The sequence below is a fragment of the Apodemus sylvaticus genome, chromosome 23, assembly GCF_947179515.1.
Source record: "Apodemus sylvaticus chromosome 23, mApoSyl1.1, whole genome shotgun sequence".
NCBI lineage: Eukaryota > Metazoa > Chordata > Mammalia > Rodentia > Muridae > Apodemus > Apodemus sylvaticus.
Window position 1 is genome coordinate 23,670,935 of NC_067494.1, and position 72,089 is coordinate 23,743,023.

Genomic DNA, 72,089 nt, shown 5'->3' on the forward strand with positions numbered 1-72,089 from the left:
CAAATTTTTGAGTGTGGTGGATTCAGCTCAATTTTATTTTGGAAAGTAGAGACGAGACAATCTAGCACGATTATCTGTGATTCACTATATATTGTGGCTTTATCAGACTACATATTCCATTTGCTGAAGGAATTTCTCTGTAGAAGTAACTTATTTTTACATGACATGAGTGAAACATCAGTACTCAGGAAGTTGAGGCAGAGGGATTGATATCATTATTGGCTAGGTTCCAGGAGATATATCTGAAACAAAGAAGCAAATAGACAAGCATTTTAAAAGGTGTCATCTAAATTTAGTATTTTGTCTCAGGAATATTGAATGACAATAAGCTTCCCATACAGAAAGAAAAAATGCAGTAGTACCATATTGCTGACTCAGAATAGATAAGAAACTACTACATGCAAATTAGCAAATATTTGTGTGGCATAGAAAGGAATGAATCGTGTGTGTGTGTGTGTGTGTGTGTGTGTGTGAGAGAGAGAGAGAGAGAGAGAGAGAGAGAGGGAGAGAGAGAGAGAGACAAAGAGAGAAAGACAAAGAGATACATGCATACATGCAATGAGACAAAAAAAATAGGAGAAAGAGTGTGAGTGAGATAGAGAAAGAGAGAGACAAAAGGAGAAAGAGAGAGAGAGAAAGAGAGAGAGAGAGAGAGAGAGAGAGAGAGAGAGAGAGAGAGAGAGAGAGAGAGATTTTCTCTATCTTTACAGAGAAGTGATAAGGGCTTACTGACATTTATTGCAGGCAGAAGAACACTAAGCCCAAACAAATCAAGCCATAGATCTGTCCTCCACAAATCAGATATACTTCATCCAAATCTAGATCTTTGGACTCAACCTGTTTCAGATAAGTCTGTAACCTCAAGTCCATTGTCATGGGAAATGTCTGATATGTTTCTGCCTATTGCTCTTCAAGATGGTAATAATATTCAGCTATTAAAAACAATGAGTTTATGAAATTCTTAAGCAAATGGATGGAACTAGAAAATACCATCCTGAGTGAAGTAACCTAATCACAAAAGAACACACATGATATGCACTCACTGAAAAGTGGATATTAGCCCAGAAGCCTGGAATATGGAAGATACAATTCACAGACTAAATGAAGCTCAAGAAGAAGGAAGAATAAAGTATGAATAATCTTGTCCTTCTTAGAAGGGGGAACAAAATACCCACAGGAGGAGATACAGAGACAAAATGTAGAGCAGAGACTGAAGGAAAGACCATCCAGAGACTACCCCACCTAGGCATCCATCCCATATACAGTTACAAAACCCAGACACTATTGTGGATGTCAACAAGGGCTTACTGACAGGAGCCTGATATTATTGTCACCTGGGAAGCTCTGCTAGTGCATGACACAGAGGGACACTCTCAGCCAACCATTGAACTAAACACAGGGTCCCCAGGGGAGAATCTAGAGAAAGGACCCAAGGAGCTAAAGAGGTTTGCAGCACCATAGGAGGAAAAACAATGTGAACCTCCCAGTTCCCCCAGAGCTCCCAGGTACTAATCCACCAACCAAAGAATATACATGGAGGGACCCATGGCTCCTGATGCATATGCAGCCGAAGATGGCCTTGGGGACATCAAAGGGAGGAGAGACCCTTGGTCCTGAGAAGGCTAAATGGCCCAGTGTAGGGGAATGCCAGGACAGGGAACTGGGAGTGGGTGGATTGGTAGGCAGGGGGAAGAGGGAAGGGTTAGGGGATTTTCAGGTGGGGGGGAGGAGAAAAAGGGTCATTTGAAATATAAATAAAGAATATATGTAATAAAAATGCCTTATTAAAAACAAAAGACTAAGTGTTCTGTCAAACTTATATACGCTTCTTTGCCTTTTAGGGAATACAGATAAATACAGATGGCCTGAATGTTTCACTGTCTGGAGAAGTGCCTCAGTTTTTTTTTTCAGGAAAAGAGGCACATATCTCCCATGAGCCTGAATAAACTATTAGGTATGCCTCTTAAGGTAGGTACCCCAGGAAAATATCATGATTCCCCACATTAAGTAAAAAGAAACTATATGGTTGACAACTGCAATTCATATTTGTTTACATATTTATTTTATCAATACTTTTTCTCCAATAAAATAAAATGTTTAACCACTAAAACTCAGTGTCAAGACTGTAATATAAGAAAAAGCCTGGGTTTGTAATATGCCCTATTTCCAAATAATAAAGATTTGAAATATACAGATGGTAAAAATCCGCTATTTAAAAATATTTATTTATAATAAATGATCAGAATATTTCCCCATAAAAGAAGGCCAATTCTCATGTTGTAAACTTTTATAGACTTATAGACTCTCAACTCTTATTTATTTTACTTGTTATACTTCGAAGTGGTTAACACATTTCTCAAATGAGAAGATTCATTAGATGTCAGTTGGTGAAGGCATTTTAAATGCATTCTAAATTGTGGATCTCATTTCAGTGATGAAAGATGGTCATTCAAGCCAAGCTTACACATGAGATGCACTTGCCTAGAAATAAAAAACTGATGAAAGAAACACGATATGCTTCACAATGATGAATACAAGAGAATAATCCATTGATATGTTAAAAGTGTTTTCCTAACTTGATATAATTGTTCCATTTGCTCAATAAATATAGATTGTATAACTCATTTTTGTAAAAAAATATGTGTTACCATTTTTCCAATATGGAGTATGTGGGTTACATTATAAATTGAGAGTTCCTTAATCCTGAAATTTCTATATGTGATAGCTTTATTTCCAAAGAGATAATTTTGTTACATGTGGTTTTTCTTCATTATTATAACCGTTGTGAACAGTTAAAGGATGAAATGAGACACTCAAAGATAATTTTTAAAAATATAATCATGATATTCGAATCAGAATGAATGCTGTTGTTTCAGGAATCAATGCTTGCTTTGTGAGTAGAATAGTTAATAGACACATTTTTAGAGGGAATTCAGGTCTCTTTTTCTTAGGTATACAGTTAAAGGTCTTAGGAAGTGGTTGCTTTCAGTTTTGAGTTTTGAAAATCATGCCTTCATTTTACAAAGATGACATGTAACTTCTCCATAACATTTGACACTATACATATTACATACTCGTCTTGGTAGCTATGAGTGGAACAATTTGAAAATACACTAGATTGTTGGACCTTAAGCCTAATACAACAAAATAATTTCTAGACTATCTACCAGAATATTTTCCTGTGATCCTTTTTTTAATATAATCTCTATTGTCTATGTACTATATCTCTATCACTGCTACAACTGTGAAGACCAAGTCTTTTACAAGGAGACCTTAAATTAAGAGTGATATGTACTAACCAGCATAAGTTTTTATACATTTGCTTTCACAGAAACATCAACTTAACTAAACCTCCACATATATACAATAATTTTGTAGCAACTAAAGAATTTAGGAGAAATTATGTCAGGTAAGGTCTAGTTGGAGCAAAAGAAAAAAAAATGTCCATAAGAAGGCAGTACTAAGGTCAGTCTTATCCCCTTTACTAAGTCTTCATCCTTTCTGCAGCAGAGCACAGCAAGACCCTTACACAAGAATGTGAGCACTAGGCTTCACCTTGAATACCATTACATGTCCATCTTAGTTAATACTGGCTAAGGATGATGTGGTTGTTTGAAAGCTTAAGCAGAGGGACTGGCACTATTAGGAAGTGTAGCCTTGTGGGAGTAAGTGTGGCCTTGTTTGAGGATTTGTAGATGTCTAGAGCATATATATATATATACATATATATGTATATATATATATACTAGATATATTTATAGTTATATAGTTATACATTTATATAGTTATATATTTAACTTGTAGATTTAATAAAATATTAAAAAGCAATGGTCTTATATATTCAAATCAAATTTAAGTATTTTAAATAATAATTTGTATTTATCTAGATGGGCTTCCTCAAGAGTCTTTTATTGGTTGGTAATGTATTCAAAGTGTGCAAATATGAGACTGTGAATACCTGTTCTTGTTCTAAAAAAGCTTTTTTGTGAATCATTCTTTTCTTGAGTCACAAGTCTCACAATAACCTCTTCAATGTTCTTCAACAATTCTTCATATTCAGTTAGAAATGGCAGTTTTAGAGTTAGGCTGTTTTCATTCTCTTCTGGTAATTACCTGCCAACTCTTGAAAGTATGACATTGGAATACTCAATTATGTTTTGAGTAAATACTGGTCCTTTTTATTAATTTTGCTTTCACTATGGAAATTGATAAAAAAAACTAAGTAGAAGAATTTCTTACAAAGCTTAAACTATTTTATTTCATCTTCTACTGCCTCCCAGGTCCACAAACATTTTATTATTCTTCCTGGCAAGAGCTTAATGTTCGCATGAACTATTTGTTCTTCTTCTTGATGTCTATTGTATGTAATCTTTTTTGCAGTGTCTTTACACTGATACCTATTTGTTCAGTATTTTGACAGGCATCAGAGTTAATTTTCTAGTACTCTGACACACCAATCTGTCAGTTCTATCTTTCTCTGAGGCTGATTTTAATTCTATATTTTACTTGCCTGATTACTTTTCTCATCTGTCTCATCATACACGCTAATAATGTTCTAGCCCTTGATTGTCTTGATTCTGAGAATATACTAACTTTCAAATGTGTTATTATGCCATTGTGTTAGCTTTTGTTTCCATGAACAGCTTCTGGAGCCACTGTGAAAAACAGATGTGAATTTGAAGCTTTCCAAAAAAATACTGACTAACCACTGCTCATGGTGGCTAATGCATTTGTTACTTGCTCATCATCAACAACAACCACTGAAACTCCAAAGGGTTAAAATGCTGAACCCTGGCTTCCTGTGCAGTTAACATCTGCATTATATCCTATTCAAGCATGTATGGTGTCCTAGATGCTTTTCACACTCCCAGTTACTTATCTTTCTAACTAAATTACAGGGCTGAATTCAGGTATCTCAGAATTTCCCCAATTTGTGTGTTTCCATACAGTTACTTTTGAAAGTTTCTTCACTATGTTGGATAGGGGAAGAGATGAATGTATTTACTACATGCCTGGGTTCTATAAACCAAAGACAAAGAAATGGAAAACAAATTAACTGGGTTTTGTTTCCTCCTCAAATATTGTAGAATTTTTCATCTTTTTTTTTTTTTTTAGGATTTTTCATCTTAAACTCGAGAAAAATAAAAGTTTTTCTGAGAATATGAAGCATGATAAGTCTACAAGTTCATACAAAACCGGTATCCAGCCCCTCACAAATCATCAGATTGTGTTATAGCATCTCGACTGAATTACTTGGTAAGATATCCATTTTACTTAAATCAGCTTCTCATGGTAATGAATAAGCATACCATTATTGTCTCATCTTCCCCATAATCTTTTATAGGAATGAATAAAGCCTTGACCGAAGTATGCCACGGTTGAAGGAATAAATTGACTCTTGATTGTAATATTGTTACTAGTTAATTCTGCATGGAATCGTGTTTTGCCTTTCTCTTTTAGAAGCACAGAATAATAGTATATAGTACCTTTGACTTCTTGTTTGAAATTTTCTTATAAATTATCTTGTAATTAGTTAACAGGATTTGGAATGATTCTTTTTAGAAATGTCAAAAGCAAGTTAATCTGGCTGAAAGCTTACTCAATGTCCCTACTTTCAAAACCCGATTCCACTTAAAATTTTTGTTCTGAGATCTATAACAGCATTTTTGGGTTTTTGTTTGTTCATTTATTTTTTCATTTTTTATTGGTATTTTCTTCATTTACATTTCAAATTTTATCTCCTTTCCTGGTTCCTCCCTCTGAAACCGATATACCCTCCCCTCCCCCTGCTTCTGTGAGGGTCTTGCCCCAACCACTCATGCACTCCTCCTTCATCTCCCTGCCATTCCCCTACACTGGGGTATCAAGCCTTCACAGGACCAGGGCTTCTCCTCTCATTGATGCCCAACAAAGCCATCCTCTGCTACAGATGCAGTTAGAGCCATGGGTTCCTCCATGTGTACTCTTTGGTTGGTGGTTTAGTCCCTGGGAGCTTTGAGGGATCAGGTTGGTAGGTATTGTTGTTCTTCCTATGGGCTTCCTATGGGCTTCCTATGGGCTTGCAAACCTCAGTCCTTTCTCCATCTCCTCCACTGGGGACTCTATGCTCTGTCCAATAGTTGGCTGTGAGCATCTGCCTCTGTATGTAACAGGCTCTGGCAGAGCCACTCAGGAAAAAAACAAAAAACAAAAAACAATATCAGGCTCCTATCAGCAAGCACTTCTTGGCATCTGCATTAGTGTCTGGGTTTGGCAACTGTTTATGGGATGGATCCCTCAGATGGGGCAGTCTCCAGATGGCCTTTCCTTCAGTCTCTGTTCCACAATTTGTCTCCTCACTTCCTCCTATGAGTAATGTAAATGTGTAAATACATATATAGTATTGAACACTTGCTCAGAATTTTGAAAACTAAAATCCAAAGCACAGGAACAAATCAAAATCCAATTTTTTCCAAAATAAAGAGATGGAGGAATTAATTTACCTATAATGACTAGTTTTACTGATTTCATACTATTCAAAAATTCATACACTTTATATAGAATATGTTTTATTTGGCCATATTAAAAAAAGACAAGTGTATTAAAGAACACCTGATCTTGGGAATCAAGTATAATATTTAATAAAACTGTGAACACAGATGATAACATTACTAAAATATTTTAATCTGCAAAGAAGAGATATCTTAGAACGTTATACTTGCAGAAAATGCAATACAGTTATTTTATTCAAACACCTGTTTAATAGAAATGAAAGTTTTAAGAGAATAGGATTGAACTGAGTATCGTCTTAAGATTTTGTTCTTCATTTTTATATTATTTGGTGCTGGTCACAGAGTTTCTACTGTTCTGAAAGAAACAAAAAAACAAAAACATCTTAACTAAAACTAAACCGGAGAATATTATATTAAATACTTAGTCTTAATCAAGGTATTATACCCCACATTTGATCACTGTACCCAGAAAATGGACACAAAGTATTTATATTTGTAGTAATCCTTTAAAGCACTAGAGCTGGACAGCATCTACTATCTGTTATTAAGTCTACATCCCTGCCAATAACCCTGATATATGACTTTCCATGTTCTTTCTGTCTTGCCTACTCTTACCTCATGGCCAGTTCTCAAGATACTTTACACCATCACATGTTCTCCTCTTTCCTGTCTCCTCTCTTCCCCATCATGGTCCTGTCTCAAATCCCCAAGCCCAGGAAATAAAACCCTGAGTACTTCTCTCTTGCCCTGTTATAGGTTGTAGGCACCTTAATTCAATAGTTTAAAATTAAGGAGCAAGATTACATATCATCACTTGGTATATGTGAAAATTTCTTGTCCCTGGGGGTGGGGAAAACTAGACCTTGGGGACCAGTATTTAGCATAACCATACATAACAACAGACGAAACCTTAAAAGGAGAGGAAAGAGTTTATTTATATACACATGTCCTGATCATAGCAAACCATGAAGTCTGGGAAGAAACTCAAGACAGGAACGTGGGGAGTGGCACTGAAGAAACACCAGAGAAAACTGGTTCTTGCTCATTTGCTCTAATGGCTTTCTCAGCCTGCTTTGGAATACCACCCAGCATCGTGGGCTCAGGGGTAGCACTCCACACAGAGGGTGAAGCCCACATGTGTCAATCATTAATCAGTGTGTCCACACTTCACAGAATCAACTTCTGGTCCAAGACATCATGTTAATTTGAACACCACAATATAAAACACCTCAACTTTTAGAAATTCACAAAGTTTAAATGTTTAGTCTCTTTAAGTTTTCAAATTTCTATTCAATTACCAAATTTGTCTAAAAATATATAAATATTCTTCAGTATCACCAAATTTCTCTAAATTATTCTAAGTATCTCTAAAATTTCAAGATGTTGATAAAATTCTAATCGTTCTAACATACCAAACTCTCTCAGTTGTGGATTCATGTAAAACCAAAACTAAGTTTCATATGCTCTTATCAAGAGAGAAGAACAGGTCATAGTCACAATCAAATCAAATCAAAGGAAACTCAAAATTCAGCAGTATAAAAAGTTCAGTGTTTTTGTTGACACTCATAGTTTTGGGACAGTCATAGTTCTCCATGTGCTAACGGACATGGGCCACTTCTCAAGCTCTGACCATTGCAGCACAGTGCTGTTGTCGGGAAGAGTTTTTTGCCAGAGAAGTTAACTGAAGAAAGACAGAGGCACCTTAGTTCTAATATTATCTCATTTACATTTTCCCTAGATAGCGCATCTTACTTCACTTTCCTCCACAACTCTCTTAGACTATGTCAGCTAACAATATCAACAACTAACTCACTGCCAGACTGTTTGACTAGGAGGCCTTAGGAGACAGAATCTTAATCAAATTTTGTTTTATAATTTTTTACATGTTTGACAAAAAGATTCTCTTTTAAATGTAAGTGATATAATTGCTTAGGCCCATGTACTAATAATTTAAATATTTAAACATTTGCGACCTACAAGGGACACGCCAAGTAAAAGCTATGCTCATAATTGGTGTCATGAACATACTCATTAAAACATTTTGTAGGTCTTTTTTGCTTTCTTACTCTCACATTCTGGATATCTTTAGAACTAATTAAAATATTGAAGATTCTCTTAGGATTTACATGCAAATCAGTAGTCTTAAGCCATTCACAAAATACATACTTGGGTTTTTCTTGTGGTTTAAGTATGTCTTTGCATAAAATAAAAGTACTAATTCTTACCAGTATACTTTTTGACAGTTGTTATTAACCAATTATTTTAGCTTTAGTCATTTCAAGTTATCTCATAGGTTTGTGCTATATTTAAAAATGACTCACTAAATGTTATCAAAGTCTTAAACATGAACATATAAAGGATAATTTAAGCAATGTAACATAAATAGGATTAAAAGAAAGATCTGTGGTTGTAGAAACTATTCTGGATGACCAAATGAAATCAGAGTATCATTATTTTTCTTTACAAGGCAGAATCACAAGAGATTCTCAATATATACATTATTCTCTGGAAAAATTTATCTGCCTGTCTATAAAGTTTAAATGATTTTCTTACACAATTAGAGGAAATCTGAATCAATATATTTAAAGAATGCTCCACTAACCAGTGGTTACTTTTACTTCTGTATATAATAACAAGGAACTATCAACATGAAAAAAGAAGAATTAAGAAAATTTTCAATTAAGGGCACAGTGTCCAGTATAGATTCCCCATAGATTCTTAAAGTTATGCATAAAGAGTAACTATATACCTTAGTTCTGAGATGTTGTACACATCCCAGTGTGTGTTGAATTTAGAGCCTGTCTGATAGGACAGCTGACTATTAAGTCAATGATATCATAAATATTCAGCCATCCTGTTTTGGGCAGATGATTAAGCCTTCACTACTTTGCATTATTCCAGACCAATAGTCTGTAGTTTAAAATTGTGTACTAGATAGCTCATTAATAAATATGGCATAGGAGAAAATGTAGGAGTAAGAGATTCTAGGTAGAGTAAGTGTGGACAACTCTTTTCATGCTAGCTACATAAGATTGAGAGAAAAGAAAGTCTTTCTTCCCAACAGTGTTGGAGCTACTGGTTTATCCTATGTGAAAACATAAGCCTTATATCTGACATAAATAAATAGGTGAAAACATAAATATAATACAAAAACATAAAATACAAATGAAAGATGTACTATACAATTTTTTTTATTTGTCTGTGAAGAGAATTTATTAATTATGTAAAGAGAAGACATCAGAACAGAGGTTTGGCTTGATTTGGAGTCTCAATTGAATCCTTAATATCTTGGAGTCATTCAAACAATTTGTCCACCAATTCTTTTTTTTTTAATTTTTTTATTCGATATAATTTATTTACATTTCAAATGATTTCCTCTTTTTTAGCCCCCCCACTCCCCGAAAGTCCCGTAAACCCCTTCTCTTCCCCTGTCCTCCCACCCACCCCTTCCCACTTCCCCGTTCTGGTTTTGCCGAATACTGCTTCACTGAGTCTTTCCAGAACCAGGGGCCACTCCTCCTTTCTTCTTGTAACTCATTTGATGTGTGGATTATGTTTTGGGCATTCCAGTTTTCTAGGTTAATATCCACTTATTAGTGAGTGCATACCATGATTCACCTTTTGAGTCTGGGTTACCTCACTTAGTATGATGTTCTCTAGCTCCATCCATTTGCCTAAGAATTTCATGAATTCATTGTTTCTAATGGCTGAAGAGTACTCCATTGTGTAGATATACCACATTTTTTGCATCCACTCTTCTGTTGAGGGATACCTGGGTTCTTTCCAGCAACTGGCAATTATAAATAGGGCTGCTATGAACATAGTAGAGCATGTATCCTTATTACATGGTGGGGAATCCTCTGGGTATATGCCCAGGAGTGGTATAGCAGGATCTTCTGGAAGTGAGGTGCCCAGTTTTCAGAGGAACCGCCAGACTTGATTTCCAGAGTGGTTGTACCAATTTGCAACCCCACCAGCAGTGGAGGAGTGTTGCTCTTTCTCCACACCCTCTCCAACACCTGCTGTCTCCTGAATTTTTAATCTTAGCCATTCTGACTGGTGTAAGATGAAATCTCAGGGTTGTTTTGATTTGCATTTCCCTAATGACTAATGAAGTTGAGCATTTTTTAAGATGCTTCTCTGCCATCTGAAGTTCTTCAGGTGAGAATTCTTTGTTTAACTCTGTACCCCATTTTTTAATAGGGTTGTTCGGTTTTCTGGAGTCTAACTTCTTGAGTTCTTTATATATATTGGATATTAGCCCTCTATCTGATGTAGAATTGGTGAAGATCTTTTCCCAATTTGTTGGTTGCCGATTTGTCCTCTTGATGGTGTCCTTTGCCTTACAGAAACTTTGTAATTTTATGAGGTCCCATTTGTCAATTCTTGCTCGTAGAGCATACGCTACTGGTGTTCTGTTCAGAAACTTTCTCCTTGTACCGATGTCCTCAAGGGTCTTCCCCAGTTTCTTTTCTATTAGCTTCAGAGTGTCTGGTTTTATGTGGAGGTCCTTGATCCATTTGGATTTGAGCTTAGTACAAGGAGACAAGGATGGATCAATTCGCATTTTTCTGAATGCTGACCTCCAGTTGAACCAGCACCATTTGTTGAAAAGGCTTTCTTTTTTCCATTGGATGTATTCAGCCTCTTTGTTGAGGATCAAGTGGCGATAGGTGTGTGGGTTCATTTCTGGATCTTCAATCCTGTTCCATTGATCCTCCTGCCTGTCACTGTACCAATACCATGCAGTTTTTAACACTATTGCTCTGTAGTATAGCTTGAAGTCAGGGATACTGATTCCCCCAGATTTTCTTTTGTTGCTGAGAATAGTTTTAGCTATCCTGGGTTTTTTGTTGTTCCAGATGAATTTGATAATTGCTCTTTCTAACTCTGTGAAGAATTGAGTTGGGATTTTGATGGGTATTGCATTGAATCTGTATATTGCTTTTGGCAAAATGGCCATTTTAACTATATTGATTCTACTGATCCATGAGCATGGGAGGTTTTCCCATTTTTTGAGGTCTTCTTCCATTTCCTTCTTCAGAGTCTTGAAGTTCTTGTCATACAGATCTTTCACATATTTGGTAAGAGTCACCCCAAGATACTTTATACTGTTTGTGGCTATTGTGAAGGGGGTCATTTCCCTAATTTCTTTCTCAGCCTGCTTATCCTTTGAGTATAGGGAGGCCACTGATTTGCTTGAGTTGATTTTATAACCTGCCACTTTGCTGAAGTTGTTTATCAGCTGTAGGAGCTCTCTAGTGGAGTTTTTTGGGTCACTTAGGTAGACTATTATGTCGTCTGCAAATAATGATAGTTTGACTTCTTCCTTTCCAATTTGTATCCCTTTGACCTCCTTATGTTTTGGAATTGCCCGAGCTAGTACCTCAAGTACAATATTGAAAAGATAAGGAGAAAGGGGGCAGCCTTGTCTGGTCCCTGATTTCAGTGGGATTGCTTCAAGTTTCTCTCCATTTAGTTTGATGCTGGCTACCGGTTTGCTGTATATTGCTTTTACTATGTTTAGGTATGGGCCTTGAATTCCTGTTCTCTCCAAGACTTTAAGCATGAAAGGATGCTGAATTTTGTCAAATGCTTTTTCAGCATCCAATGAAATGACCGTGTGGTTTTGTTCTTTGAGTTTGTTTATGTAGTGGATTTTATTGATTGATTTCCGTATATTGAACCAATCCTGCATTCCCGGGATAAAGCCTACTTGATCATCGAGGATGATCGTTTTGATGTGTTCTTGGATTCGGTTGGCAAGAATTTTATTGAGTATTTTTGCATCGATGTTCATAAGGGAAATTGGTCTGAAGTTCTCTTTCTTTGTTGGATCTTTGTGTGGCTTTGGTATCAGCGTAATTGTGGCTTCATAGAAGGAATTGGGTAGTGTTCCTTCTGTTTCTATTTTGTGGAATAGTTTGAAGAGTATTGGAGTTAACTCTTCTTTGAAGGTCTGATAGAATTCTGCACTGAAACCATCTGGTCCTGTGCTTTTTTTGGTTGGAAGACTTTCTATGACTCCTATTTCTTTAGGCATTATGGACCTGTTTAGATGGTCTAGTTGGTCCTGATTTAATTTTGGTATTTGGTATCTGTTAAGGAAATTGTCCATTTCCTCCAGATTCTCCAGTTGTGTTGAGTACAGGCTCTTGTAGTAGGATCTGATGATTTTTTGGATTTCCTCAGTTTCCGTTATTATATCTCCCTTTTCATTTCTAAGTTTGTTAATTTGGATACTTTCTCTTTGCCCTTTGGTCAGTCTGGCTAAGGGTTTATCTATCTTGTTGATTTTCTCAAAGAACCAGCTCCTGGTTTTGTTGATTTTTTTGTATGGTTCTCTTTGTTTCTACTCGATTGATTTCGGCCCTGAGTTTGATGATTTCCTGCCTTCTACTCCTCCTGGGTGAAATAGCTTCTTTTTGTTCCAGGGCTTTCAGGTGTGTCATTAAGCTGGTAATGTATGCTCTCTCCATTTTCTTTTTGGAGGCACTCAGGGCTATGAGTTTTCCTCTTAGCACTGCTTTCATTGTGTCCCATAGATTTGGGTATGTTGTGTTTTCATTTTCATTGTGTTCTAAAAAGTCCTTAATTTCTTTCTTTATTTCTTCCTTGACCAAGTTATCATTGAGTAGAATATTGTTCAGTTTCCACCTGTATGTGGGTTTTCTGTTGTTTTTGTTGCTATTGAAGACCACTTTTACTCCATAGTGATCAGATAGGAGGCATGGGATTAGTTCGATCTTCTTATATTTGTTGAGTTCTGTCTTGTGACCAATTATATGGCCGATTTTGGAGAAGGTACCATGAGGTGCTGAGAAAAAGGTATATTCTTTTTAGGATAGAATGTTCTATATATATCTGTTAAATCTAATTGGTCCAAAGCTTCAATTAGTTTCATTGTGTCCCTGTTTAATTTCTGTTTTCTTGATCGGACCATTGAGGAAAGTACACTGTTGAAATCACCCACAATTATTATGTTAGGTGCAATGTGTGCTTTGCGTTTTAATAAAGTTTCTTTTACGAAAGAGGGTGCCCTTGCATTTGGAGAATAGATGTTCAGGATTGACAGTTCTTCTTGTTTTATTTTTCCTTTGACCAGCAAGAAGTGTCCCTCAGAGTCTCTTTTGATGACTTTGTGTTGAAAGTCAATTTTATCTGATATTAAAATGGCTACTCTAGCTTGTTTCCTGAGACCATTTGCTTGTAAAATTGTCTTCCAGCCTTTTACTCTAAGGTAGTGTTTGTCTTTGACCCTGAGGTGTGTTTCCTGTAAGCAGCAAAATGTAGGGTCCTGTTTACGTATCCAGTCAGTTAGTCTGTGTCTTTTTATTGGGGCATTAAGTCCATTGATGTTAAGAGATATTAAGGAATAGTGATTGTTACTTCCTATCATTTTTGACATTATTTTTTAAATTTGATTGCTTAACTTCTTTTGGGTTTGATGAAAGATTACTATCTTGCTTTTTCCAGGGTGAAGTTTCCCTCCTTGTATTGGTGTTTTCCTCCTATTATCCTTTTTAGGGCTGGGTTTGTGGATAGATAATGGGTAAACTTGGTTTTGTCATGAAATATCTTAGTTTCTCCATCTATGGTGATTGAGAGTTTTGCTGGATATAGTAGTTTTGGTTGGCATTTGTGTTCTCTTAGAATCTGCATGAGATATGCCCAGGACCTTCTAGCCTTCATAGTCTCAGGTGAAAAGTCTGCTGTGATTCTGATAGGTCTTCCTTTATATGTTACTTGGCCTTTTTCTCTTACTGCCTTTAATATTCTTTCTTTGTTTAGAACATTTGGTGTTTTGATTATTATGTGACGGGAAGTATTTCTGTTCTGGTCCAGTCTGTTTGGAGTTCTGTAGGCTTCTTGTATATTCATGGGCATCTCTCTCTTTAGGTTAGGGAAGTTTTCTTCCATAATTTTATTGGAGATATTTGCTGGCCCTTTAAGTTGTAAATCTTCACTCTCATCTATGCCTATAATCCTTAGGTTTGGTCTTCTCATTGTGTCCTGGATTTCCTGGATATTTTGGGTTACAAGCTTTTTGCATTTTGCATTTTCTTTAACTGTTGAGTCCATGGTTTCTATGGAATCTTCAGCAACTGAGATTCTTTCTTCTATCTCTTGTATTCTGTTGTTGATATTTGCATCTCTGTCCCCTGATTTCTTCCCAAGGCTTTCTATCTCCAAAGTTGTCTTCCTTTGAGTTTTCTTAGTTGTTTCTAATTCTGATTTTAGATCCTGGATGGTTTTGCTTAGCTCCTTCACTTGCTTGTTTGTGCTTTCCTGTAATTCTTTAAGAGATTTTTGTGTTTCCTCTTTCAATACCTCAGCCTGTTGACCAAAGTTCTCCTGTATTTCTTTAAGTGTTTTTTGCGTTTCCTCATTGTTGGCTTTTGTATTCTCCTGGATTTCTTTCAATGATTTTTGTGTTTCCCTTTCAAGGGCTTCTAACTTTTGATCCATTTTCTCCTGAATTTCTTTAAGTATGTCCTTCATGTGTTCCTGTACCAGCATTATGACCAGTGATTTTAGATCCAAATCTTGTTTTACTGGTGTGATGGGGTATCCAGGACATGTTGGTAGAGGAGAATTGGGTTCAGATGTTGCCATATTGCCTTGATTTCTGTTAGTGACGTTCCTGCGTTTGCCTTTTGTCATCTAGTTCTCACTGGTGTTAGTTTGTCTTGTTAGTGCTGGACTCACCAGTGCAAGCTGACCCTTCCCAGTTGGCCTCTGGTGCACAGCTTATCTCCTTCACTGCCTGTAGACAGGGTGCTGCTGCCCAGGCTGTTCAGATCCCGAAGCAGGCACCCGAAGGCTCCCGCTGGGGCCTGCTGTATTCACTGGTGCACACCGACTTCTCCCAGCTGGCCACCCGGAAGCCCCTCTAGACTCTTGCAGGACCTGGAGATGTGGTGCCGCTGCCCAGGCTGATCTGGATCCAGAAGCAGAGAGAGTTGAGCTGAGGGCTCCTGCCTGAGGCCTTGCCCCAGATTGTGTCTGTGGACCAGGTGGAGCCCGTGTGCACCCCCAGGGAGCGCAGACGGTGTACGCTGCCGGGACCTCCCCTATGTTCTGATCACTCAGCTGGGCAGCTGATCCCCCAGCCGGGCTGGCACACACAAGGTTAGCCTGGCCGCCCAGGTCCTGAGTCCAGGCCAAAGCCTGGGAGGCCAAGGTCCGAGCAAAGTTCCCCTAGGGCTATGACTGTTAATTGGGTCTGCCAGGTGACCAGGATGGTGGGCGTGTGTGCTTGCGCTCCCAGAAAGCTCCGGGAGAGTCTGCTGTGCTAACAACCTCCTGGGTGGGTTGACACACAGATGGCCCATCAAGCCGCCCAGTTCTTGGGGTCAGTCCTGGGCCTTTTCGGCCTCGATCCCCGCTTTGTTAGCCTCAGGCTATGCTTGTTAGCCTTCTCTGCCCTCCCAAGCACTCTGGGTCCTGTAGGCAAAATGGCGGTGTGCGAGCCGGCCAGGGCAAAAAACCTCCTGGCTGGGTTGGCTTCCCGATGGCCCCCCGAACAGCCCAGGGCCTGGGTGCAGGCCAACGCCCGTCGGGCTCAGACCCCCGCGGTGTTGGCCTCGGATTATGTTTGTGTACCTCAGTCTGTCTGATCTCTCTGGAGCCTGAAACCAAGATGGAGGTGACCCTCTCCTGACTGGCGGGAGGCCGAGTTCTGAAGTGGCTTCCGTGCAGCGAAAGGCGCCGCAAAACTGCAGCTGCTTGTAGCCCGTCTGGTCAGCGAAGGTCAGTGGTCGTGGGCTCAGGGCCTAACTGGACCCTGTGTCGCCTTGTTTCCACTGCTGATGGCCCTTCAGCTGGACCAGCCACTGCTGTACTGCTGCTGCCGCCGCCGCTGCTGCCACTGCTGCCGCCCTCTATACAATTTTTTTTTTTAAGATTTATTTATTTATTATATGTAAGGACACTGTAGCTGTCTTCAGAACCCAGAAGAGGGAGCCAGATCTCATTACAGATGGTTGTGAGCCACCATGTGGTTGCTGGGATTTGAACTCAGGACCTCTGGAAGAGCAGTCAGTGCTCTTAACTGCTGAGCCATCTCTCCAGCCCCCTGTACAAAATTTTTATTGTGAACATTTTAAAAATAATTTTAGTACTTCCTATCAAAATAACAAAATATGTACAAAGTAATTTAAAAGAATATAAATAAATCATTAAATGATCTGATATGTTCACATACAATGAAAAATAATCAGAAAAAATGGTGAATTTCATATTACTGCTTTAAGATGAAAGTATCATTTCTTTGTATTTTTCAAAATTCAGAAGTTGAAAAAGATAACTTCATACAAATAAAACTGTTAAAATGTAATCTTGATACAATGATTCAAATGTTTAAAATATCTGTACTACCATAATCAACAAGTGATTAAAATTTACCCTTAGCACAAATAGTGATAACATAGAAAACAAACTCTTCCTCAAGTATAATTGGAACTTGATTATGTGCTGATAACAAAACAGAGGAATGAGCATGAATAGAAATATAAATTTAACAATATATAGCACTTATAAATAATATTATAAAATGTCTTAGTGAAGCTTAAACAAATAATTTCAATTATGTGTTTAGATAGATTTAGAAGAAAAAGTCGGGTTTATAAAAATTGTTTCTCATGTTATTAAAAACCAAGAACAGAGTATAGTAATGTTTAAGGAAGAAAAACACGGTCATCAAATTTACTCAGTGTGTTTGAAATTCATTAGAAGATGTTTTCTGCTCAACTGTGTTCATTCAATCTTTTCAGACCACCTGTGAATTAAAATGTTCTGAAACTGACGTTTAATAGTAGAAAATTCTAGGTGAACCATAAAGATGATTGAAAACTTTTAGAATAATTCCTTCTTTTTCATTCCTAAGATTATTGTGTCATATATTTCTTTTAAAAGTTGTGAGCAAATTGTTTATTAGAGGAAAGTACGTTAGTTAAATTTTAGTAAGAGTGGAAAGAAGACTATGCAGAACTGTGTCAAATATATAAATACAACACATTCTATAGATAGCACACTGTAAACAACAAAACAAAAAAATAAGAATAGTCATGTAAGCCTTCTATCATGAAGGATAATGTGTACAAAAATTCTAAAATTGAATGAATATATCAACAAGAGATTTAGAAAGTATTGTCAACCCAAAGAAAAATAAGCAGTACCTGAAAGTCTACAACATCATATCTTCAAATTGATGAAATAATGCATCTGTCAGTTTACTGTCTATAAAGAGTAGAAATAGGCTCCAACAATAAGGTGAAATGAAGACATCCTATTCAAGTAATCTTTGTCTATAGTAAGCAAACAAATAAAATGTAAGATGGCATTCTTCAGCCAGACTGGAATATTGATTAATGTATGCAAAATGAAAACAACACCTGGCCCTTTCTTTAAAAAATGCACTTACATCCTAAATTTTATATGTATATATTACATGTAATTACATATAAATTACATATGTATGCTAGACATATTAGATAGTTCTATATGAATTAGTACATTATAAAAGTCTGGGCAGGGATTACACCAGGTTTAATATTGAATTTATATTAAAATTCAATTGGGTTATTGATTTTTGAGTTAAATTTCACTTCAAATTAAAAAAAAAAACATAGCAGATCCATGCTTAACTTGCTGGCAGGAAACCACATACTGTGTCATGGAAATAATCAATGAAATGGGAAATAGTTTTGTACAGCATGAAAATCATACACTAACAATGTACATTCTAAAATCAGAATGCTGGTAATGTTTGGGTTTGCTTATGCTTTCCAAAGCACAGAGGAAACCTCCACACTGATAGAAACACCTGACTATGTTAGCACATATGGATTTTTAAAATATTTTTATTAACTAGCACTGTGCTGGCTAATTTTATGTCAGCTTCACAGATGCTATAGTTATCAGAGAAGAGAACCTCAATTATGAAGATGCTTCCCTACATCTGGGATGTAGGATAGTCTAGCATTTTCACAATTCATGTTTGATATGGGCAGACCAAGCTCATTGTGCGTTGAGCAGCTTTTAGTCAGGTATTCCTGCGTACTGTAAGAAAACAGGCTGAATAAGCCATAAGGAGAAAATCAGGAAGAACCACGCCTACATGGCCTCTGCATCAGTTTCTGCCTTCATGTTTCTGACTTGCTTGAGTTCCCATCCTGTCTTCCTTCAGGTATGGACTAAAGTACGAAATTCTAAACCAAATAAACCCCTTTTAACCCATGTTGCTTTTGACCATGGTGTTTCATCACAGCAATCGTAACTCTAACACAGCATTTTAATATTTTCTTATTTTTTCAATTAAGTTATTAAGTTTTCAAATTTTGCAAGTCACTTTTAGAAGAAAAGGAGGAACCTGGAAAGAAGGTTCAATGGCGAACCCGCCCCTCACAAGTAGGAACTAGGTTTCAGATTTCTATAAGTCACATACCCGCTAGGTAGCTAGGGGGCCCTGCTTTAATTCCAGTGCTCAGAATATAGAAGAGACTCATCAGAACAAGCTGGCTATCTAGTCCAACTGTATCAGTGAGCTCTGAGTTCTATTGATAGACCAAACTTTAATGAATAAGATGGCAAGCGATCTAGGAAGACTCCTGATTTTAACTCCTGGCCTCCATACAAAGCACACACATATATGTGTGGCCCCTCACATGCCAATATTCCTATATGCATACATAGACGAAAGTTAAGAAAAGAGTTTAAAGCAAGAAATTAGTGTCTTGCCATTTTCCGCATTTAAGGATGGTTTTAAAATCTACCTTTTCTGTTTCTTATCTTGTAGGATTGACACTTGGAGGCTACATTTGAACTACTTAGATTGCATTTCTCCTATGCATTTAGCAAGTTGAATGTATTGGATGCTTGCAATGACCCACTCAGCTGCAAATAATAAAAGAATGATACCAGATTTGATATTGTGATTTGGTGAACACTTTGGGTGATTTTAAAGGGCAGCACATATTTTTTCTTTTTTAAAAAAATGAAAACAATATGTATTAGATTAATTATAAGGGAAAGGAATAAGGATTAACCATTTCTGAAAACAATTTTACACACCATTAAGAAACAAAAACCAATACAATGGCATCATTTGGAAGTCCCACTGGTTCCGAAGGGGACAAGCGATGGCGGTCACACAGCCTCTCATTCAGAGATGTTAAGTTGCTGTTGATGACTTAGGCTTTCATTGCTCAGGATTGTCAATGACTGGTCTGCTATGTGACCATTGCATCTTTTCAAGAGTGTTACTTTAATGGGTTACGGAACAGATGTTTGAGCTATCAAAACCTTTCCAAAGTTATCATTTTTTAAATCTGTAAATCTTCATAACTTATTTCAGATCTTAAGTTTATACATCATGTTCAGGAAATGACTGTGGAGTCAGTTAAGGCTCTGGACTTTCTAGATTTCTGATAGGCATAGATAAGAGAAATGTGAAGGTTTGTTATGATTCTAGAAGCTATGATAGTGGGGGAGTGGGCAGTGGGTGGAGCCAGAGATTTACTACCTTATTCAGTCCTCAACATTATTTTATGAAGAGGGGGTTAGTCATTGGTCTAAGGTTGAAAAAGTGATAGAATCTACAAAGGGTGATAGGCTTAATAACTGGTAATAATGTTTTCCATCAAGCCCAAGATGATTCAAAGTCCATATCCCAATAATCTACAAACTGCCTCCTAGTTTTGGTTAGTTCTATGCTGTACATAGGACACTGATCTCCACAACTCTTCTAGAAGGGAAGCTCCACATTATTGAAAAGGTATTGAGTCAAGTCATCAAAAAACTCTGTCCTGCAAGTGTTAGTGAATTTTTCACACTTACCTATATTTTATTCCTATGTCTATGCCTCATTAAGTGCAAATGTCAATAGAACCTTGTCAGGAGATGACACCTCATATTCAATCAATAAACAGAAAACATTCACAGCAGCGTGAAAACAAAGTCAAATCAAATCTAATCATTACATTGGAGGAACGTTCCTAATGACATCATTAGCTAAAGCCAATTCACACCAAAGGTAGGAGATACCCTTTCCCATTTTGGCTGTTAAAGAGCTTTGGCTTTATTTAGAGTCAATTTTACTGCAGATTTCATTTAAAGTTCTCTAAAATAATAACTGAAGCAATTCAACAGTGAAGTCTGTTATAATAACATTAATTGTAAATTAGTTGTCAATTCCATTGAAAACATAATGGTAATAATCTATGTGTTCTGACTCTTGGGCCCTTTGTTCATTCCTTTTCAGAAGGTTTGATTTCAATCCCTAGTTCTCCTTATTTGATAATTTATTGGATGGCCCATTCATCAAACATCAGACTCCCATAAAATGTCAAGAATAATTAAGCTTGCTGTATTGAAAATAACATTTCTCTTTCACTCTTATTTTAAGATCACCAAATTCTTGTTATTCTCATTCATCAGAGAAAGACTTTCTCTAAAAGAAGCCACAGGTCTTCAGCTCCTGTTGAGTACAGTAACATTATCTGTATTAGCACTGAGATCCTTCAGTGCATGTTTATTCACAATTTCTTATGCTTCCATTGACCACAGTATAAGCAGAAAACTGAAACAAGGGTGATATCTCAGTCTAAGAAACAGTAATCAAATGGCTATGGCAAAATTCTGCTTCAATATTTTGACAAAGAAAAACTAACAGCTTGCAGTTCAGAGGGTTTAGAGCACATTCATCCTTTTGAATAGCTATGGTAATATTTATAAAGGACACTTGATCTGATATTTGAAAGATTTTCACTTAAGTAAATTCTCCCTTCCTACTTAGTTTCTACAAAGTTATTTCTAAGAACATGATGCCTTTGAGTTCAGTGAAGTCTTCATGAGTCTTCAGTGAAGACTGATATCATCTACTTTTATTCTGAATATCTGTCAGGATGGGAATCAAATAAGAGGCTAATTATCCATATTGAAAAGAGCTGAAATGGGCTCATTTTTATGTTACACAGGAATGTGCTATCTAAGACCTCTTTGTCTCTACATTAAAACTATGTAATGGTATACCCATCTTGTCTCCTCCTTATTATTTTAAGGAAATGTCTGCTAAAACAATTTATACAACATAAGAAACGAAGATTAAAGTGAATAGTGCGCTTACCTTAGAAACAGAATTTTTATTATAAATATAGGATGGGTTGTATTACTGCCAGTGTAATGAATTTATACCACTCCTTTTGAAAACTAGAATAACATCAAATAACAACATTCATGGAAATCTTCTGAAATTGAACTAAACTAAAAAATAATTAAGTATACATCTTTTTAAATATACATACACACAATGGAATCAATTGTGTATGCATATCTAATAGACATTTTTTTTTAAAAGATGATGAGTAACAACTACTTCAGAGTGGTTGTTTGGTTTCTCTGCAATCTATTGTATAAGTGCATATTCATAATTGCTTTATTAGCTTGTCAACATGCTGGTTCTTCCCAAACTTTCAATCACGACTTGTGGTTAGCACCATAACTTTGACATTTTGTTTGTAGTCTGCAATTTTTTACCCTCTCTCACCAACAGATTCAACCCAGTCATCTCTCTCCATGGTCTGTAAGCCCCACATGAATGTCTGATTGAACATATAGAATATAATGTTCAAATTTTCATGTCAGACATTGAGAACAAAGCCTAGATTATACTGGAACCCTATTTTGGATGACAATATGAATATAAAGAATGTGCCTATAAAGAATGTTGGAAGAGGAAGCTGAGTCAAGTGCCTAAGGAGCAGGGCCAGAACCAGTAAGTCTTACATCTTTGGCACAAATCCTCTTGACACGTGTAAACTATCCTGTGCTGAGCTGGGCTAAGGTGGAAGATGATGGACATTTCATTGTGTAAATACAACTTTCAGATTTCTAATTCGGTTATGATCACAAATATTATGAACCAATGGTAAGTATGCATAATCTTGGGCTGGAGAGGTATTTCAAAAGTTAAGTATGTCCTACTGACAGTGTCATTTCAACCAGGATCCCCAGAGCTCCCAGGGATTAAATCACCAACCAAAGAGTACACAGGGAGTGATCCATGGCTCCAGCCACATATACAGCAGAGGATGGCCTTGTTGAACATCAAAGGGAGGAGAGGCCCTTGGTCCTGAGAAGGACTGATGCCTTGGTATAGGGGAAAGCCAAAGCGGGAAGGTGTAAGAGGACAGGCGGTTGGGGGAGCACCCTTATAGAAGGAGGGGGAGAGGGATCGGGGAGTGGGTTTCCAGAGGGGAATCCAGGAAAAGGTATAACATTTGAAATGCAAATAAAACCTGCAAGAAAAATAAAAAAATCACCTTTAAAAAAGAAGTTAAGTATGTGCAGTAATCTTGTACAGGACCAGAGTCATTTCTCAACTGCATTGTCAAGCTCACAACCACCTGCAGCTCTAATTAAAGGGAGCAGTGATGCCGCTCGTCTTAACCTGCAGTCATGTATGCACACACACAGGCAAATAATTAAATCATTAAAATAAATCTTTAAGAATTCTGAAGGTCAGGCTGTGGTGGCACACACGTTTAATCCCAGCACTTGGGAGGCCTAGGCAGGAGGATTTCTGAGTTTGAGGCCAGCCTGGTCTACAAAGTGAGTTCCAGGAAAGCCAGCGCTACACAGAGAAACCCTGATTTGAAAAAACAAAAACAAACAAACAAAAAAACAAACAAAAAAACAAGAACTCTGAAGATTGTTTTAAAATGCTTATAGACACCATAGCTTCAAGTGAAGGTAGAGGAAAACAAAAGGAAAAGCTGCTGTTAGCCTAAACAAAACACAAAGGAAAACAAACGAAACTATTTACTACCTTTTCTTTCCAATTTGGGTCTGTTGTTCAACAGCAGGCAGACTGATGTGTCATTCATTGGTAGAAAACTCAAATTTGTGCCCAGATGTGTATGGCTATTGCCACACTCAAGTTTAGAACATTTTTGTGCCACCTTTCTGTGGCAAATCAATATTAGTGTTTGGGCATGCCATTGTTATTTGGTTTTAGGCTGGTTGATATTTGTGTTGTTTCAACCTTTTTGTTATGAATATTGATGCCTATAAATATTAATTTTTATGATAAGCATGTGTGTGTGTCTGTGTGTTGTTTCCACGTATATGTCTGGGCAATGCATCTGTATTCGGTGTGCACAGAAGCCAGAGACATCACTGGATCCACTGGGACTGGATTCATGGAAGAATGTAAGCTGGCATGCAGGGACTAACTGAATTAGGGCCCTCTACTACAGCAGGAAATGCTCTTACGTGCCTAGTCATGTCTCAAGATCTTCCACTGCAAATGTTGGACACTGAACTATAGAACTGTGAGCACTCTTCTGAGTTCTACTTGCTGCATGAACTTTGGGCATCCACCTAATAACTTCCTGCCCTTCTTAGAGAATGAAATTTAAACCCTGCATGTCTTTCTGAAACTTTTATTGTGTTGTCTCTCAATTAAGTCTTTTACATACTCTGAACTAATTTCTGTAATATAGAATATGAGATTAGAGTTCAGTTTCATTGCGTTGAATGTGAATATTCAACTGCACTAATGTTTTTCTCTTTAGATAGTACGAACTTAAATTCCCCCACAAAAGATTTACATCTAAGATAAAGATACTAGAAGGCCCTCTATCTATGCATCATGGCAAAATGCTATAAATCCAGAGCTTAATGATCCATATCTATCTTTACAAAAATTCATTGTTTTCCTCTGTGTTGAATGTAGCAGCCACTACTAGTACTTGACTATAATCACATACCTAATATTTCAAGGAATGTATTTTTAAATTGCTCTGACTTTTTTATTTCATTTATTTTCTTATTATGTGACTATAAGAAGTCATATAATCACTCACAAACTGCAGTATGTTACGGGGATGACCAGAATCCCTGTTTCAAAATTGTGGGCTACTCACTGATGGTTCAAAATATACTATTTCCCATATTTTGAGGTAATGTCTGTGTTTGGTTCTTTTTTTTTTTTTTTACTTTTTTTATTGATAAATTTTTTATTTACATTTCAAATGATTTCCCCTTTTCTGGGTCCCCACTCCCCGCAAGTCCCATAAGCCCTCTTCCCTACACCTGTTCCTCCATCTACCCCTTCCCACTTCCCTGTTCTGGAATTCCCCTATATTCTTGCACTGAGTCTTTCCAGAACCAGGGGCCACTCTTTCATTCTTTTTGGACATCATTTAATATGTGGATTATGTCTTGGGTACTCAAAGTTTCTAGGCTAATATCCACTTATCAGTGAGTGCATACCATGATTGATCTTTTGAGACTGGATTACCTCTCTTAGTATGATGTTCTCCAGCTCCATCCATTTGTCTAAGAATTTCATAAATTCATTGTTTCTAATGGCTGAATAGTACTCCATTGTGTGGATATACCACATTTTTTGTATCCATTCCTCCATTGAAGGACACATAGGTTCTTTCCAGCTTCTGGCTACTACAAATAGAACTGCTATGAACATAGTAGAGCATGTGTCCTTATTGCATGCTGAAGAATCCTCTGGATATATGCCCAGGAGTGGTATAACAGGGTCCTCAGGAAGTGTCATGCCCAGTTTTCTGAGGAACCGCCAGACTGATTTCCAAAGTGGTTGCACCATCTTGCAATCCCACCAGCAGTGGAGGAGTGTTCCTCTTTCTCCACATCCTTGCCAACACCTGCTGTCTCCTGAGTTTTTGACCTTAGCCATTCTGACTGGTGTGAGGTGAAATCTCAGGGTTGTTTTGATTTGCATTTCCCTAATGATTAATGATGTTGAACATTTCTTAAGGTGTTTCTCAGTTCTCTGAAGTTCTGCATGTGAAAATTCTTTGTTTAGCTCCGTACCCCACTTTTTAATGGGGTTATTTGGTTCTCTGGGTTCTACTTTCTTGAGTTCTTTGTATATATTAGATATTAGCCCTCTGTTGGATGTAGGGTTGGTGAAGATCTTTTCCCAGTCTGTTGGTTGACATTTTGTCCTTTTGACAGTGTCCTTTGCCTTACAGAAACTTTGTAGTTTTATGAGGTCCCATTTGTCAATTCTTGATCTTAGAGCATAAGCTATTGGTGTTCTATTCAGGAACGTTTCCCCTGTGCCCATGTCCTCCAGGGTCTTCCCCAGTTTCTTTTCGATTAGTTTCAGTGTGTCAGATTTTATGTGGAGGTCCTTGATCCATTTGGAGTTGAGCTTAGTACAAGGAGATAAGAATGGATCGATTCTCATTCTTCTGCATGCTGACCTCCAATTGAAACAGCACCATTTGTTGAAAAGACTATCTTTTTTCCACTGGATGCTTTCAGCGCCTTTGTCGAAGATCAAGTGACCATAGGTGTGTTGGTTCATTTCTGGGTCTTCAATCCTATTCCATTGATCCGCTTGCCTGATATTGTACCAATACCGTGCAATTTTTTTCACTATTGCTCTGTAGTAAAGTTTAAAGTCTGGGATACTGAATCCCCCTGAAGTTCTTTTACTGTTGAGAATAGTTTTAGCTATCTTGGGTTTTTTGTTGTTCCAGATGAATTTGAGAATTCCTCTTTCTAGCTCTATGAAGAACCGGGTAGGGATTTTTATGGGGATAGCATTGAATCTGTAGATTGCCTTTGGCAAGATGTCCATTTTAACTATATTAATCCTGCCAATCCACAAGCATGGAAGGTTTTTCCATTTTCTGAGATCTTCTTTGATTTCCTTCTTTAGAGATCTGAAGTTCTTGTCCTATAGGTCTTTCACTTGTTTGGTTAGAGTCACCCCAAGATGCTTTATGCTGTTTGTAGCTATTGTGAAGGGGGTCATTTCCCTAATTTCTTTCTCAGTCTGCTTGTCCTTTGAATATATAAAGGCTACTGATCTGCTTGCGTGGATTTTCTAGTCAGCCTCTTTGCTGAAGTTGTTTATCAGCTGTAGGAGTTCTCTAGAAGAGTTTTTAGGATCACTTAAGTATACTATCATATAATCTGCAAATAGTGATAGTTTGACTTCTTCCTTTCCAATTTGTATCCCTTTGACTTCCTTATGTTGTCTAATTGCTCTAGCCAGGACTTCAAGAACTATATTGAAAAGATATGGAGAGAGGGGGCAGCCTTGTCTAGTCCCTGATTTTAGTGGGATTGCTTCAAGTTTCTCTCCATTTAGTTTGATGTTGGCTACCAGTTTGCTGTATATTGCTTTTACTATGTTTAGATATGGGCCTTGAATTCCTGTCCTTTCCAAGACTTTTAGCATGAAAGGATGCTGAATTTTGTCAAATGCTTTTTCAGCATCTAATGAAATGATCATGTGGTTTGTTTTCTTTGAGTTTGTTTATGTAGTGGATTGCATTTATGGATTTCCTTATATTGAACGATCCTTGCATCCCTGGGATGAAGCCTACTTGATCATGGTGGATGATTGTTTTTATGTGTTCTTGGATTCGGTGGGCAAGTAGTATTATTTATTTAGTATTTTTGCATCGATATTCATAAGGGAAATTGGCCTGAAATTCTCTTTCTTAGTTGGATCTTTGTGTGGTTTGGTATCAGCGTAATAGTGGCTTCGAAGAAGGAGTTGGGTAGTGTTCCTTCTGTTTCTATTTGGTGGAAAAGTTTGAAGAGTATTGTTGTTAAGTCTTCTTTGAAGGTCTGATAGAATTCTGCACTGAAACCATCTGGTCCTGTGCTTTTTTTGGTCAGAAGACTATCTATGACACCTTCTATTTCTTTAGGGGTTATGGATCTGTTTAGATGGTCTATTTGATCCTGGTTTAATTTTGGTAATTGGTATCTGTCTAAGAAAATGTCCATTTCCTCCAGATTCTTCAGTTGTGGTGAGTACAGGTTTTTGTAGTAGGATCTGATGATTTTTTGAATTTCCTCAGTTTCTGTTGTAATATCTCTGTTTTCGTTTTTAATTTTGTTAATTTGGATACTTTCTCTGTGCCCTTTGGTTAATCTGGCTAAGGGTTTATCTATCTTGTTGATTTTTTCAAAGAACCAGCTTTTGGTCTTGTTGATTCTTTGTATGGTTCTCTTGGTTTCTACTTGATTGATTTCAGCCCTGAGTTTGATGATTTCCTGTCTTCTTCTCCTCCTGGGTGAATTAGCTTCTTCTTGTTCCAGGGCTTTCAGTTGTTCCGTTAATCTTCTAGTGTATGCTCTCTCGAATTTCTTTTTGGAGGCACTCAAAGCTATGAGTTTTCCTCTTAGCACTGCTTTCATTGTGTCCCATAGATTTGTGTATGTCGTGCCTTCATTTTCTTTAAATTCTAAGAAATCTTTGATTTCTTTCTTTCTTCCTTGACCAAGGTATCATTGAGTAGAGTATTGTTCAGTTTCCATGTGCATGTGGGCTTTCTGTTGTTTTTACTGTTATTAAAGACTTCTTTGGAGAAGGTACCATAAGGTGCTGAGAAAAAGGTATATTCTTTTGCTTTGGGATGAAAAGTTCTATATATATATCTGTTAACTCCAATCGGTTCAAAGCTTCAATTAGTTTCATTGTCTCCCTTTTTAGTTTCTGTTTTCCTGATCGGTCCATTGGTGAGAGTGGAGTGTTGAAGTCACCCACAATTATTGTGTTAGGTGCAATGTGTACTTTGAGCTTTAGTAAAGTTTCTTTTATGAATGAGGGCACCCTTGTATTTGGGGCATAGATGTTCAGGATTGAGAGTTCTTCTTGTTGGATTTTTCCTTTGACCAGCAAGTAGTGAGCTTCCATGTCTCTTTTGATGACATTAGGTTGAAAGTCAATTTTATCTGAAATTAGAATGGCAACTCCGGCTTGTTTCCTGGGACCATTTGCTTGTAGAATTTTCTTCCAGCCTTTTACTCTAAGGTAGTTTTTGTCTTTGACACTGAGGTGTGTTTCCTGTATGCAGCAAAATGTAGGGTCCTGTTTACATAACCAGTCTGTTAGTCTATGTCTTTTTATTGGGGAATTGAGTCCATTAATGTTAAGAGATATCAAGGAGTAGTGGTTATTGCTTCCTATCATTTTTTATTTTAATTTTATACTTGTGTGGTTATCTTCTTTGGGTTTGATGAAAGAAGCTTAATATCCTGCTTTTTCCAGGGCATAGTTTCCCTCATTGTAATGGTGTTTCCCCCCATTATTTTTTGTAGGGATGGGTTTGTAGAAAGATATTGTGTAAATTTGTTTTTGTCATGGAATATCTTGGTTTCTCCATTTATAGTAATTGAGAGTTTCGCTGGGTATATTAGTCTCAGCTGGCATTTGTGTTCTCTTAGAGTCTGCATGAGCTCCGCCCAGGATCTTCTAGCTTTCATGGTCTCTGGTAAGAAATCTGGTGTAATTCTGATAGGTATTCCTTTATATGTTACTTGCCCTTGTTCTCTTACTGCTCTAAGTAGTCTTTCTTTGTTTAGTACATTTAGGGTTTTGATTATTATGTGACGGGAGGTATATCTGTTCTGGTCCAGTCTGTTTGGAGTTCTGTAGGCTTCTTGTATATTCATGGGCATCTCTCTCTTTAGGTTAGGGAAGTTTTTGTCCATAATTTTGTTGAAGATATTTTCTGGCCCTTTAAGTTGTAAATCGTCACTCTCATCAATGCCTATAATCCTTAGATTTGTCCTGGATTTCCTGGATGTTTTGGGGCTTTTTGCATTTTGCATTTTCTTTAACTGTTGAGTCCATGGTTTTTATGGTATCTTCAGCATCTGATATTCTTTCTTCTATCTCTTGTATTCTGTTGTTGATATTTGCGTCTATGGTCCCTGATTTCTTCCCAAGGTTTTCTGTCTCCAAAGTTGTCTCCCTTTGTGCTTCTTAGTTCTTTCTACTTCTGTTTTTAGATCCTGGAAGTTTTTGCTCAGTTCCGTCATTTGCTTGTTTGTGTTTTCCTCTAATTCTTTAAGAGATTTTTGTGTTTCCTCTTTCATGACTTCTGCCTGTTGATCAAAGTTCTCCTGTATTTCTTTAAGTGATTTTTCTGTTTCATCCTTATTGGCTTTTGTATTCTCCTGAATTTCTTTCAATGATTTTTGTGTTTCCCTTGTAAGGGCTTCTAATTTTCGATCCATTTTCTCCTGAATTTCGTTAAGTATGTCCTTCATGTGTTCCTGTACCAGCATCATGACCAGTAATTTTAAATCCAAATCTTGTTTTTCTGGTGTGTTGTGGTATCCAGGACTTGCTAGTGTTGGAGAATTGGGTTCAGATGCTGCCATAATGCCTTGGTTTCTGTTAGTAACATTCTCATGTTTGCCTTTAGCCATATAGTTCTCCTAGGTGTTAGATGGTCTTATTGTCACTGGCTGGTGCTTCAACCTACTGTGGATCTTTAAGGTTATCTCTGTAACACTGGATGACTGGGTTTCCTCTGGCACAGATTACTGATATGCTGCCTTCCTCTTTTGTGCATTTGGAGCCCTGCTCAGTCTTGCCTCAAGCAATGTTATACTTAGGTTGTCAAGGTCAACCAGGTGTTCTCTGTCTGCTCTATTATGGAGCGAAGATGTTGTGGTGGGGGTCACTCCCTCTGTTGATTCTCACATAGGACACAGGTCCTGCGATGGACTGGCTTGCAGATGAACTGCCTATGTGCTCAGTTCCTGAGTGCAGACAGACCCCTGGCGGTTTGCACCACCAGAGATCTAAAGCTCAGGGTGATACAGTACCTAGTGACCCTTTTCTGTCCCAGCAGGCAGCGAATATGGCCACAGGGCTTCTCTCCTTCCTCACCTCTCAGGCAGGACACAGGCCCAGTGCCCTGCGGGCTGGCAGACAAACCCGCCGCCTCTGTGCTAGTTCCTGAGTGCAGGCAGACCCCTGGCGGTTTGCACCACCAGAGATCTAAAGCTCAAGGTGATACAGTATCTAGTGATTCTGTGTTTGGTTCTAACTCTGAGATGGGGAAAGACATTTTTCCTTGGCCACAGAACCTCTTTGTTGCACTTTTAATATCTTGATTTGGAAAATTACTAATTTATGCATTGTATTTTATTTATTTAATTTTGAAAAACATAAGTATCACATTTACAATATTCATTAATTTCACTAATGAAGAGGCTATACACTCTCCTCATGTTGGCACCTTGCAAGTAATACCTTTTTTCTATAAACAGGATTTACATCTCAAACAGTTGTTGTGATAACACTGAGTACTTACAAGTCCCAAAGCATTTGAGGTTGATAGTGTATCATCTTAGACAATCCCTCTTATGCCTTGATTAAGTCAACCTATGTAGAAGGAAATATTCACATTAAGGTTAGAATATCTTGATAACAACTTACATATTTAAGACAGTTTTTAAAGCTAAAATCTGATACGTAAAAAATAATATTTTAGGTGGTAGGGTATTGAGTTATCATTTAAGAGTATTTATTGCTATTTCAGAGCACCTGAATTTGGTTTCTAGCACCCACACGGTAGCTTAAAACAATCTATAATTACAGTTTCAGCAGATCTGATGCCAACTTCTCACCTCCAGGAGCACATATGCAAACATATATAGGAAAAGCAATCATCAACATAAAAATTAATCAAAAAATAAATATAAAAGAGAAAGTGATTTAGTTGTAGGTTTCCTGGAAAAACAATACCAGAACACAAGCATAAGTTTATACATTTCCATAGTATACATAATTTAAAGATTGTAATTAAAGCCATCTCTCTTCAGGCAATGAGAATTTTTTGCTAAAGACTGTGACAAAAAAAAATCCATAAAAAATCAATTTGTGACCTAACGAGATATCTTTATAAATATTCCTTGTTATCTTGTTCTGTTTTATATATTAAAAAGTGTCATATGCCTAGAATTATGGAAAATTAAAAAAATTATACCTTGTCTGTCAAGGGATTTATCATTTGACGAAAGGTGTCATTAGAATAATTGATTCTTTCCTAAGATATTGGTGTCATGTAAATACATATTATTAAAAGAAAAATCAAATATAAAGCTGCTAAAATTTCAATTCTAGTTAAAGGTATTCAGTGAGTTCTATGGTGTATCTTTTGCCCTTCATTTTTGTAGAGATGTCCTTTAGCTTGCTCTTAATCTATGTTCTACCTTCTTTTCCCTCAGGATTTGACTGTGCAAGATTTTTATGTTCACACAGCCTATGCTACACACTTAGGCCTAATTACTCTTGAAGGAACATCTCTATCTTGTCCTTTCTATCTCCCTTCATTGGACCAACTTAATTACAAGAACTGTTTTGTTCTAGAAAACGTACTGACAGATCATTTTCCCAGGTGCGTCCCTGAACTATTAAAAAGAATCTTATTCCTCACTTTCATTTCCTCAAATGATTGGCTCCAATGCTGAGTTTAGCAGGCTACTAAAATGAAAATGTGTTAATGATTCCAGGGAAGTATAAAATAGGAAGATTGCAAATATTCAACACACTGTTTGGGGAGTGATAAAGCTGATATTGCCACTTGATGAATTATTTCAGATTTGTGGGATTGCTTTTTGGTAGTCTAATGCACTACAATGCAACATTACATACATCTCTAATGTTTTTGTAAGATACACCAATCCTTAAAACAAAATCTGTTTCTGAGACTGTATGGTGATCTGTGTGTCTATGTGGTTGCTGAGGAGTCATATCTTCAACCCCGTCAGCCACCTTCTGTTTCATTCTTTTCAGTTTTCTGTTTTCTCTCAAACAAAATCTAGTCCTCAAGCTGAGTGAAAATTGGCTATGAAATCATCACTTTTGGAAAATAACAAAACAAGCACAAATTCTACAACATGTTTCTTGTTGTCTTTCCTTTGATGTGTGGTAGAATGGTCATTTTCATACTGCTGTAAACTGGACTAGGTGTTGCACATGAGCTATGGTGCCATTCCAACCCCACCCTCCAAATGAATTCAAGTTAAGTATCTGCATAATTATGCATTATTGTTCTTTTCATAATATATTTTCTCCAAGCACTCAGAACTGTTGTACAGGCCAGGTTAGCATTTTAGTATTGAAAAACATCACCAGATCTCATTTTACTCATTTCTTTGATTGTCCTGCCTCCCTGTCTGCCTGCCTGCCTTCACTCCTTCCTCCTTTCCAAAGTCTCTCTGTCGCTTTGACTTTCTCTCCCCCTCTCTCTTTTTTCTTCTCTTCTCTTCTCTTCTCTTCTCTTCTCTTCTCTTCTCTTCTCTTCTCTTCTCTTCTCTTCTCGTCTCGTCTCGTCTCGTCTCTTCTCTTCTCTTCTCTTCTTTTCTCTTTTCTTCTCTTCTCTACATTCTGTCTTCTGCCAGTTGCCTTCCTGTCTTTCTGACTTCCTATCTTCCTGAATTCCTTTGTCTCTGTCTCTGACTTTCTCAGTCTCTGTCTGTCTGTCTGACTGTCTGTTTGTCTATTTCTGTCTTCTCCCCCCCTTTCTTTCTTTCCTCTCTCTCTCTCTCTCTCTCTCTCTCTCTCTCTCTCTCTCTGTCTCTCTCTGTCTCTCTCTGTCTTTCTTTCTTTCTTTCTTTCTTTCTTTCTTTCTTTCTTTCTTTCTTTCTTTCTTCATTCCTTTCCTTCTTTGCTTTGCTTTTTTCTTTCTTTTGGGTATCTTCTTTCTAAGGATCTCAGGCTACTTTTGCTTAGGATGATCTTGAACTCGTGACAGTCTAATGAAATGCTCCCAAATGCCAAGAATTAACTCATCAGATCTGGACCTGCATTCACATTCTGGAGAAATCAATTTGGACTTGTTCCACAGAAGCGGATTTACCCATAAAATATAGTGAACAAGTCTTCAACACAAAAATTAAGCAAGATGTCCTTCTGGTCTGAGATGGTGCCCTGAGCAGACATTGGGAGCTAGCTCCACACCCAGTCCCACAAAACACAGGGAATCTCAACTCCCAGGAACTCTAACATGCCCCAGATCATAGAATCACAGGATCTCAGGAGCTTGGTCACACTAGGATTTCAGGAGCCTAGAGACAGCTTGACTCCCAGGAGATCTGATACACCCAGGATCTCAAGATTATAGGTTCCAAGAATCATATGATCAAAGAGACAGCTGGACTCTGAAAGTTCTGATACAACCAGTATCACAGGAGGGACAGGCTCCAGTCAGAGACAACAAGGGTAGACAACCAGATGGTAAGAGGCAAGCACAAGAACATAAGCAACAGAAACCAATATTCAGATTTAAAAATCACAACTCATAATAATGATAGAGGACTTTAAGAAGGACATACATAATTCTCTTAAAGAGGAAATCAAAAATCCCTTAAAGAACTACAAGAAGACACAACCAAACAGGTGAAGGAATTAAACAAACCCAGCCAGGATCTAAAAATGGAAGTAGAAACAATAAAGAAATCACAAAGGAAGACAACCCTGGAAATAGAAAATCAAGGCTACTTGGCATAATCCGAACCCAGTTCTCCAATCATAGCAAGCTCAGTGTGAAAGACAGACACAACCTCAAAGTAAAGGGTCAGAAAGCAATTTTCCAAGCAAATGGTACCAAGAAACAAGTTGGAGGAGTCATTCTAATAACGATTAAAATCAACTTTCAACCAAAAGTTATTAAAAGAGATAAGGAAGGACACTTTATACGCATCAAAAGGAAAAAACAACTATGAAGAAATACTCTCAATTCTGAATAACTATGTTCTAAATGTAAGGGCACCTGCATTCATAAAAGAAACTTTACTAAAGCTCAAAGCACACATTGCACCTCACACAATAATAATGGGAGACTTCAACACTCCACTCCTCTCAATGGACTAATCAGGGAAACAGAAACTAAACAGAGACACAGTGAAACTAACAGAAGTTAGGAACCAAATGGATTTAGCAGATACGTATAGAACATTTCATACTAAAAAAAAAAAAGAATACACCTTCTTCTCAGTACCTTATGGTACCTTCTACAAAATTGACCATAAAATTTGTCACAAAACAGGCCTCAACAGTTACAAGAAGACTAAAATAATCCCATACATCCTATCTGGTCATCACATACTAAGGCTGGCCTTCAATAACGAGAAACACAATGGACAGCCCACATACACAGAAGGACTGAACAACACTCTACTCAGTGGTAACTTGATCAAGGAAGATATAAAAAAAGAAATTAATGATGTTATAGAAATTAATGAAAATGAAGGCAGTTCATACAAAAACTTATGGGACAGAATGAAAGCAGTGCTAAGAGAAAAGCTCTTGTCTCCAAAAAGAAACTTGAGCTATTAAACAAACAGTTTAAAAGCACACCTGAAAGCTCTAGAACAAAAAGAAGCAAATACACCCAAGTGGAGGAGATGACAGGAAATAATAAAACTCATGGCTGAAATCAACCAACTAGAAACAAACAAACGAATAAACAAAAAAACTATAAAAGAATCAAACAAACCAGAAACTGGTTTTGTTCGATAATCAACAAGATAGATAAACCCTTAGAGAGAATAAACAGAGGGCACAGAGAACCTGTCAAGACCATATCCAGAGATATCCAAATCAATGAAATCAGAAATGAAAAGGGAAATATAACAACAGAAACTAAGTAAATTCAAAAAATCATCAGATTCTACTACAAAAGCTTATACTGAACCAAATTGGAAAATCTGGATGAAATGGACAATTTTCTAGACAGATACCAAATACCAAAGTTAAATCAGGTTCAGATAAATCATCTCAACTTTACCATAACCCATAAAGAAATAGAAGCAGTAATTAAAAGTTTTCCAACCAAAAAAAAAAAGCCCAGGAACAGATGGATTTTGTGCAGAATTCTATCAGACCTTCAAAGAATACCGAATCCCAATACTCCTCAAATTATTCCGCAAAATAGAAACAGAAGGGAAACTACTCAGTTCATTCTATGAAGCCATAATTATGCTCAAAACTAAACCATACAAAGATACAACAAAGAAAGAAAAATTTAGACCAATTTCACTTATAAATATCAATGCAAAAATACTCAATAAAATTCTTGCAAACCAAATCCAAGAACACATCAAAATGACCATTCACTATGATCAAGTAGGCTTTATCCCAGGGATATAGGGATGGTTCAATATACAGAAATCCAACGTAATCAACTATATAAAAAAAAAAAAACTCAAAGGAAAAGACCACATGTTTCATTATTATAAAACAAGATCTCATAAATCACAGGGTAGCCTCACTTGCAACAAAGCTGAGGATGCCCTCAAATTCCTGTTCAATTTTTTGGCTTCTGTATTCCAAATATTGGAATTCTGAACTCTCTGACAGTGTACTTTTTAAATAGACAAGTGACATGTAAGATATGATATTACAAAGTATATTCTCATTGTTAGTTCAGTAAGTTTTGAAGTAATTTATAATTCAGGAATCAGGATTATGATAGCAAATGACTATTTCCTTTAGATAAAGAGATAAGGGTATTATAATAGAGAAAAAATGTTTAATATTTAGGGAGCAAAATTGTACATAATGTGTTTAGTATAAATAGGACCCATAGAGGACCCTAATAGATACAGTATTTTATAATTTGGTTGCCAGTTTCCAATGTTTACAAAAAGTAATTTGGATCCTCTCCATATTAGTTTATAGATGAATAACAAGTGGGATATTGTATGTAGGTTTTAATTTCATATTTACCACAGTGAAGTTTTATTACCAAGTGTATTTTTCTTGGTGTGTATTATATAGCTGTAGAATAAATGACCAAAATTAAGCAAGAAATTTGCAAGAAAACATTGTGTTTAGCAGATATTTTACCACTAATGACTATTTAATAAATATATTAGCCTATGGGCTAGCAAGTCACCTCTTTCTTGCTGTCAGGAAATAACTAACCTTACTTTCTTTAATTACTGTCATAAGCTGCACAAATATTTACAAAAAATGTAAAAATTAAACATATTTCCATTTGATAAGGCTGAGTGCCCTGTTTCTATAGGAACGATGTTTAAGTCTAAAACTCTATGTAAATTGTTGTGAATAACCAGCATAAAAGCGCCATTAATCATAAGTAACTTATTCTGTGGTTCACATTGATGGTCTTAGACTATTTACTGCACGAAAGTAAGAATTACAAACACTTTATATTATATACATCTGTTGTGATAAGGCTTCATGTCAAAAGACTTGACAACTCTTCAATTGATGGACGGTTTTGTAGAAATAGGAAATTTATTTCCATTGACATTGTATATGAAATATTCTGGCATTAAGTAGCATGACAAAGCCTGTAAGTTTTTTTTATGTATGTGCAACTCCCTTTTTAGATGATTTTATTAAAATTTAAAATAACATAATTTTCACAAAGAAATATGTCAACAATTATTAATGAATAGCAGTAAAATTTAAGCAATGGTTCTTTACCCAGAGATCATATCAGTAAAGTCACAAGCAAAAATGAAAAAAAAATGTTGTCTGTACTATGGACTAAACAACATACTTTCATGGTTTAGATTTAACTGCATGGAGGAACTGAATCTCAGTTGTGTTATTTAAGCAGTTGTTCATGTATCGGTGAATATCTGTGTGTCATGTATAAATTTTAATATGTATTGGAAAATTACCTAGAATACTCCATTTAGTAGTATTCAAGTAAGACAACTAAGCATTATAAAAAGCAGAAAAGGTTTGTTTATTTTATGTATGTGAGTACGCCATTTCTCTTCAGACACACCAGAAGAAAGCATCAAATCCTATTACAGATGCTTGTGAGTCACCATGTGGTTGCTGAGAACTGAACTCAGGACCTCTGGAAGAGCAGTCGGTACTTTTAACTGCTGAGCCATCTCTCCAGCCCATGATGCCAGGAAAGTAAGAGCCTCCCAGGACTCCATGGGGATAACAGCTGAAATTCCCCACAAAGAGGAGGGAGAACCTGTCAAGACCATATCCAGAGATTAGGCCTGGGCCTGCGGTTGAGGGATGGGCCACCCACCCATCTCCCAAGTTTTAACCTAGAATTGCTCCTGTTTAAAAGAAATACATGGACAAAGAGTGGAGCAGAGACTGAAGGAAAGGCCATCCAGAGACTTCTCTACCTGGGGATTCACCCCACACGCAGACTCCAAACCCAGACACTATTGTGGATGCCAAGAAGTGCTTGTTGACAGGAGCCTGATATAGCTGTCTCCTGAAAGGCTCTGCCAGTTCCTGGCCAATACAGATGCGGATACTTGCAGCCAAACATCAGATGAGCACAGAGACCACAATGGAGGAGTTAGGGGAAGGCTGCAGGAGCTAAAGGGGCCTTATCTGGCATCAATGGGAGGAGAAGCCCTGGTTCCTGTGAAGGCTTGATGCCCTGTGTAGGGGAATGCTAGGGCAGTGAGGTGGGACTGGGTAGGTGGGTTGAGGAGCATCCTCAAAGAATCAGGGTGAGGGCAGATGGCATGGGGGTTTACAGAGAAGAAACTGGTAAAGGGCATAACATTTGAAATGTAAATATATAAAATATTCATTTTTTAAAAAATAAAAGGGAAAAAGAACCCCCCCCCAAAAAAAAAACAAAAATTACATAAGCAACTGCACAAAACACTGTGTTTTAATTCAAAACACAAATAAAGTAGACAGGAATCATAGAGATTCCTGTAAAAATCTATAAAAGACTGAGAAGTAGGTATTTAAAATGTGTAGTGTTATAACTGACAGATACGACTGATTCCCTCTAGATGGAGAATTTAGTGCTGTTCACAAGAGTTCTGAATGAAGAACTCACATTTCGCCCAATGATCTGTTTATTCACAATGGTTTCATTTGTGGGCATTCTTTTGTAATCATTTATTACACTATTTATTTTTTCCTTGTGTATGATATTTTAATGAAAAGTTTGAAGGTCATTTAGGAAAATTGCCCCGAAATTCTTTTTGTATAAACAACTATGGGTTACTGACCTTCTTCAATGACTGAAAAACTTGAATAAAGAGGGATTTTTGTAAAGTTGGGACATTTCCTTACATAAATGCAAGTAAAACAGTTGATGCCTCAATCCTTTCATTTATAGTTTTCACAATAAAAATAAATTTATTTCAAAGTGTAAAGCATTGTGAGATAGTTAAATGATGAAATTTTTTATTAGAGAAATCTCAGTCCTACAGATAAATAAATGACAGATAACAGGGTCCAGACCTTGACAGTAAAGTCTGTAAGAAACCCAGAGATTAGACAAGGGAACTTTTATTCTGTATAGTTTTTCATTCTTTTGATTTTTCTCAAAAGATCCTTTTCAGCACTCCTGTCTCCAATGACTTTGTAGTTAAAGGCCCTTGTATGTCATGATGAATAGTACATTGTCTTAACGTTTTACATCAGGTTAGTTAAACTGATACTATCACATCCCAACAGTTCCATTGGTCATCAAAATCTCTAACAGTTATTGCAAATATCTATTACTGTTAAAACATCATGACACTAACTTCATTTTTTAACCAGATATACAGTTATCTTCTTAATTGTGCAAATTATATAAATTTCATTTGTCCTTCTATCCCATACAGCCCTGTCTGGAAAGGCAGAGGCAAAGAAGCTTTGATCCCCATTGAGGAAACAGAGTGTGAACTGATGCTAGTTGAAGATGCTCAGAGCTAAAGACTACTGAGAAGAAAATGAACAGAGTGGTACCCTCCCAGGAGTGCAGTAGGCATTTAGCTCCCCGTGAAGAAGAATTGCTACTCTAAATGGTAACATCAGACCCTGCTTTCAAGGAGATTAGGGATCCAGTAACTTTCCAAGTAGAAATAATTATTAGCTAAGTTCACCAGCAAACTTGGCCAAGAGCATATGAACTGAGAGTAGCTTATCTATCCTATTGTCTATACTTCACAGAGCTGGAATGCTACTCAGCATAGCCTCTGTCTGTCCTGCTGAGATGGTTCAAAGGAACTTGAAAATACACAGAAAACCAATTTCCAGAGACTTTTGCCATTGCTTTTAGGAAATACTCCGAAGATTTCCTTTTAAACTGGCAATACTTCTAAGAAAAGTGTGTTTGAATATTAGCTTATAAACCTCTTAACTGTTGAGTAACACTCCCTGCTGATTGAGATTGTGCTTACCGGAGAGGAATCAAAGCCAGTCCAGTACCAACAGAGGTTCTTAGGACCGGAACAAAATCCCCCATGGCAGACAAAACTTCTTTCCAGTATTTTGTTTGTGCATGTTTGAAATAAGATCAAACAAAGTTGATCTTATTTGTGACAAATTAGAACCATTCTCTTCAATCTTCATATAAAGAATTTCCTAAAAGAAAGTAATACACATATATATTTTATATAAAAACATATTTTTATATTTTATGTAAATATATAATAGTTTTCAAAGAATTTTAAGAAACACCATTGTAACCTCACACAAGCTGTATTCTACAAAATATTTACTTCAATCAATTTAATATTAGACTTAATACTAAATACCATTTAAATCAGAACTCTTAAGTCAAAATATATCATCTTTAGTATTTTGAAGTGTTAAAAATTTCCCTTACCCTAAACATTCTGAATTTTCTGGTAGTTTTTAAAACAAAGCTGAAGGATATATATACGAGCTAACCCCTCAAATTGCACTATTTTTTGGGAGACTTTCTCTGAAACAAAGTTAAATGTGACCATTGTCGTACTTAATTTCTATCATCAACTTGACTGAGCAATTCTGTGTCCATATGTGATAGTGTATCCAGAAGCAATGGAATGATATAGGTTCTACACTAATATTTTTCTTTGGAAATGGTCAACTATAGGATATACGGTATTGTTTTAAGCATGAGACTTTTAATGGTGTTTCTTTGGGAATACTTTCTAACTGTTGGATGTATTTCTATTCTTCTGCTTCCTGGATGCCAGGAGTGGGTATTTTTCATTCTCCAACACTATGATTTCACCTTTTATCCAACTATATGTAGCTAAGTAGACTATATTCTTTAAAACAGTGAGCCCCCATTGAAAATTTCTCAGGGTTGAATAATAGTACCATAGACTACATAATATGGTCTACCAAACCAAATATACATCAAATATACATACATTCAAACTCATAATGGAATTTTGGCATCTTCTTATCTAAAAAATGATCTCAACATTCAGTCTTGGGATAGATATATGTGTTCTTTATATGTAACATATATATATATATATATATATATATATATATATATATGCTTTAAACACACACATTCATATATTTGGATAAAAACAGACATCCACACATATTGAAGGGAGACAATTTTTAACAATATAGTAGTTCTTAAAGGGAAACATAACAAAATCTCACAGTGTATAATATGTATCCATTTCCAGTGCTAGAGACTACAAAACTGATGGCCACTTCTTAATGATGTGAAGCACCAGTATTTCCTTTGGATTCAGGTGATTGTCAGGCATTGATGGAACTCTTCAGCCACATACTCCTCCCTCTAGCTTCAGGAATGTCTCCATGTGGACTTCGTTGAAGGACTTCCCAAATGTTGCTCTTGTTACAAAGAAAAATTGTTCTAACCCCAATGATTGCAGTGTCCTTATACTGTCATGGCTCCCTTTTCCTGATAACATCATCCAAACTCCATTAGAGATAAGGGAAAATGAAAAGTTCCTGAACTTAGATATCAATGTATTTTTTATTTTTTCGTAAGGATATAATCTACTCTTCATTTATAACAGCACACACAGACATAAGTGAGGTGTCTATATTAGATCCTGATTATTATCTTCCAGTGTGCAATCTAGATCCCTTTATCCAATTAAAACCAATAACTTCCCATAGAGTCTGAGAGATAATAACTCGGTATGAACTACAGAGTTTACTGTATAACTCAAATGTATGCTGACCCAAAAATGGTTTTATTATTTTTCCCATATGCTTCAGTGGTGTCACTTTAAAACCTGAACTTGAAATTTCCTACTTTGTAATTAGGATCCCTCCTCGTCCTCCTCCTCCTCCTCGTCCTCCTCCTCGTCCTCCTCCTCCTCCTCCTCCTCCTCCTCCTTCTTCCCCTCCTCCTCCTTCTTCTTCTTCCCCTCCTCCTTCTTCTTCTTCCCCTCTTCCTCCTCCACATCCTTCTTCTCTTTTTTCCTATATCTGATTTTCTTCCATGATTTTCATTAGTGTTACCGTTATATATAATATACAATTTGAAAGAGATATCATGAAATAATAGCAAATAGAGAGTAGGAGGACTATGAAATTAGATTTTTTTAAAGCTAGGCATAGCAAGTTTTAAAATATTAGCTTATCTTATTATGTTTCAAATTTGGAACAATTTCTATTCCTGTGGTTGGTTGGTTTCTGTTCATGGGGCTGAGTATGTCTTTTTTTTTCATTTGTTTATTTTTTTTTATGCTGGTGGTTAAATTGAAGCTGTCATGGGAGAAAGAGATTTATTATTTTTGTAAATTTACTCAAAGATTATAAAGAAATAAGCCTTCCTAATAAATTAAATTTATGAATATGTAAAACATCTTGCATTATATTTAATTCTTAAAACGAGTCAAAGATACTTCAATACTGTATGATGACAAACAATTTTGGGGTTCAAAATTGCTTCTCTGATACAGCATCAAGGTTGCAAAGAATGAAACATTTTTTAAAATTATAGAGCAGGTGATCAATTTGAAAGACTGTCACATTATATGGCTGTTTAGAGAAAAATATCATCTTTACTTGCTCTAGATAAACATGGTTATTAGATTATTTTTAACTTTCCAAGCCACCATATGTATTTTTACTTAATATTTTTATTTACTCAAATTTCACAGTTAAATATTTTAACACAGTCAAGCAGATTATTCATTCATTTCTGCTCCCTCACTATTTAATACAAAATTTCACAGCTATCATTTATCATATGTTATTATAGCCACTTATTTATATGACTGTCTCCCCTTGTAAACTGTGAGGACCTTGAAAGTAGGACATTTCATTTATCTCCATAATTACTACCTGCAATGTTAACATATGGTAGTCATTAAAAAATATATCTTGGATTAAAAGAAAAACCTGAAATTGAGAATAAACTGGAATGTTTCTTAGTACTTAGGCAGTGTTCACACATCCAATAAACCTAAATAGGTGATTAAGTGACAGTCAATGTTGTTGGAGAAAAGCATTAAATATATATAAATTGAGACTTGCTATCCACTGAAAGCCAGCCATCTGTCTCTGTGCAGCTCTGCTTTGTTCTTTTGATGTGAAAGATGGCAAGAATTTATGTACTTCACAAAATTGAGTCTGAATTTTTGCATGGAACATCATATTTATAAAGAACTATATATATGAGGAGATATTGGCATTGTTTATTCTAAAACTCAGCTTGCAGATATATACAGGCTAATAAATCCCACAGTATAACATCTAGAATCAGGACCCCAGAAAAGCTATGAATGCTTTCAATGCAAATTGAGAGTGTGAGAAGCATTTCCTGGTCAAGGGTCAGAGAGTGACATTCACCTCACTGAGCAGGAAGTAAAGATGTAAATTATATTTCTCCACATTTTATTACCTAATAATCTCTCAATAAATTGATTGGTTGGTCACCCTGACTTTGGGGGAATTTTTTTAAAATGATTTCATATGCACGGCATTAGATTCCAGTCTCTCTAGAACTCTTCTAAACATTCCCAGAAATAATGTTTAAACGTTGTAGTCCAAAGGCCACCTAAAAGGACAAAGAAAACAACCATAAATGTTAAGTGAAACACAATTGCGTAAGTCTTTTTTTGTCTTTCTCTAAATTTACTTATACATAATAAATATGCTACACAGAAATTTTCAGTTAATCCTTAACATTTTGGTTGCAAAATATAGTCAATCAATCTATACAGCAGTCTGATTAGATTTCATTGTTGACTTGGACAGAACAAAATGTTAAATAAGGCAGAGTCCTCAGAGTTTACTACTGTATAAAAATTAGATAAAGTTTGTTAATTTGGATACTTTCTCTGTGCCCTTTGGTCAGTCTGGCTAAAGGTTTATCTATCTTGTTGATTTTCTCAAAGAACCAGCTCCTGGATTCGTTAATTCTTTGTACGGTTCGCTATACCACTCCTGGGCATATACCCAGAGGATTCCCCACCATGTAATAAGGATACATGCTCTACTATGTTCATAGCAGCCCTATTTATAATTGCCAGATGCTGGAAAGAACCCAGGTATCCCTCAACAGAAGAGTGGATGCAAAAAATGTGGTATATCTACACAATGGAGTACTATTCAGCCATTAGAAACAATGAATTCATGAAATTCTTAGACAAAGGATGGAGCTAGAAAACATCATACTAAGTGAGGTAACCCAGACTCAAAAGGTGACTCATGTTATGCACTCACTAATAAGTGGATATTAACCTAGAAAACTGGAATACCCCAAACATAATCCATACATCAAATGAGGTACAAGAAGAAAGGAGGAGTGGCCCCTTGTTCTAGAAAGACTCAGTGAAGAAGTATAGGGCAAATCCAGAACGGGGAAGTGGGAAGGGGTGGGTGGGAGGACAGGGGGAGAAAAGGGGGCTTATGGGACTTTCGGGGAGTAGGGGGCTAGAAAAGGGGAAATCATTTGAAATGTAAATAAAAAATATATCGAATAAAAAAAAAGACAAAAAAAATTAGATAAAGTGTAGTCTACCTCAATTATCTCATTGTTCTCCTCATAAAGTGGTACATGGGCTCAACAATACTGTGTATTTGTTATGATAATTATGGAACACATGATAACATTTAAAATTCTGAAATCATAAAAATACCTTATTGAAAGGGATGATTACGGTTCAAACCATAAAAAAACTTTTTAACAATAATCTACCAAAGCACTAAATCCAAATAAATTAACAAATAAAACAATGAATAAATAAATAAATAGTAGGATGTTCATGGTTCCCATTCACTTAGTTAAACTTCCTAAAACTGTTCTTTCCTTGGATTGGCAGGTACCTTCTCTTGTGTGACTTTTCTTAAGGTGCCTTGAACAAATGTCTCTTCACACCACATAGGACACCAACAGCAGACCAAATAAATAGCTTCTGAAATCCTTCCTGGCCAACCACTGAGTTCACTTGGGCTAAAAGGATTATACATCTATTTAGCTACTAAAGTGTACATGACTAAGAAACAACTGTATTTTCTAAAAGTGCAATATCATGATGACTCATTCAAGCTGTATCCCTAATGCTCTCTGGTGAGATCTGAAGGTAGATTGACAGAACAGTTGAGAATCTCCTCTTGTTAGGTCAAGGAGTGAGACAGTCTCTTCTCCTCAGTAATTATTTACTGTTGCCAAAAGCATGGGCAAGTGCTGTATGAATATTGTAATGAGAACTAGGCCTGAGAACTGCACAATTCTAAGCAAGTCCAGGCCACTCCTGGCGACAGGCAAGGACAATTTCCAGCAATTTCCAGACTCATCATCTACTTACTCAACAACAGTTTCCAGACCTTCTCAGCAAGTTTCCAGCCCCCATACCCCAGTAATGGAATGTCCCTAAAGATGGACCGCACAGATTAACACAGAGGTCACTTACCCAACAATTCCCTAATGTGCTTTAAATCAGGCCTGCAAGCTCACTTGGATGTATCTCTGTTCTGGTAATAGGAGGTTGCAGCATGCTGGACTTCTACAGAATAAAACACTTTTTGCATTTATATTCTATTTGAGTCCTTGGTATCATTCTTGGCCTATCATGGACACTTACTGTACTATTTAGAAACTTTCTTCAATTTTTGAGTTGTTTAATTTCTTAATTTCATGAGGCTCTCTGTTTCCTTTAAAGAGGATTGTTTCAATGAAGGATGCATTATTTCACAACACCATGATATAATGAGCGTTTCAACTTATATCTACTTATATCTTCTGCTCTCTAGTTTTGCTACAAATTTCTATTCCATAAATCCTTCATGACCAAGCTAAAGTGTCACTTCTACTTTGTCCAACTATAACCAGTGTTTTACTTGCACTGTGCTAGAAGCACTGGAATTCTTTAAATTCTCAAAGTATAGTATCATAGAAACGTTATACCTTTAAACTAATCCTTACCACATTTTACTATGTGTGAATAGGTAAAGAAAATAAAATATCCTAATTACCTTTGAATTAATAAGGTACCTAACAGTATATTATTTTTCACACTTCAGAATGTCCCTAGCACAAATGTACACAACATTAAAACATTTGTTTCATTAATAAATAAATGAGTGCACTTAGTATTATTGCTAGATATTCTAATAGAGAGCCCACAGTTAGAGAATTTCATTGAAACTGCTAATATAAAACAAATACTGAAATTAGAAAGGTAAGTTCCTTATCCTTTTCACATAACAAACATAATAAAAACAGAAAATGAAAATGAAGGGAGAGGAGCAAGAATTACAAGACCCATCACTGGTGATGCCTATGCTGGTTTGTTTGCTCCTAAATTAATAGTGCAAGAGGGTTTTCATTTATACTAGTGTTCTCTTACTTTTCTAGGAATAAGAGCAAAACCATGACAATGTGAAGGAACTCCATGTCTACAAAGTGGCTGATTACATTGAGGTGGTTGATGAGATGCATGATAGTCAGTAGGCATTTCCATTTATCTTGTAGAGCATAGAGAAAGACAGAGATAAAATGCATCATTTCAGCAGGAAATAAGTCAGCACATCTGGCAGGCACCAGTATAGACATAAGTTATTTTTATTAGCTTTTATGACTTTTATATCAAAACGGTTGTTCTCCATAGTGAAGGCAGATTTCAGTTTGTAATTCTTTCTGTATTTCTATCTACCCAGTGTCTAAACAAAACATTCAAAATTTTCCCAGCCAACTACATGCTTAGTTTATCCAACACTGTTTTTTCATAGATTACTCTCTTGATACATACATAAATATTTATTAATACAAAGAAATTAGAAATATTAAAACAAAAATATTCTAATGTACACTCATAAGATTATTAATTATTAGAAACATATTGGCATACTTCCTTTAAAACATCAAAAGTATGACTATGCAACTTTTTGAAGAAAATATTATGTCTATTCAGATATTTATATCTAAATATGTAATTATATTTATATATTTAATTATAATTATATTTAAATATAAAAAGTAACTTGAAACCTTGATATATCTTTTGGATAAATAAAATTCTATAATAATCTTAAGCTTTATTAGTCTACAGTTAAGATCAAAGAGATATTGCAAATTGGCCATGTATTTCAATGAGCAGATGAAATGTTCTTCCTCATAGCTTCTTGCTGCTTGCAAGGTAGCACACACATGAATTATCCACTCTTACATGGGTTTGTTTTCTTTTGAACTTAAACTTTACATCTAACATTAATCACTGTACAATGTTTTAATTCTTCTAATACCATCACTTTTCTGCCTGAAATGTCATTGTAAAAACCTATGTTCAGGTGAATAAATTAGTTTGAGCTTATCTCTAGAGCCACAGACAGCTTCTCACATTATGATTGAGAAATATTCTTATTGTAGGCTAGAAAATCATTGTTCTGAGTAGTAGAAATCATGAGAGTATCCAAGAAACTGTAAATTACGAGATGTGAATCATTCTGGGTTAAAGCCACACTTGTGTCTTCCCAAGTACCTGAGATCATTGAGATGTTGCACATTTGGATAAATTAATGAAGTCATTTGATGGTGACCATTAATCTTTCCTTACCTTTTTGATTGTGGTATACCTTGTGAGAAATAAAGCAAATATCAGAAGGCAGCAGTACCCACCAGATAATCCAAGAATCAAAGAAAGTCTCTTCTAATTAGGGAAAACATTAGAGCAGAAATTATGAAGCTCAAGGAGTTAGTGATATTGAAGTTATAAAGAACAATTCTGCATTATGGAAAATTGTTTGGTCCTAATAATAAAACTAGAAAGAAACTGAACTTAAGGCTTTTTTCCTGAAATAAATAAAAAGAATATTGAACTTTATTACTCGTGGAAAGAAAGATTAAAATGGTATCACAGCTAAGGTGTGCAATATCACTATCCATTTGGATTGAAACATGTAGAATTACTTGTTGCCTTAGCAAAACATGTAATTATGTAGAAAGTATTTCATGTGAATACTTATTCAAACTTTTAATATTGTCTTCTAAAATAAGTATTCCATGAAAAGGATAAAATATAAAATTCAACTCAAGTCCCTTATATTTTTAGTGATTTGAGAAGAAAAGCTTCATCAGCTGTATTTAGTTCTGGATGTATAGTAATTCTTGGCATAATCATTTACCTAATATGCCTTCCAGTCACTCTTCTTCAGGTTGGTGAAATGAAATTAAACATTATTCCAAAAATAATGAAGCAGTTTGGAATTATGCACTCTTCAATTTCCTAATCCTTTAAATCTTAGACCATTACATTTTTATCTCTTTTTAAGATACTATTTATGCATTCCTTGGAGAAGGCATCCTGATTTGCACTTCAGTTATTTATGATTTACATTTGCATACTGTCTTTCTTCTGAAAAGCTTATGGCATTGCATAAAAACACTTTCAACTTTCATTAAACATCTGTCACAATGCAGTGCAAAAAAACAGCAGGGGAGATTTATGACAATAACTGAACAAATATGATAGAAAAGGAAAATAATAAACAGTGTAACAAGAGAGATTTATTATACTATTATTCATGTCCTCTGACCCAAGCAGTGAAAATATATTAAAGTTTATTTAAATTGTATTCATTGTATGTGATTCATTTTCTAGATGAATTCAAGTAGGTGATTCTAAACATGAGGTGTAATTCTTTCTTTCCTCAGTAAATTCATTGAAAGCTCTGTTGAAAATGCTTAACCATTTGCATTCTAATTTCCCATTAGTCTTTTGGATATAAAGAACAAAACATTGGTGACACTAGGGAAATAATGATTGAATCTATAGGAATAATTCTACCCACCATTAGAGAGAGCAGTTGGGTAACAAAATGAGATATCCATAAACTTCAAATGCCCAAATGAAGTGAAAATTGTCTGTTGAAAACAAGAAGACATGTTTGGTTACAGTATATATTCGAAAGATACAAGGATAACAAAGATTATAACTACAATTCTGATGGCAATCAAAGTCCAAAATAATAATTCTTAAGAAGCTGCTACATGAGTTGAGAGGATTATCTCAGAGGAATATCCTAGGAACACAGACACAGGTTATTTCCAAATTTTGTTCATAGTCAAGTAAGAGAAAAATCAATAAAAAAGCCATGTTATTCTAAGTCAAAGAAATCCTCAGATTTTGTCTACAATGTGCTGACAGCTTCATTCTAGCATTAAATCTTGGAAGAAATTATTTTGAAATTATTTGGAATAGGAATATATTGAAAAGCACAGGGTGAGTGATCAACAGAAAAAGAAGAGTCATTTGTAACAAGATGTAAAGGAATGAGAGTAATAGACACTAAAATCCTGAGAAGCTTATAACTAGAGAGCATTTGAAATCGAACAGTGCTATTTTTTGAATAGCATAACTTAAGAATGAAAAACTGGACATGGAAAATCCCATGGGATTCAGTTTTATGGAAAGCATTATTGGCAGCTGTGAAATACTGGAATTGATGAGGGATAAACTTCTTAAGGAAGATCACAGTAATTGGTTGATCAGTAGCAAGTGGTCTTCCCTGAAAGCATACATACAAGTAATATTATATGGAATGTGCAGATTATAATTAGGATTACATATGCATGTATGTATGCAGTAACAATTAATAATAAAAAAGAAGCCATTAATTTGAAGGAGAATGAGGAGGAGGAGGAGGAGGAGGAGGAGGAATGGACATGCAAGGAAGAACTGTTGGAATTGCATTATAATCTCAAAATTTTTAATAACACTCAGAAAGCCGATTTGTCATACTTTAAAGGGAAAAATAGGTCACAAGATTATTCAGAAAATAACAACCTTAATTTGAAACATTAAGCTATGATAAAGCAAGAGACTCAACAAATAGAATAGATATTGTCTTCTATTGGAATAAGTGGAAATACTTTCACCATAAGCTGGAAAGGAGGAAATGATAAATAAAAGGTAGCAGGTCAAGCAGGGAGATAGGAAAGGTCCAGCATACAGGCTACAGAAAACCCATAAAAGTAAATTAAAGAAATAAGATACATACAAAGATTTACAATTAATTTCTACACTTTGAAGTAAAACATGATTAGAACCTATGCATTGAAATGATGCCATATGTGAAAGGGAAGATTAATCTTAATCTTCGAGTCAGAAGGACACATGCTCCACTATGTTCATAGCAGCCCTATTTGTAGTAGCCAGAAGATGAAAAGAACCCAGGTGTCCTTCAACGGAGGAATGGATACAAAAATGTGGTATATTTACACAATGGAGTACTATTCAGCAATTAGAAACAATGAATTCATGAAATTCTTAGACAAATGGATGGAGCTGGAGAACATCATACTAAGTGAGGTAACCCAGTCTCAAAAGATCAATCATGGTCCTGGGCTGCTCGGTGGGCCATCTGTGTGCCGACCCAGGCAGGAGCTTGTTTGCCCGGGCCGGTGCGCACCGCCGCCATTTTGCCTACGGGAAGCCAGAGAGACTAGCAGACAAAACCAAGCACTCACTGATAAGTGGATATTAGCCTAGAAACTTTGAATACCCAAGACATAATCCACATATTAAATAATGTCCAAAAAGAATGGAGGAGTGGCCCCTGGTTCTGGAAAGACTCAGTGCAAGAGTATAGGGGAATTCCAGAACAGGGAAATGGGAAGGAGTAGATGGAGGAACACGGGGAGGGAAGAGGGCTTATGGGACTTGCGGGGAGTGGGGACCCAGAAAAGGGGAAATCATTTGAAATGTAAATAAAAAATATATCAATAAAAAAGACTAAAAAAAGATTATTTTTCATAGTTAGTCTTAAATATTGAAGTAAATTTTTTACAAAGAAAAAGTAGTCATGCTCATTGACAGGGGCAGGAAAATGAAATGGGCATCTGACTCTTCTATAGCAAGAATATAATCAAGCATTTTGCCTACGGGAAGGCAGAGAGACCTAGCAGGCAAAACCAAACCGGCTAACAGGCATAGCCCTAGGCGGACATAGCAGGGGTCTCAGACGGTCAGGCCCTGGACTGCCCCCAGGTCCTGGGCTGCTCGGTGGGCCATCTGTGTGCCGACCCAGGCAGGAGCTTGTTTGCCCGGGCCGGTGCGCACCGCCGCCATTTTGCCTACGGGAAGCCAGAGAGACTAGCAGACAAAACCAAACCAGCTAACAGGCATAGCCCAAGGCGGACATAGCAGGGGTCTCAGACGGTCAGACCCCGGACTGCCCCCAGGCCCTGGGCTGCTCGGTGGGCCATCTGTGTGCCGACCCGGCCAGGAGGTTGTTTATCCGGGCCCATTTGCTCACCACCGCCATTTTGCCTACGGGAAGCCAGAGAGACCTAGCAGGCAAAACCAAACCAGCTAACAGGCATAGCCCGAGGCGGACATAGCAGGGGTCTCAGACGGTCAGGCCCTGGACTACCCCCAGGCCCTGGGCTGCTCGTTGGGCCATTTGTGTGCTGACCCAGCCAGGAGGTTGTTAGCCCAGCAGACTCTCCCAGCACTCTCAGGGAACTTGCGCAGGCCACCATCCTAGCCACCTGACACACCCAATTAACACCCACAGCTGAGGGGAACTTTGCTCCGACATTGGCCTGCCAGGCTTTTGCCTAGACTCAGGGCCTGAGCAGCTAGGCTAGCCTTGTGTGCACCAACCCGGTTGGGAGTTCTGCTGCCCAGCAGAGAGATCAGCACGCAGAAAAGGTCCCTGCAACATACAGCCTCAGCACTCCCTGAAGGAGCAAACGGGCACCTCCTGGCTCACAGACACAATTTGGGGCAAAGAACACTAGGGCTGCAAGGGCACCCAAGAGGAGGAAAGCACATCAGCAATCAGCAACAGGGGAAACCCTGCCCTCCAGTGTTGCAGAAATAGCCCTAGAGCCTCTCAGGAGGCTGAAACACCAGCCAGAGTCAAGACCAATTAGCTCCAGAGAACAAGATGGCAAAGGGCAAATGCAGGAACGCTACTAACAGAAATCTAGGCAATATGGCAGCATCTAAACCAAACTCTCCAACATCAACAAGTCCTGGTTATGCCAACACACCAGAGAAACAAGATTTGGATTTAAAATCACTGTTCATGATGCTGCTAGAAGAACACAAAAAGGACGTGAATGAATCTCTTAAAGCAATACAGGGGAACATGAGTAAGCTAGAAACCCGTTTAATGGAAACACAAAAAACAGTTAAAGAAATGCAGGAGAGGCCAGTCAGGAGAGACTCACCGCCATCTTGATCCCGGGCTCCAGAGATCAGTCAGACTGAGGTACACAAACATAATCCTAGGCCCAACACCGCAGGGGTCTGAGCCAGACGGGCGTTGGCCTGCACCCAGGCCCTGGGCTGTTCGAGTGGCCATCGGGGCGCCAACCCAGCCAGGAGTTTTTTTTTTTTGCCCCGGCCGGCGCACGCGCCGCCATTTTGCCTACAGGAGCCAGAGTGCTCGGGAGGGCAGAGACTGCTAACAAGCGTAGCCTGAGGCTAACAAAACGGGGGTCTAGGCCCCAAAAGGCACAGGACTGACCCCAAGAACTGGGCGGCTTGGTGGGCCATCTGTGTGTCAACCAGCCCAGGAGGTTATTAGCACAACAGACTCTCCCGGTGCTTTCGCGGAGCGCGGACGCGCACGCCCGCCATCCGGGTCACCTGGCGGACCCAAATAACAGACATAGCCCTAGGGGAACTTTGCTCGGACCTTGGCCTCCCAGGCGTTTGCCTGGACTCAGGGCCCAGGCGACAAGGCTAACCTAGTGTGCGCCAGCCCGGTTGGGGAAATCGGCTGCCCAGCGGAGTGAGCGGAGCACAGGGGAGGTCACAGCAACATTCACCTTCGGAGCTCCCTGGGGGTGCACACGGCTTCCACCTGGTCCACAGACACAATCTGGGGCAAGGCCTCAGGCAGAAGCCCCCAGCTCAAATCTCTCCGCTTCAGATCAGCCTGGGTGGCCGCCACATCTCCAGGTCCCTCAAGAGGCTAGTGGGGGCTTCCGGGCGGCCAGCTGGGAAAAGTCGGTGTGCTCCGATAAATCCTGCGGGCCCCAGCGGGAGCCTTCAGGTGCCTGCTTTGGGATCTGAACAGCCTGGAAAACAGCACCCTGTCTATAGGCAGTGCAGAGTGTAAGCTGTGCACCAGAGGCCAACGGGGAAGGGGCAGCTTGCACTGGTGAGTCCAGCACTGACAAGACCAAGTAACACCAGTGAGAGCTAGATGGCAAAAGGCAAACGCAGAAACGTCACTAACAGAAATCAAGGCAATATGGCAACATCTGAACCAAATTCTCCTCTACCAGCAAGTCCTGGATACCCCATCACACCAGTAAAACAAGATTTGGATTTAAAATCACTGGTCATGATGCTGGTACAGGAACACATGAAGGTCATTGAGGAGAAAATGGATCAAAAGTTAGAAGCCCTTGCAAGGGAAACACAAAAATCATTGAAAGAAATCCAGGAGAATACAAAAGCCAACAAGGAGGAAATGCAAAAAACACTTAAAGAAATACAGGAGAACTTTGCTCAACAGGCTGAGGTCATGAAAGACGAAACACAAAAATCTCTTAAAGAAATACAGGAGAACTTTGGTCAACAGGCTGAACTCATGAAAGAGGAAACACAAAAATCTCTTAAAGAATTACAGGAAAACACAAACATGCAAGGGAAGGAGCTAAGCAAAACCATCCAGGATCTAAAATCAGAAGTAGAAACAACTAAGAAAACTCAAAGGGAGACAACTTTGGAGATAGAAAGCCTTGGGAAGAAATCAGGGGACAGAGATGCAAATATCAACAACAGAATACAAGAGATAGAAGAAAGAATCTCAGATGCTGAAGATTCCATAGAAACCATGGACTCAACAGTTAAAGAAAATGCAAAGTGCAAAAAGCTTGTAACCCAAAATATCCAGGAAATCCAGGACACAATGAGAAGACCAAACCTAAGGATTATAGGCATAGATGAGAGTGAAGATTTACAACTTAAAGGGCCAGCAAATATCTTCAATAAAATTACGGAAGAAAACTTCCCTAACCTAAAGAGAGAGATGCCCATGAATATACAAGAAGCCTACAGAACTCCAAACAGACTGGACCAGAACAGAAATACTTCCCGTCACATAATAATCAAAACACCAAATGTTCTAAACAAAGAAAGAATACTAAAGGCAGTAAGAGAAAAAGGCCAAGTAACATATAAAGGAAGACCTATCAGAATCACAGCAGACTTTTCACCTGAGACTATGAAGGCTAGAAGGTCCTGGGCAGATCTCATGCAGACTCTAAGAGAACACAAATGCCAACCAAAACTACTATATCCAGCAAAACTCTCAATCACCATAGATGGAGAAACTAAGATATTTCACGACAAAACCAAGTTCACCCAATATCTATCCACAAACCCAGCCCTAAAAAGGATAATAGGAGGACAACACCAATACAAGGAGGGAAACTCCACCCTGAAAAAAGCAAGATAGTAACCTTTCATCAAACCCAAATAAGTTAAGCAATCAAATTTAAAAAATAACGTCAAAAATGATAGGAAGTAACAATCACTATTCCTTAATATCTCTTAACATCAATGGACTCAATGCCCCAATAAAAAGACACAGACTAACTGACTGGATACGTAAACAGGACCCTACATTTTGCTGCTTACAGGAAACACACCTAAGGGTCAAAGACAAACACTACCTTAGAGTAAAAGGCTGGAAGACAATTTTACAAGCAAATGGTCTCAGGAAACAAGCTGGAGTAGCCATTTTAATATCAGATAAAATTGACTTTCAACCCAAAGTCATCAAAAGAGACTCTGAGGGACACTTCTTGCTGGTCAAAGGAAAAATACAACAAGAAGAACTCTCAATCCTGAACATCTATGCTCCAAATGCAAGGGCACCCTCTTTCATAAAAGAAACTTTATTAAAACTCAAAGCACACATTGCACCTAACACAATAATTGTTGGTGACTTCAACACTGCACTTTCCTCAATGGACCGATCAGGAAAACAGAAACTAAACAAGGACACAATGAAACTAATTGAAGCTTTGGACCAATTAGATTTAACTGATATATATAGAACATTCTATCCTAAAACAAAAGAATATACCTTTTTTTCAGCACCTCATGGTACCTTCTCCAAAATCGACCATATAATTGGTCACAAGACAGACCTCAACAAATATAAAAAGATAGAACTAATCCCATGCCTCCTATCTGATCACTATGGAATAAAAGTGGTCTTCAATAGCAACAGAAACAACAGAAAACCCACAAACACGTGGAGATTGAACAATACTCTACTCAATGACACCTTGGTCAAGGAAGAAATAAAGAAAGAAATTAAAGACTTTTTAGAACACAATGAAAATGAAAACACAACATACCCAAATCTATGGGACACAATGAAAGCAGTGCTAAGAGGAAAACTCATAGCCCTGAGTGCCTCCAAAAAGAAAATGGAGAGAGCATACATTACCAACTTAATGACACACCTGAAAGCCCTAGAACAAAAAGAAGCTATTTCACCCAGGAGGAGTAGAAGGCAGGAAATCATCAAACTCAGGGCCGAAATCAATCAAGTAGAAACAAAGAGAACCATACAAAAAATCAACAAAACTAGGAGCTGGTTCTTTGAGAAAATCAACAAGATAGATAAACCCTTAGCCAGACTGACCAAAGGGCACAGAGAAAGTATCCAAATTAACAAACTTAGAAATGAAAAGGGAGACATAACAACAGAAACTGAGGAAATCCAAAAAATCATCAGATCCTACTACAAGAGCCTGTACTCAACACAACTGGAGAATCTGGAGGAAATGGACAATTTCCTTGACAGATACCAAATACCAAAATTAAATCAGGACCAACTAGACCATCTAAACAGTCCCATAAAGCCTAAAGAAATAGAAGGAGTCATAGAAAGTCTTCCAACCAAAAAAAGCACAGGACCAGATGGTTTCAGTGCAGAATTCTACCAGACCTTCAAAGAAGAGTTAACACCAATACTCTTCAAACTATTCCACAAAATAGAAACAGAAGGAACACTACCCAATTCCTTCTACGAAGCCACAATTACGCTGATACCAAAGCCACACAAAGATCCAACAAAGAAAGAGAACTTCAGACCAATTTCCCTTATGAACATCGATGCAAAAATACTCAACAAAATTCTTGCCAACCGAATCCAAGAACACATCAAAACGATCATCCACCATGATCAAGTAGGCTTTATCCCGGGAATGCAGGGTTGGTTCAATATACGGAAATCCATCAATACAATCCACTACATAAACAAACTCAAAGAACAAAATCATATGGTCATTTCATTGGATGCTGAAAAAGCATTTGACAAAATTCAGCATCCTTTCATGCTTAAAGTCTTGGAGAGAACAGGAATTCAAGGCCCATACCTAAACATAGTAAAAGCAATATACAGCAAACCGGTAGCCAGCATCAAACTAAACGGAGAGAAACTTGAAGCAATCCCACTGAAATCAGGGACCAGACAAGGCTGCCCCCTTTCTCCTTATCTTTTCAATATTGTACTTGAGGTACTAGCTCGGGCATTCGACAACATAAGGAGGTCAAAGGGATACAAATTGGAAAGGAGGAAGTCAAACTATCATTATTTGCAGACGACATGATCGTCTACCTAAGTGACCCAAAGAACTCCACTAGAGAGCTCCTACAGCTGATAAACAACTTCAGCAAAGTGGCAGGTTACAAAATCAACTCAAGCAAATCAGTGGCCTTCCTATACTCAAAGGATAAGCAGGCTGAGAAAGAAATTAGGGAAATGACCCCCTTCACAATAGCCACAAACAGTATAAAGTATCTTGGGGTGACTCTTACCAAACATGCGAAAGATCTGTATGGCAAGAACTTCAAGACTCTGAAGAAGGAAATGGAAGAAGACCTCAAAAAATGGGAAAACCTCCCATGCTCATGGATCGGTAGAATCAATATAGTTAAAATGGCCATTTTGCCTAAAGCACTATACAGATTCAATGCAATACCCATCAAAATCCCAACTCAATTCTTCACAGAGTTAGAAAGAGCAATTATCAAATTCATCTGGAACAACAAAAAACCCAGGATAGCTAAAACTATTCTCAGCAACAAAAGAAAATCTGGGGGAATCAGTATCCCTGACCTCAAGCAATACTACAGAGCAATAGTGTTAAAAACTGCATGGTATTGGTACAGTGACAGGCAGGAGGATCAATGGAACAGGATTGAAGATCCAGAAATGAACCCACACACCTATGGCCACTTGATCCTCGACAAAGAGGCTGAAAACATCCAATGGAAAAAAGATAGCCTTTTCAACAAATGGTGCTGGTTCAACTGGAGGTCAGCATGCAGAAGAATGCGAATTGATCCATCCTTGTCTCCTTGTACTAAGCTCAAATCCAAATGGATCAAGGACCTCCACATAAAGCCAGACACTCTGAAGCTAATAGAAAAGAAACTGGGGAAGACCCTTGAGGACATCGGTACAGGGAGAAAGTTTCTGAACAGAACACCAATGGCGTATGCTCTAAGAGCAAGAATTGACAAATGGGACCTCATAAGGTTACAGAGTTTCTGTAAGGCAAAGGACACCGTCAAGAGGACAGATCGGCAACCAACAAATTGGGAAAAGATCTTCACCAATCCTACATCAGATAGAGGGCTAATATCCAATATATATAAAGAACTCAAGAAGTTAGACTCCAGAAAACCGAACAACCCTATTAAAAAATGGGGTACAGAGTTAAACAAAGAATTCTCACCTGAAGAACTTCGGATGGCGGAGAAGCATCTTAAAAAATGCTCCACTTCATTAGTCATTAGGGAAATGCAAATCAAAACAACCCTAAGATTTCATCTTACACCAGTCAGAATGGCTAAGATTAAAAATTCAGGAGACAGCAGGTGTTGGAGAGGGTGCGGAGAAAGAGGAACACTCCTCCACTGCTGGTGGGGTTGCAAATTGGTACAACCACTCTGGAAAGCAGTCTGGCGGTTCCTTAGAAAACTGGGCACCTCACTTCCAGAAGATCCTGCTATACCACTCCTGGGCATATACCCAGAGGATTCCCCACCATGTAATAAGGATACATGCTCTACTATGTTCATAGCAGCCCTATTTATAATTGCCAGATGCTGGAAAGAACCCAGGTATCCCTCAACAGAAGAGTGGATACAAAAAATGTGGTATATCTACACAATGGAGTACTATTCAGCCATTAGAAACAATGAATTCATGAAATTCTTAGGCAAATGGATGGAGCTAGAGAACATCATACTAAGTGAGGTAACCCAGACTCAAAAGGTGAATCATGGTATGCACTCACTAATAAGTGGTTATTAACCTAGAAAACTGGAATACCCAAAACATAATCCACACATCAAATGAGATACAAGAAGAAAGCAGGAGTGGTCCCTGGTTCTGGAAAGACTCAGTGAAACAGTATTTGGCAAAACCAGAACGGGGAACTGGGAAGGGGTGGGAGGGAGGACAGGGGAAGAGAAGGGGGCTTACGGGACTTTCGGGGAGTGGGGCGGGGCTAGAAAAGGGGAAATCATTTGAAATGTAAATAAATTATATCAAATAAAAAAAAAAGACAAAAAAAAAAAAAAAAAAAAAAAAAAAAAGAAATGCAGGAGAATAAGGCCCAAGAGATAGAAGCCAATAAAGAAGAAAGGCAAAAAAAAAACTTAAAGAAATGCAGGAGAACTTGAGTCAACAGGCATTAGTCATGAAAGAGGAAACACAAAAATCTCTTAAAGAAATACAGGAAAACACAGACAAACAAATGATGGAACTGAGCAAAACCATCCTGGACCTAAAAACAGAAGTAGAAACAACTAAGAAATCACAAAGGGAAACAACTTTGGAGATAGAAAACCTTGAGAAGAAATCAGGGGCCATAGATGCAAATATAAACAACAGAATACAAGAGATGGAAGAAAGAATCTCAGATGCCGAAGATACCATAGAAACCATTGACTCAACTGTCAAAGAAAATGCAAAATGCAAAAAGCTTGTATCTCAGAAAATCCAGGAAATCCAGGATACAATGAGAAGACCAAACCTAAGGATTATAGGTATAGATGAGAGTGAAGATTTACAACAGAAGGGGCCAGCAAATATCTTCAACAAAATTATGGAAGAAAACTTTCCTAACTTAAAGAGAGAGATGCCTATGAATATACAAGAAGCCTACAGAACTCCAAACAGACTGGACCTGAGCAGAAATACCTCTCGTCACATAATAATCAAAACCCCAAATGCACTAAACAAAGAAAGAATATTAAAGGCAGTAAGAGAGAAAGGCCAAGTAACATATAAAGGAAGACCTATCAGAATCACACCAGACTTCTCACCAGAGACCATGAAAGCTAGAAGATCCTGGGCAGATCTCATGCAGACTCTAAGAGAACACAAATGTCAGCCAAGACTACTATACCCAGCAAAACTCTCATTGACCATAGATGGAGAAACCAAGATATTCCATGACAAAACCAAATTTACACAATATCTTTCCACAAACCCAGCTCTGCAAAGAATAATAGGAGGAAAACTCCAATACAAGGAGGGAAACTACACCCTGGAAAAAGCAAGACAGTTACCTTCCTTCATCAAACCCAAAAGAAGATAACCACTCAAATATAAAAAGAACATCAAAAATGACAGGAAGTAATAATCACTATTCCCTAATATCTCTTAACATCAATGGTCTCAATTCCCCAATAAAAAGACATAGACTAACAGACTGGATAAGGAAACAGGACCCTACAATTTGCTGTATACAGGAGACACACCTCAGTGTCAAAGATAAAAACTACCTTAGAGTAAAAGGCTGGAAGACAATCTTACAAGCCAATGGTCACAGGAAACGAGCAGGAGTAGCCATTCTAATATCAGATAAAATTGACTTTCAACCTAAAGTCATCAAAAGAGACACAGAAGGACATTTCTTGCTGGTCAAAGGAAAAATCCACCAAGAAGAACTTTCAAGTCTGAACATCTATGCGCCAAATGCAAAGGCACCCTCATTCGTAAAAGAAACTTTACTAAAGCTCAAAGCACACATTGCACCTAACACAATAATTGTGGGGGACTTCAACACTCCACTTTCCTCAATGGACCGATCGGGAAAACAGAAACTAAACAGGGACACAGTAAAACTAATTGAAGCTTTGGACCATTGGAGTTAACTGATATTTATAGAACATTTCACCCTAAAGCAAAAGAATATACCTTTTTCTCAGCACCTCATGGTACCTTCTCCAAAATCGACCATCTAATTGGACACAAGGCAGACCTCAACAAATATAAGAAGATCGAACTAATCCCATGCCTCCTATCAGATCACTATGGAGTAAAAGTGATCTTCAATAGCAACAAAAACAACAGAAAGCCCACATACACGTGGAAACTGAACAATATTCTACTCAATGATACCTTGGTCAAGGAAGAAATAAAGAAAGAAATTAAAGACTTTTTAGAACACAATGAAAATGAAAACACAACATACCCAAACCTATGGGACACAATGAAAGCAGTGCTAAGAGGAAAACTCATAGCCCTGAGTGCCTCCAAAAAGAAAATGGAGAGAGCATACGTTACCAGCTTAATGACACACCTGAAAGCCCTGGAACAAAAAGAAGCTATTTCACCCAGGAAGAGTAGAAGGCAGGAAATCATCAAGCTCAGGGCCGAAATCAATCAAGTAGAAACAAAGAGAACCATACAAAAAATCAACAAAACTAGGAGCTGGTTCTTTGAGAAAATCAACAAGATAGATAAACCCTTAGCCAGACTGACCAAAGGGCACAGAGAAAGTATCCAAATTAACAAACTTAGAAATGAAAAGGGAGATATAACAACGGAAACTGAGGAAATCCAAAAAATCATCAGATCCTACTACAAGGGACTGTATTCAACACAACTGGAGAATCTGGAGGAAATGGACAATTTCCTTGACAAATACCAAATACCAAAATTAAATCAGGACCAACTAGACCATCTAAACAGTCCCATAATGCCTAAAGAAATAGAAGGAGTCATAGAAAGTCTTCCAACCAAAAAAAGCACAGGACCAGATGGTTTCAGTGCAGAATTCTATCAGACCTTCAAAGAAGAGTTAACACCAATACTCTTCAAACTATTCCACAAAATAGAAACAGAAGGAACATTACCCAATTCCTTCTACAAAGCCACAATTACGCTGATACCAAAGCCACACAAAGATCGAACAAAGAAGGAGAACTTCAGACCAATTTCCCTTATGAACATCGATGCAAAAATACTCAATAAAATTCTTGCCAACCGAATCCAAGAACACATCCAAACGATCATCCACCATGATCAAGTAGGCTTTATCCCGGGAATGCAGGGTTGGTTCAATATACGGAAATCCATCAATGCAATCCACTACATAAACAAACTCAAAGAACAAAACCACATGGTCATTTCATTGGATGCTGAAAAAGCATTTGACAAAATTCAGCATCCTTTCATGCTTAAAGTCTTGGAGAGAACAGGAATTCAAGGCCCATACCTAAACGTAGTAAAAGCAATATACGGCAAACCGGTAGCCAGCATCAAACTAAATGGAGAGAAACTTGAAGCAATCCCACTGAAATCAGGGGCTAGACAAGGCTGCCCCCTTTCTCCTTATCTTTTCAATATTGTACTTGAGGTACTAGCTCGGGCAATTCGACAACATAAGGAGGTCAAAGGGATACAAATTGGAAAGGAAGAAGTCAAACTATCATTATTTGCAGACGACATGATAGTCTACCTAAGTGACCCAAAAAACTCCACTAGAGAGCTCCTACAGCTGATAAACAACTTCAGCAAAGTGGCAGGTTATAAAATCAACACAAGCAAATCAGTGGCCTTCCTATACTCAAAGGATAAGCAGGCTGAGAAAGAAATTAGGGAAATGACCCCCTTCACAATAGCCACAAACAGTATAAAGTATCTTGGGGTGACTCTTTCCAAACATGTGAAAGATCTGTATGACAAGAACTTCAAGACACTGAAGAAGGAAATGGAAGAAGACCTCAAAAAATGGGAAAACCTCCCATGCTCATGGATTGGTAGAATCAATATAGTTAAAATGGCCATTTTGCCAAAAGCAATATACAGATTCAATGCAATACCCATCAAAATCCCAACTCAATTCTTCACAGAGTTAGAAAGAGCAATTATCAAATTCATCTGGAACAACAAAAAACCCAGGATAGCTAAAACTATTCTCAGCAACAAAAGAAAATCTGGGGGAATCAGTATCCCTGACCTCAAGCAATACTACAGAGCAATAGTGTTAAAAACTGCATGGTATTGGTACAGTGACAGGCAGGAGGATCAATGGAACAGGATTGAAGATCCAGAAATGAACCCACACACCTATGGCCACTTGATCCTCGACAAAGAGGCTAAAAGCATCCAATGGAAAAAAGACAGCCTTTTCAACAAATGGTGCTGGTTCAACTGGAGGGCAGCATGCAGAAGAATGCGAATTGATCCATTCTTGTCTCCTTGTACTAAGCTCAAATCCAAATGGATCAAGGACCTCCACATAAAGCCAGACACTCTGAAGCTAATAGAAAAGAAACTGGGGAAGACCCTTGAGGACATCAGTACAGGGAGAAAGTTTCTGAACAGAACACCAATAGCATATGCTCTTAGATCAAGAATTGACAAATGGGATCTCATAAAATTACAAAGTTTCTGTAAGGCAAAGGACACCATCAAGAGGACAAATCGGCAACCAACACATTGGGAAAAGATCTTCACCAATCCTACATGAGATAGAGGGCTAATATCCAATATATATAAAGAACTCAAGAAGTTAGACTCCAGAAAACCAAACAACCCTATTAAAAAATGGGGTACAGAGTTAAACAAAGAATTCTCACCTGAAGCATCTTAAAAGAGGAGAAGCATCTTAAAAAATGCTCAACTTCATTAGTCATTAGGGAAATACAAATCAAAACAACCCTGAGATTTCATCTTACACCAGTCAGAATGGCTAAGATTAAAAATTCAGGAGACAGCAGGTGTTGGAGAGGGTGTGGAGAAAGAGGAACACTCCTCCACTGCTGGTGGGGTTGCAAATTGGTACAACCACTCTGGAAAGCAATCTGGCACTTCCTCCGAAAACTGGGCACCTCACTTCCAGAAGATCCTGCTATACCACTCCTGGGCATATACCCAGAGGATTCCCCACCATGTAATAAGGATACATGCTCTACTATATTCATAGCAGCCCTATTTATAATTGCCAGATGCTGGAAAGAACCCAGGTATCCCTCAACAGAAGAGTGGATGCAAAAAATGTGGTATATCTACACAATGGAGTACTATTCAGCCATTAGAAACAATGAATTCATGAAATTCTTAGGCAAATGGATGGAGCTAGAGAACATCATACTAAGTGAGGTAACCCAGACTCAAAAGGTGAATCATGGTATGCACTCACTAATAAGTGGATATTAACCTAGAAAACTGGAATACCCAAAACATAATCCACACATCAAATGAGATACAAGAAGAAAGGAGGAGTGGCCCCTGGTTCTGGAAAGACTCAGTGAAACAGTATTCGACAAAACCAGAACGGGGAAGTGGGAAGGGGTGGGTGGGAGGACAGGGGAAGAGAAGGGGGCTTGCGGGACTTTCGGGGAGTGGGGGGCTAGAAAAGGGGAAATCATTTGAAATGTAAATAAATTATATCAAATAAAAAAAATTAAAAAAAAAAGAATATAATCAAATGGCATTCTGGCCATACAATGGCAATATAGTGATGTCTTTATGTCCACAGTGACTTTGTAAGAAGTGTTTCACAGATGTAATATCTATAAGTTGCTGTTATTATGTGCCTTGCCCATACGTAGAGAATAAACTTCACACAGTAAAATAAATAGGCAATCATGAACATAGGTTTGTATTAAATCTGTGGGGAAAGGCTAAGAGAATAGAAAGAGATAACTCATAGCAGTTGATTTCCAAAGAACAGAAATGCACGGTCCAATGTCATGTCTGACCAAAAATGAAGAAATAATGAAAGCAAAAAGAAACACTTAATGCAGTGGTGATGCTTGCAATTTCAATGGACAACAAAATGCATATACATGCAGATGTACTCCCTAAAACATAGACGTACTCACAAAGTACAAGTCTATGAAAACTTGGAGAAAGAAATATAGTATTACTGGGAAGCGTCTATAACTCTTTTGAATTTTGACAGATACTGTTTAGATAGAAATAAGTAGAAAGAAGAGCTAAGAACCAAATGATAAGAACTGAAGTTGGATAAAGTGTTTACCTTTTCCCTTTAAATATGACACCGGAGTTCAGACCCTGAATGACTATAGAACACTTTTAATTCTAGTACTAGGGATACAGAAGCAATTCAGCAAGTTCAAGGCCAGCCTGATTTACAAAATCAGTTCCTGGGCAGCCAGGGCTGCATAAGAAAGAGATCTTGTCTGAAAACAAACCAAATCACACAACAACAATAAAACAATAAAACAAGCAAACAAAACAAAACAAAACCAAAAACAACAAAAAAGAAGAAAGTAATACAAAACCAAAAACAACAGAAAAAAAAAAAAGAAAGCAAAACACAACAATCAGTAAATGTAACATTAATGCTGATTGATATGATAGGAAGACAGGCATTCTTGGAGGTCACTGGTCAGGTATTATATTTCAACCTTGGTCTCTAGGTACAGTGAGAGATATTCTCTCATACTAGCTGCCAAGTGATTTAGGAAAATACTCCACATCAATCACTGTCCTCCACAAATGCCCACATGCATGAAAGTACCCAGACACACATTTGTATATGTCCTACAAATAACTAAACAAATAAAATAAAACAAAGTAGCAAATGGTTGGCCAATTTTAACTCTGAAATTGAATATTCGTGTTGCTTTCAAGGATATTTTGACAAGAAAAAAATCAATTTTGCTATCAAAATGTACAATACGTTGTGTAGAATTTATAAATGATTAACGCAGAGTGTTCTCTGAAAGCAATGAGGTACCACTAAAAATAATGATCGAGCCATGCAGAAAAGACATTATTCAACCATAAATGTTGTAGGTACACTGTCAAAAAATAACTCATGTGATAAAAACAAAGAAGAACAGGACAAGGAACACACTGAAGGCACCCATCACAGGAAACTTTGATTAATCATGGTAGTCCTAGAGAACTTTCTTCAGTATCCATTGCAGATTCCAATATCCATGGCTGTTTAAATCCCTTATATAAAATGGTTATGGTTATTTTCCTATTATCAACATATGTCTTCTCAAATAATTTAACCTCATATGAATTACTGATAATAATCAAAACAAAAGGAATGCTATGTAAATACTTGTTTTGAACCTTCTAGCTCCATAATCTCATGTTCTGCTTGTTTAAAATAAATTCCATTCCCACACTCATACTCATAGTATTGCATTTTCCTTTCCTTTGAAAAAGACAATGTATTCTCTGTGCTGATATGTCACTAAATCTTCGTCTTCAATTACAAAATCATATTTCAAGCATTTAAACAAGTCATTGTAATATTTTTTAGAATGAAAGACTAGTGAAAGTAGAAACAATGTCCTCAAAACTGATTATGTCAGTGATTAGGAGAAATTATAAAAGTTTCTAATATGACTATAGAAGCAAGATATAAATAAGAATCTCTTTTGTTTCCTCTTGTGGAAAATTGAATGCCAGTTTCTGATTCATATATATTGACTAAGAACAAAAATTAGAAAAACTGATCTCCAGGAGGAACTCATTTGGAAAACGGATGTGATTATGTTCAAGACTCATGCACTTTCCAAGGGAAAGCATAGCTCAAACCCTCCTTACACTCATAGCAGATCAAAACATTCCAATACCATAAGTATTTCCCATGATCTTTTGTAACGTGTTTCAAACATGTAATAATTTGTTTAATCAATCAAGACTCAATCAGAAGACAAAATAACCTTGTAATAGATTGTCCTGTACCCTTTAGTTCCATATGAGTTGTTGACAATTTCAAGAATACCAAAATATATAGGCTAGATTATTTTCATTATTTTAGAGTAGTATAAGAAGTTGTTGAGAATTTCATATGTGGTTTTGCAAAATATATTTTATTACAATCCTCTACTCCTCTCACGTCTCTTACTCACACTTCCCAAACACATCTACATCCTAACTTCATGTTCTATATTTATAATCTGCTGAGTACAGTTGGTACTGATTATATGTGAATGGATATAGCATTATCCACTGGTGTATACAAGAATCCATATCCTCAAAGAAACCTAGATTTTATACCCCAACCAACTTTCAACTCCCAGTAGCTCCTGAGTTAGTAGTGAGCTTTTATGAACAGGGAGGGGCTTTAAAATAGATGTTCTATTTAGATATAAACACTGCATACCACTGTTATTTACTCTATATAATTTTATTTGTGATTCTGTATTAGACTGCTTGGTAATCAGTGTTATGAGTTATTATTATTCCTTTACCTCTAGTTTAGTATTGGGCTTTATTTTTGGATATTGTTGTTGATATTTATCAGATATTTTTGCATAAATTGATATGATGATATTTTTAACTTGACCTATATTTTTTAATCATTCATAGCACTTCTTATTTAAATGCAAAGCAAAAATGAGAATCTGTTCTAGTTAGTTTTGTTGGTCAACTAACATAGTCTAGAGTCATTTGAGGAAGCAATATTGCTAGAGGGTGAGTCTATATCAGAATGGTGTATTATTTGTAAGGAACTGTCTTAATTATTAAGTAATGTAGCAGAGCCAAGTCTACTGTGAATTTCACAATCCACAGGCAACTTTTCCTGTGCTCTATAATGAACCTAGCCATCCAATAGCCATGAATCAGTATTCCTCCATGGTTCTTCTTCAACTATTACTTAAGTCCCTACCCTATCTTTCTTCAGTGTTGCACAGAGACTGGGAACAGAAAGCCAAATAAATCCTTTCCTCCTCTACGTTGCTACTTGTGAGAGTATTTAATCATTATAACAAAAGAGACTAGACTACAGACCCAAAAGAACCCTAAATTGGATACTCTGGGATAACCATTCATGTGTAACACAATATGAATATAAAATATTGGGCACAGGAAGTTGACAAATAACTGACTGGTAAAATTTGTTATGTAAATATAGTTTCTGACAGTTCCTTGCCTAGTGGTCTTATCCATTCTCATGGACTGAAACTTTCCTCAAATTTATTAAGTTGAAATCCCTATCACCTGTCCTTCAGAGTGTGACTGTTTTTGAAGATAGATTCTCTAAAAATGTATGAATGATGCATAAATGTGATGGCTTGTTTTATAAAATAGTTTTTTGCAAGTATGAATGTCATGCAGATTGAGAATGAAGGAGATTCCAAACTTTTAATTTTTATTTGGAGTTCAAGAAATAGCACAGTTAGAACCATGACATCAGTCTTCATTAACCATGCATTGTTGACTAAGTTTCCACTATCTAACATAAGTTCCTAATTGTTAAGCAGACCAAGGACAACAGAAATAGACATGCTATAGAGAACTGGAAAAGACTAACACAAATCTTCCACCCTCCACAAAGAACTACAGACACTCATGGAAACATGAGAGAGGAGAAAGAGTCTTCCAGAGGAAAGAACACATTAATTATCCAATAACAAATGTTCATCTCTCAAAACATACATCAACATAACATTAAGCTGCATTTATGCATTAGGAATATATACATATATACACATACAAACGTGAATGTAAGAACAATGAATAAAGGGGACGTGAATTTTAAAGAAAGGAAGTAGAAGAATACAAGAGGATTAGCAGGAGAAAAATGGAAAGGCAAAGTTATATAATTATATTATGATCTCAAAAAACTCAATAAAAAATGTGGCTTTGATTGGTTAGTGACAAATTTGCCTAGTGGTAAAAGTTAATTTAAAAAACTCTAGTGAAGAACAGAAGGTAGGGGAAGATTTTTGCTGTATGTAATATTACCAATAGAATCAAGTCAAACAAACAGACATATAAAATTGCAAGTGATAGAGCAGTAATTTCCAACTCTATGAACTCCTATCCTATAGAAAACAGGCATACATGCACACATTTGCTGTCAAGTACAGCCTGGGAGAATGAGGATCTGTTAGGGTTTGGATCTCAAATGCTTCTATTGTGCAGGTACTATAGGTTTAGTCCTCGGTGGGCAGAGTGTAGAGGTTTCTATTTTATGTAGTACAATCTATCATAAGTGCTCTAATATGTTATACGAATATGTGTTAGAAATTTTAGAATATAAGGAAATAAGTTATTGAGGGTTATCTTTTGGAAGAGCATATTTTAACATGGATTTATTCTCATTTCTACATTTTTTTACTTCCTATTTGAAAATAACATAAGCACCTCTCTTCACAAGTTTTATCTATAATGTGTTTCTTGCAAAGATCTCAAAGAACTCTTGAAAAGCAATCCTTGAAACTTCTGAAATGATGAAGCCAAAACAGATCCTTAATCTCAGGTACACTGTTTCAGAAGTGGGAATATAGCTCAATAAATAGCTACCAGAAAGGAGTCTAGCTTTATCCAATTTTTCTAATTATGGTATATAGAAAGCTTTATGACTCTGGAAGGAATAGCAAAATAGGTATTTATAACAAATCGCTTTCTTATGACTCACATATATCTCAGCACTAAATGATGCTATTCACTATCCTCAAATTTATCTACATTTTACAGAATAAAAGACCTAACATTGATTTCTATTTCTGCACATGAGCATGGATACAACTATGATACATCAGCAGTGTAATTCTTTCCTTGCAACTCCAGAATCCTAGAGGAAATTACTGTAAGTTATTCTTATGCCTGTGGCCAAAAAAAAAAAAAGAAAAAGAAATGCTAATAAAACAAAACACATATAGCATTTTCAGTTATTTGAAAGTACTTTTCTTAAGGCAACACTGGTATATTAAAGTTTGTTTTATTTAAAATCCAATATTATGCATTAAAAATAAATCCTAAACGTGTATCTCTGCACCAAATTATCTTGTGTATACAAGCAATCTAATTTTGATTACTTTTACTATTTTGTTTTCTGTTGCTGACCAAAGCAGAAATATAATTCTGGTGTTTACAAGAATACAGGAAATGGGATATAGGATTGGCACTTATTCAAATATTATTTAGTGGAGAATGATTACTTATTAAATCCAAAAGGCAAATGCATTTTGAGTTTTCATCAACATACATCATTCATGCCTACTTATTAAACTGCTTCTCAGATTTATTTTTCTGCCTTCGTCTTTCCTTTTGTTGATTTTTCTTACTTGGTTCCAGGTTATGTTATGAGATAGAGGCTGATTGTGACATTTTAATTAAACAAAAATGATATATGTAGCAGGATCTATATCTGCTTCATTTTAACTGACAGTCATTTCTTAAAATGCGGGTAGTATAATTCACAAGAAGTAGTACCAAGTAATTAAACATAAAACAGGAAGCAAGTTTCCTTTTTTGCCCTTTAACACAGTTTCCTATAATTTTATTACAGGAAAACAGATGAAAATGTATCTTCTTAATCATTTTATATGTGAAATTCCATGTTATTGAGCACATTCCAAAGGATGTACATATATCTCCATTTTCTAGCTTCCTGAAGAGCTTATGAGAATTTCACATGTAAGTGTTAGGTTTACATCATTTATAGTCCTCCTCCTTTCTCCGGTTCCTACTATGTGACTCATAGTGTTTTTCACTCCCAAGTTCCTGACCTCCTCTTCTTTATCGTCACACACAAAACACATACATGCAGACACAGAGACACACGGTCACATAGACACACAGACACAGACAGAGAAATAGACAATCACACACACACACACACACACACATAAAGCTGATGAGCACATTTAGTGGTTTGGTACTTAGGAGTAACCACTTGAATGTATGATACCCTAAATGGAAGCCCATGCCTGGAGAGTTCCTCTTCCTACCATGGCAACCATTGCCTGCCTAAGTCCCCTCCATCTAAGGGTACGGCCTTGTTTTTTTCTATTAAAGTTAGTATGTCAGCTATTGTTGTAAAAATCATGTTTAATCAACCATTTTTAAGATTATATGTGTGGTTTCTGTCACATATTGCAGATACTATCTCAGAGCAGAATTCCCTTCCTGATCCTCTGGTTCTTAGATCTCTCATTCTCTCTCTTCTTCTGTGAGGTTCGTCCAGTTGTACATACATAGCAGTGTGGCAGATGTATCACTGGGTCCTGATCCAATGCTTGGGTACTCCATGGTCTCCATTGTCAGCAGTTCTTTGCAATTTGACTAGCTGTGATTTTTGTAATGGTGTACATCTGCTAGAGAAAAAAAAGTTCCTTTGATGAGGGTTGAGACCTGTAATTATCTGTGAGGATAAGGATAGATACTTGGATTTTAGGTCGAAATTTTGCTTGCTTCAAAAAGTGATAGTGTTAGGTTCACCTTCAGTGCTCATTACCATATAATCTAAGGACAGTTGGCTAAATTTACAGTACCAGACATGAATTTCCTGCTCATGAACTACATATATGTTAGGTGTTCCGTGATATATGTGGTATTATTTCTCTCCTGGACATACCCTATCATTCTGGTCATTCTTATGGCTTTTAAGCTTTACAGGTTATCTGGGCATTCCAGGATTGATTGCTTTTCCTTTTCTTCATTGGCAGCTGGCATAGCCCCTTCAATTACTTTTTTTAAAACTAGATGGTTCTTTATGCAGGTTTATCGATGGGTGGATTAGCCACTTTGACATGTTGGTATCTTCTCTCGTTAACTCATGTTTTGGTTGGCTAGACTTTATGAGTGTAGCTTAAGGAATTTCTAGGAAATACAGTCTGCTAGGAGATACAGACAATTCGTTCTTCTCTGGCTGTTAATGATCTTTCTTCTCCTTCTTCTATCATGGTCCCTGAGTCTCAGGTGCAGAAGTATGGAGAATGGGAGAAATAATCTTCCCCAGGGAAGTGCATACCAATTGGTTATCCAATACAAAATACTCAGTCCTTAGAGTATAAATACAAGTGACATTATACAAACAGAGAAGATTATACTTATGAATATTTAGACATATGCATATGCTCATGCAATAAAAATTAAAGAAAAAAAGTCATGAAGTGGAAAGTGAGCAGGAGTGGTAGTTGGGAGGATTTGGGGTGAGAAAGGTTGTAATTATAATCTCAAAAAAGAAAATTAAAATACTCTCCTCCCCAAAATAGAGTTGTTACAACCTTTGTCAAATTTATTTTACTATGTATGCAAGGTATGTAGGGTTTTTTCTTCTTCTTTCTTGGTGTATGTTTATGTTTTGCATTAATAGTACAATGTTATGATGACTGCTGGTTTTCTATATGTTACAGATAAATTAATTCCTCTGCTTTTTTTCCTCATGTAAAGACATTGTTGGCAATTTTGCAACCTGTTTGATTTCATATGATCTTTTAGTTAGATTTTGCTATTGATCCTAAACTACACATTGAAATTCTGTCAAGGGTTGTATTGTTAGTGTTGGGTACCAAATTTTGATAATGTAAGGCATGCTTGTGTTTGAAAGAAAATTGATTTTATGATTCACATTTAAGATTAGTCACCTTAATTTGTAAAATGGTGACTTTTGTTTGGATTTGTATCTTTCTACAAATATGATTTTATTTATAAATTATAAAATTTATTTTTATAGTAAAACTTTTTATATTCTTTGGGAATATCATAGCACTTCTATATTAGTCAGGGTTCTCTAGAGTTACAGAACATATTGGTAGTCTCTATAAAGCAAGGGAATTTGTTGATGACTTACAGTTCAACTCCCCACCAACAGTCAGCAGCAGCTGTGGATGGAAGTCCAAGGAACTAGCAATTTCTCAGTCCCACAAGGCAAGCGTGCAAAGAAGAGTGAGAGTCTTCCTTCTTCTAATGTCTTTATGTGGGTCTCCAGGAGAGGGTGTGGCCCAGGTAAAAGGTATGTTCCACCATGCCTTTAATCCCAGATGACCTTAAAGTCAGAGATCTCCCTGTCTTAATCTTCTGGAATTCACAGTCACCGCTTCAAAATCTCCATGTCAAAATCCAGGTCAGAAACTTGTCTCTCTCAACCTCCAGATTAGGATCATAGGTGATCTGTATTGTAGTTCATTCTAGATATAGTCAAGTTGACAACCAGAAATTAGCTACTACAATCCACCCTTTGTCAAATTGACACAAATAATATCTCAGGTCCACATGAAACAATAACAAGGTCATGAATATGCCTAACATAAACTATTCCTTGTACAAGGGCAAACACATTTGTAAATTTACAATGGGGCAATGTCCCTTAGGAACATTCTTCTAGTGTCTCAAATACCAAATGACATTAAATAATTGGAAGAAATGCAAATATATTCTTAACAAAATAATACAGAAGCATACATATTACTTCATAATCGCTTTTCTTCAACTGGTTATATGGTCTTAGCTTATATTTATAACTACCTTCCTCTACTACCCGTCCTGTATTTCCATCTACAGATAATCAGCAAAACCAATCAAGAAATAAAGAGGCAAAACCTGGGCCTGGAAAGATGGTTCAGAGAGCAAGAACACTTCCCTTGACTGCTTTTCCAGAG